Below are 69973 nucleotides of genomic sequence, written 5' to 3'. Positions count from 1 at the left end.
CAGTGTCTGCAATGGCCACAGGATGTCTCTCAAATGCAGAAACAGCTCTGGTTGGGGTTCAGTTGGACTGTTTTTAGAGAAGAGTTCCCAGAATCGCTCTCTCCATGTGATTTCATGTTAGTTATCAGTGCTACCATCCACTCGGACAACTTGAAAGCATTAGGGAGGAAAATGGACCACAAGATATTGATGGAAGTTTTGTATTTTTCTCCTTGAAATATATTCTTACTGCTGTATTTCATTTTTCGTTGTTTTCTTGCTTTTGGAGCTGAGGTGTAGTTTCAGTGGGCTTTACCTTTGCCGTGGAAAACCTGTAGGGCTGCAAAACCCTTTTCCACTTCTTTGTTCAAGCCTTGTTCAGTCTCCTTTCCTAGAAAATGACCATGTCAGGCAGTATGCTCTGCTGCTGAGAAGGGCAAAAGTCATATTGAACATCTAAATTCATTTTCAGCTCATTTTACGAGCAAGAATCTTTGTTTTCCTGCTTGGAAATTCAATTACTAAAGCTATTTTGCTGTTCATCCTTTAGTAACTGGTCTTAACAAGGCTGTAAATTGCAGCCAGCCTTTTCTAAAATAATCTGGGATCACTTGCCATTTATATTCCACTGTATTAGCAGCTCTCTAAAGCTTTATGCCTGGCATTTTCCATGCCTGCAGTCTGTTTTATTCTTCAAACAAATCGTGTCGCTTGTGCTTCAAATAACCAAGAAGTGAAACTTCCTTATTTGCTCAGGGTCTTTTTTTCAAATCACATGTTTTGCTCCAGCTTTCACTGGCATTGTAATCCAAGATTTGCTTTTGGGGAATTAATAGTGGCTGGTACTAATATTTATCGCTGGGATGTTTGGATTTGGTGAGTGGAAATGGAGGAGCTGTTTATTTCGGTTGATCTCAGGCTTTTCCATGTTTTTTCTGTGAAGGAGCGTTGTGTCTCATCCCCTCCTCCTCCTGCTGCTGAGCCCTTTTCTGAGCCTCCCAAGGCGACGCCTGGAGCGTTGGGAGTCACGGAGTGCACAGCGCTCACCGCTCCGTGTGTGACTGTGGTGGGAGCAGCAAAAGCTGAGCTTCGCTGTTGGGAAGTTCTGTTCCTCGTCACCGGTCTGGGAGCAGCCAGCGGAGCAAATTCATTGGGTCAAATGTATTTTAGTGGTTTTATCTAACTGACCCCTTGATGAACCTCTTTATCCCTGGCTTTTAAAACTTGTTGCTTTTTCCGTGTCTCCAGAGACAAGGCTTGGCTGAACCCTTCTGGCTGAATACTTGGAGCCAAGTCTCGCTTCAAGGGACAGTCCCTTTTTGAGGTCTGCTGTGGTGTCAGAGCTTCATGGATCTCTCCAGGCCAGATCTGTGAGTGCCCTTTAGCTTGGGAAAGAGTACAAGTGCTCCAGGGCCCCTGAAGCATCTCCATGCTGATCTGTGGTACAGAGCATGGCAAGTGCAGTTTGGTGTTCACTTGCTGAAGTGAATCTTCAGACCTGGAGAACAGTTTAGCTCAGTTAAGGTCAAGGCTGTAATGAATGGTTGAATTTAGAGCAATCCCTAGAATAGGAGGATGAGAGTCATCAGTTCTGAATGACTTCAGTTCCTGGGTGTTTTCCAGGCCTCCCCTTAGGGAATCGAAGACCTCACGAGAATGCTCTGCACACGTGGGGGCCTGCACAGTGGTGGGCAACGTGTACATCAGCAGAACAGCCCAGCAAAGGACTGTGGGGGCTCTTCGGGGACCAGCCTTGCCCTCAGTGTGAGGACACTGTAAGCAGGAGGAAAAGCTTGTCCTGGCCATGTTGCTGTAGGAAACCACTCCTGTTTTTCACCCATGTGGCCCTTTGGCTCTACTTAGTAGAGACATCAAAAGGAGTGTTGCAGGATTTGAGCCTGGGGCTCAGCACACCATTTCCCGTATCATCTCACACTTTGTTGGAGCAAACAGCTCTTGGGGTGAAGCTGCAGCCCACAGGGCCTGCAGGGAGAGGCCTCTTCCTCCTCTGAGCTCTGTGTTCAGGGGACAGGCAGCGAGGTTTCTGTCTGACCTGACCAGTCTGCCTTGCTCTCTTACAGGTTCCACAGCTACAGGGAGGGCAGGCTGAGCTCAAGTGCTCACACACAGTGTGTGGCTACGTAAGACCTGTTCGCTGAGAAACCAGCCCCAAAACTGTGACCGTTCACAGCAGAGGCCTGAGCTGCCCATCACGAGGCAGCTCACCTTAAAAGGTCGCTTTCCAGGCAGAGCTGCGCTCGGAGTGAATCGTGGTGGAATAGGGATGAATTCTGCTGTGCTCAAAGGGAGAGCTGAGGTGTGGTTTGTGCTCCTGATAGCTTGGCTAACTTAAAATACCAAAGACTCCTCTCCAGTTTTCTTTCTGCCTCTGACATGATGAGCTTGGTGTGCCAGCGTGGGCGTTGCATGATGTAACATAGTGAGGAAAAAAATTGTCTTGTATCCGGTTAATTCTGCTGAAGAAGCAGGGAAATGTGGAACCACCTTTGCAAAGCAGTAGAAGTAAAGGCAGTGACAAAAGCATTTGTCAAGGATAAAAATAAAGCAGAGGGATAAGAGCCAAGGTTTGTGGGGACACACGCTGTTTATTTAACCAGCATCCAGCATTTCTCATTAACTTGCTGTTACCTCTGTCTTACCCTCCCCTTCTGTCCTCCGACAACATGTGAGAATAAAGAATGTTTCATCCTTGCCTTTTTTTGTCACTCAGATGATGCCTTTTCCCAGTTTTCTGTCTTGGAAGCAGTAGCGTTCCACATTTCATTGCAAAGCTGAGTTTCATTGATCTAGCAGCAGAGTACAGGGAAAGCAGGGGATGAAAACAAGTTCCTAAATTTGGACTGAACCAAAGATAGACATGCTACTAAATGAAAAACCAAAAACCTGGAAGTAAAGCTTTGGATCAGCACAGCCTTGCATAGAAATTTGTGGTTATGCTGATCGCACCTGTTACACTGGCTGTGCTGCAGGATTTTCTGGACGCCTCACAGCCAGGCTTTAGGGTGTGGAAGTGCAGCACAGAAGAGGAGGTACCCTCAGTCCTGATGGTGACTACCTAGGCTGGTATGACATACAAGCTGAGAACTAAGCCTCAGTCTCCTCTTTAAAGGGATGCCTGACACCCACCCTGGCTGCAGTGCACCCTCCAGCCTGGCTTCTGGAGCAAGAGCAAAGGGCTGAGGCAAAAAAAGCAGGCTTCCCTGACAATCTGTGGATGCCCTGTCTCTGGAACTGTTCAAGGCCATGCTGGATGGGGCTTAGAGCAACCTGGTCTACTGGAAGGTGTTACTGTCTATGGCAGGGAGGTTGGACCTGGATGATTTAAGGTCCCTTCCAACCCAAACTGTTCTGTGATTCTGTAAGCAGCTTTTTCAGCTCACAGACCCTCTTTGTGTAGCTTGGGAGGACTTCCCCCAGCTCTCTGTTGCTCCGATGAGCAGCTCGGGCCCATTTAGAAATCTATATATGTGCAAAGAGTCTGTGGCCACCAGCAAATCTGGGCTCCCAAACCAGTTCTTCAGTCTGTAGCTGCCAGTGCTTGTGTGGTGCTGCACAATTTGCTGCTGAGCCTGAAGGGCAGGCAGCCTCCTCTCCTCGCGTTTCTGGGGCGGACAGCAAAGGAAATGAGGTGTTAAACCCAGTAGGAGCTAGAACACAGCCCTGCTCAGCCTTGATGCCATTGGAGACAAAAAGGCCTGCCAGCAATCCCACTCACCAGCTGCCGTGTGGAAAATCCTGGAGTGTGCTGAGATTCAGGAAAAGGTACTAAAATCTGCATTTGTGAGTGATGGAGGTCCCTAACTAGGCCATGTCCTGGAGCAGGAGACTGAGCAGAAGTGGGGGCGAGTCTAGAGGAGGAAAGGCTGGAATGATCTGATCTCAGCTTCTATTTTCAAGCAGGTGCAATAGATCAGTGGCTTTGAAAAGGGAGTAGCAGCAGTTCCTTCCTGTGGCACACTTCTCCCAGGATTGGGCCAGTTTTTAGGGCAGTCACTTGTTCCTCCTCCCAGTGCTTATAACAGGGATACCAGTGCCTGGCCCCAGTGGTCACCACTGCTGCTTGCCCACAGCAAGGGTCTGGCCTGCCAGGTACGGGGGAGTACCCACAAGAAATAAGATCACCCATGGGCACCTCCGTCTCTAGATGTGGTTTTCAACAGAAGAGCACCCTGATCTGCTGCTGTCTTACCCTGTGTCACAGAGCCCTGGCTGGCAGGGGTGGGTGCTACCCTGGGACAGGGGCAAGCTGGGGAGTGAAGGACAAAACTCTGTCTGATCATAGCAAGTCTCTTCCTATCTCAGCTGTTTTCATTTCTCTGTTCTGGTCTGAATCCAGGCTGGGTTGGGGCCAGGACAGCTCTTAGCCCTGGTTTCTTGTTTAGTTGCTAGACCAACTTCTCCTTTGGCTGGCTGAGTGCTCTTCTGCTGCCCTTCCGTGTGGCTGAGACTGGCCCCTGTGTGAAAGAGGAAGGAAAGGTCCTGATCTCACACAGGGGGAGTGGTGCAGCTTGTGCAAGTGTCTGTCACCAGGCAGGAAGAGTAGGAGTCAGACTTTCCCAAGCCTGAAGTTGGATCTCTTTCTGGCCGCTGCGATGAGTGTGGGTAGGCTGGAGTGTAGGACAACAAAAGCTCTCTGTTGGTAGATGTAAGTGGAGTAGTTTGAGAACATCCCAAATTTTCCTCTTGGCTAAGTGAAGCAGTAATTTTTCACAATGCTGTGAGAACTTCCCTGAGATTTTCTCTCATGGAGAAGAGAAAAGAAAGGGATTTGCAGTATGCAAAGAGGACCTTCAAGCTTGTTTTATAGTCATAAGGCTCAGCAAAGAACTAGGAAGAGACACAACACCACAGCCTTGTGGCTATTTGTCCTGTGTACAAGCTGCTGCTGACCTTTCTGGAGGTCCTAAATACTCAGTCAACTGAGACTGTCAGCCAGTGATGTCTCTGGGGAGCCAGAAAGTCTCTCGGATACTCTCTGTAAGGAGCTGGTGCCTGTCTGAAGGCGCTGAGAAGGGCTGTGTATCTCCTTGACAGCCCTGGCCACAGCCAAAGTGTGCCAACCTGCATCAGCTGCACCCGAGATATCCTGTGCATGTCCCAGGGAGGGAGCTGGGCGGTGCATGCTGAAGTCTCCCTGTGTGGATGACTGTGACCATCTCACCGCCACCACTGAAGGAAGCAGCGAGCTGCTCTGTGAATGCCATAGCCTGCAGCAATCCAGAGAAATCTCGAGTGTTGGCTCTTGTTTAAGCTGTCATATGCTTGAATTCAATAAAAGTTCTCTCCCTTGGCAAAGAAGAGAAGCCACCTCTGATTCAGTGCTAGCCAGGGGCATCACCCCTTCCCCTCCTGCCCCAGCCCAAGCTGTTCCCAGGCTGGCTGCCAGGACTCCATCCCTCCTGCCATGGCCATGGTCCTGCTCTCTTGGGCAGCTCCTCCCTACCTGTGACGTGCTGCAGACATTGTCCCTGGGGAATCCAAAGGAAGGAGCACTTGTCACCAGGAAGGACAGGTCTGTCAGGCGCCTTTTGAAGCCTCAGAGCCCTGGGAGTGGGCAGGGCTGAAGTAATGTGTTCTCAGAGCAAGAACACGCCAGAAGTCTGGAGGAAAAACAGTTATGGAAATAATAACAACAGTGGCAATCAGAATAGGTGGGATCGAACTCAACACAAAGACAGCACGTCAGCTGAAGCAGGCATCTGTTTCCGTGGAAAAAGTCATCTGCTCCTGTGATGAGCCTGCACCCCTCCTTGCCTTTGGGGAGCTGGGAGGGGGAGAAGACAGGAGGGGTGGGGGTGGCTCAGTGCACTGGTGGCCAGACCTAGTGGTGCCTGAGCTAAAGATAAAGCTCAGTGCCTTGCTGTGCATATAGGAAAAAGCAAGGGAGCTCTTGTCCCCTCTCACTGCTACCAGAAAACATCACGTGCAGCTTTTGTGAACCTCTGGGCCAAGCTGAACCCCAGTGAGGTGAACACATCAGCAATGCTTTACAGGAAACATCATGTCAGGTTTGGCCCTGTTCAGCTTGGTTGACTCTGAGGTGACAGTAGGGACCATGTGTGGCTTAAAATAAGTCAGTCCCAAAGTGCAGTAACTTCTTGTGGCCCTGGGTCTGTGGACTGTAGATGGATGGTCTGGAAATACAGCTCCAAAAGTGAGTGGAGTCCCGTCCACAGCCTGCTGCTGTGGGGTCAGCCTGGGTTTGGAGAGCGATACAGTTGGTTAAGTAACCAAGTCCTTGTCAATGAAGGGCTGTGCCCTGCCTGCTGGCACTGTTCTGTGGTGGCAGCCTTCAGCGCCTGCCAAGTGTCCTTGAGCCTGGCCCAGACCCAGCTGGGTGCTGGGGGTCCCAGTGGTGGGTGCACTGATATGCTGTGACCCCGTCACTGTACACAGGACCCTCTCCTGGTGACAGATCCTTGGGTCTGGTGGGTGCTGACCTGGCCTGTCACCCCTGCCGGGGGGGTTGTCCTGCAGGACCCCAAGGGGCTGGTGCCATGTCCTCCTCTCCTGGCCAGTGTTCTTGTCACCTGCAGAGTGACATTCAGGCTCACAGAGCATCGCTCAGGCCTGTGGGTTTTGCAAGCCCAGACTGGTGTGGGTCTGTCCCAGGGCAGGGCAGGGGATGCAGCCCCGTGGAAGCACCTCACATGCAGTGGGATGGGGGCTCAGCTCCTGGGACCCATCAGCTCTGCCGCAAGCAGCCCTGGCTATAACAGCAGCACCCTGCTCTGTCCCACTTCTGCACTCTTCACAAAAACATGGGCATCCCCAAAAACAGGCCTGATGTCCTAATGAGACTTGCCAAGGATTTCTGCTGGGCTGCAGCTTCCAGCCCGCATAAGCATCAGCCCAGCTGGAGATTAAACAATCTCCTTTAATAGGAACAGACAGGCACCCGTTTCCAGCGCAGGGAGAAGAGAGCACTCCCCATTCAGCGCTCGCACGCAGGCAGCGGGACCGCAGCGGGACTGGGATGCCCTGATTTGGAAGTCTCTTGCTCGACCCAGCGACTCGAAAGGCGGCTGTTCCCTGCGCATGGGCCAAGGGAGGCTTTTTATTTAGAAGATTCTTCTCCTGCTCAGTGTAGAGGGGAAGTCAAAAGATACCAGCTCGTGCTCCAGGCCTCTACCGACTGTGACTTTGACCTACAGCAGACACAGGAGCTACCACCAGCTTGCCAGAGCCGGGCGGTCTGGGGCCTGCTGGCACTGCCATTTATGGGGCTCCAGCCCTCGCCCTGATTAGATAGTGCTCACCCAGCACAGGGGCAGCTCTCCCTCCTCTGCCTGCAGCACTGCCCTGCTCCTCCCTGGGAAGGGGCTGCCGGAACGCTCGTCTGCGTAAACAGGAGCCGCCTTTAAAAATAAACTGAGAAAACAGCCAGGCTGGAGGGCATGGCTCCTGTTTCCATGAGAACGACGGAACACAGCCTGCCAGGGCAGCTCAGCTCTGGCCTTGGCTTTCTGACCCTGCTTTCACCCTGCACGAAGGTTTCTCCCCAGCTTTTCCCTGCTTTTCCCCCTTTTCCTTACTGGGGCTCCTTTGGCTGGATCCTTGCTGTGGTTCCTGCTCTGTGCAACTACTCCTGCTGCCCCCCCAAGCCCTCTGAGCCTTCCTGGGGCTGCAAAACTCCATCCTGCCACTACCAACACCTCAGGGTGCAGTGGACAAGGGGTCCCACACCCCAAAATAGCCAAAACTTGGAGGGTAAAGCCCAGCACATTAAAAAATGAGCCTGGGGACTGCAGACAAGGATTTGACCACATCTATTGCAGGGTGTTATTGCTGTCAGCACTTGTCACAAAGTCTGTCCCAAGCTGGGGTGGAAGGTGATGTCCCCTTTAGTGCTTTCCCCATGCTGGTGGGACATGACTTGTGGGAGGCACCGGGGTCTCCAGCTGCACATGGACCAGAAGGCTCTTCACCTCCAATAATGTGCTTTTTACAGTCTTTTCCATTCCCAAGAGAAATTCTGCAGGAATTTTCTATTTCTGCAAGAAAGGCAGCAGGGAGAGGAAAGGTTGAGCTCTCTTGAGACCTTTGTACTTTATTTTTACTTTTGTTGTTGGTTTTTTTTTAATCTTGAGGAAGGAACAGACTAAAAGGGGCATAAATAAAATCCAGCTTGTTGGGACAAAAATACTTGGTTGAAATCCTCGCCCAGTGCTGTGAGTGAGTTTGTACATGAGAGAGACACTGAGGTAGGGGAGGATTCTGCATCTCAAACCAGGATCTTTTACCTTTTCTTCTATGTTCCATCTGGAGAAGAAGAAGAGTGACCAGGTTAACCCTCCCCTCTGAAGAGGGTGAGTGGCACAGCAGAGGATCTTGTCCAAGAGCCTCGTTGGCCACCCTGTCCCCAGCCTCAGTCAAGCAGCTAATGATGCTCTCTAAGGGCCAGTTAAAAGCTTGAATGATGCTTTTCTAAATGCAGCGTCATAGAAGCACAGTCAGCATCAAGCCTGGCATAAGCTGAAGGAGTGATCCTGTTTTCTTTTGCAATCCAGACTTTGGGGTCTTCACTGTTGCTGATGCCCCCAAAGCCCAACCCTGGAGGTTTCCTTCACCTCAGTCAGCATCATGTCCCCTCACCTGAGGGTGTGGCAGGAGGCTTTTCTACCTTGGAAAGGAAAGGAGATGCTGTCAAGCTTTCATCTGCTTGTAAAACATTACTTTCTCTGCGTGCTTCATGCAGAGTGTGAGAACCATCGCTCAAAAGAAATATATTCATATCTAATTTTCTTGTCTTACAAGGGTCTTACAAGGGTCCCAGTCCTCGTGTGGCTTGGCAATAGTCTCTCACCACAGGTTACCCTTTCTGAGAGGATCATTTCCAAGTCCCAAAACATCTTCCACAACAGCTCATTCGGACACTGCAGCCCCTCAGCCACCCCCTGTGTCCTGGTTGCCCGTGTGAGCCGCGGCCGGATCGCTGCCGCCATCCACTTCCCTCTGCCAGCTCCCCAGGGGTTTCTCAGTGGGGTGGAAGGACAAGACAGAACATGTTGAGAAATAGCAAAAGAGAGAATTATGCCAAGTTCAAAGATTAGTGGTTTTCCCCTAAGCTCGGTATTAAGTAATGCTAAATGACCCACACAGAAATCAGAAGGGAGGATTAATAAACTTTAATGGTGGAGGTTTGTGTTTGGAAGTGTCATGGGACTAAGCACTGGCTTAGTGGGTTTTTCCCTGCTCGCTGGTACCCACTGGAAGATGTTTCTTAGTATCTTAAAATTTCTTTTTAAAAAGGGTTTTACTTCACTTCCTTGTTTTATGAGTCTTCTTAATAAGTGCTCCCATGCCCATTCAGCCTCAAATATCTCTTGGATTTATAACTGTATTCCACTGTTTCTCCATATCTTTTTGATGCATTTATTCTAAATCTCTTCTAGGTAATGTAATCTGTGTTTTTGGTGGTCCCTGCTCAGGTCTGGCTTTAACTGAAAGTGAATAAACTGTGCTGAAAGGCACATCAGGAGGGCACTGAAACAACTCCTATACAAGATGATGGTTCTCCAGAGGATTTGTTCTTGGTGGAGGTTTCACTCAAGCAAAGCTGTAGGAAAAAATCTCAATGTGGCCATTTCAATGGCAATGGAAACTGTCTCAAAAGAGAATGAGGGTGTACAGGTATCCCAGGAGAGGCTGAATGAGTACATAGACTATCCACAAAGACATGTCATTGCTGGCTTTGGCGCTGATTATATAAAAGTATTTGGAAAAGATAACGTGGCCATCTGCCTCTTCAGCTGACCCACTGCTTGGTGTCATTTCTCATAAATACTGCTCCAGGGCCAATCTTTATTCCTTTTAAGGGAAAACAAAACACAACTTCAGTCTGCTTTTAAAGTTGCATTTTATACCACATGCAAGGGTTTTCCCAGCTACCCGAGTCAATTCAAAGGCATTGCCAGGGGAAAGAGTAGGAGGCTGCAGGGAGGGGTGCTCAGCCCCTGGAGACATCCTAGTCCCCCCAGGAGAGGAGAGGGACATGGCACCTTTCCAACAGTGGGGTAGCAGCCCAGGGCTGCATCCCAAAACATGCAATCCTGTTGCCTGTGTGAGGACAAAAGTGACCACCAGCCACAAAATGGTGCTGAGCATCTGCAGCTGCCGGGGGGGAGACAGGCTGGATGCTCTCAGGGTGGCTCGTGGGGCCAGACTGATGATTCCCAATGGGTCCGGGGCCTGGTTTTGTCCAAAATTTAGGTGACTGCCAGGAAGTGAGGCACATGAACCAGGGCAGAGCCCTGTGCTGCCACAGGGGCCCTTCCCCTCTGACATACTCAGAAAACAGCCCCCCATGCCAACAGAACACAGAAAACACACTGTGTTTCCAGGCTGGTCAGTCCCTGCTTGCTGGCTCAGCCCTGTGGCCAGTTGAGCCCTCGGCCCTGCCCCACCTCAGAGCACCCCATGGAATGAGTGGGAGCAATGGGATGGCTGGCAGGCAGTTCAGTGATTCACAGCAGCTGCTGCATTAGGTACCTCTCACACAGCCCTGCCCAGAGCTGGATGGTGCAGCCCCTGCTGCCTCCCCTCCCACAGCTGATCATGTACCTGACTCACTTCCACTTCATGCTGTCAGGAGGTGCTTTGCAGTGAGAAATGGTCTGTGTGGTCACCAGTGGCCAGGGACACTGGACAGGACACAGACCTTTGGAACACTGGGGAGGTGCAGCCATCCCCAGCAGTTATCTCCTGCTGCTGGGAAAGGGCTTCATAGAGAGCTGAGGGAAGTGGGAAGGACGGACATTCTGGGACGTTGTGAGAGCTAGTGTGGGCTGGAGATCAGCCTCTGGAGAGCCACAGGCAGAATGGGGAGGTGCCCAAGCACCTGGTGGACACAGAAGCTGAGCACAGGGGCAGCTGGACACACTGCAGCCCCTGCATACACGTCCATGCATGCCTGGCCTTGCATTCTCTCCTCAGCTCTCCTCTGGCCTCCAGGACACCTGTAAGAAACCCTCAAGCCTCTCCCGAAGCTCTCAGCAGTGGGAAACAGCTGAGCTGTTGCTTCCCACCCTCTAGGCAAGTGCAAGGTTTGGGTCACTGCTGGGGAGGGGCCCCTTCCCAGGCTGCAGCCACCCCTTAAGGGGAGCAGAGAGCACCCTGTGCCACCCACCAGACCGAGGAGGGGAAGGGATGGTGACAGCAGCCTGTCCCCTTGGCCAAGCAGGGGGAAAGGGAGGACATCCCAGAGTCAGAGGGAAGGAGGTAAGGCACTCATTCCAGCTCTGGGAAAAGAGCATCCTTAGGAGCTCAACGATGTTTCCCCTTAAAGTAATGACTTTCTTAAAATAAATAAAAAAAAAAATAAAAAAAAAAGGAGCCAGCCATCACTGTCCCATGGCGAGGAGCTGACACTCTGGGGCCATGAGTGCTCCTGTTCATCACAATCCTCTTCTCATGCACATTCCCACAAGTATTTCTGGAGCCTTCTCTCCCCAGACAAGTCCCAACTCGGAGGCTGTTACAGCAATGATCCCAGACGATGGTATCCCGATGGCCTTTGCTCAACACAGCCCACTTATGGAGCAACGCAGTTCCACAGCTCCTCACAGTGTCCACTCCCACCAGAGACCTCTCCTTTCCCGCCCGTCTGGACACCATCAGTCCCTCACTCCCAACACAGCATCTGGATCGGCACCAGCACTGGGATGGCTCTGCCGACTTCCTGGTAGTGGCAGGCGTGCTGTGCCCAGCAGCCTGGGAACAACATCATCCCCAGCAGTGATTGGTGATGATTCAGGGGATTTCACCACAGCGTGGAGGGAGACTGGCCAGTTTCTGTGGGCAAACCGCAAGGACTTAGTGAAACACCAGCCTTCCTGCCCGAAATGACTTCACCACTTGTGCCCCAAAGCCATCTCGTTTGCATCTTGCTGCCTCCAGCCTGTCCCTGGCCAGCTGGGTCAGTGTAGCAGGAGAAGTCACCCTCATGCCAAAGCCAGTGCCCAGTGTCCATCAGCTCCCATGGGCAGAGCCGGCACTAGAGCTCAACCTGCCACTGGTTTTCCCTCCAGCTTTGCTGGGGTTTGGACGTGCAGCAGCACTTGAACTGCAAACAGACACTATTTACACCCCATCAAACCTGCCCTCAGAGTATGTGCTCACCGCCTTGCCAAGCCAGGCTAAAGAACATGGGGCTTCAGGTGAGTTTGTTTTCCAGGTCATCCATTCCTAAGTAATCCAGGAAAGCCGCGTGGTGCTCAAGTACCATCATCAAACACCAGCACAGTAAGTCACTGCAAAAATATAAGATGACACCTCCAAGATCTCCTCAGCACAGGTTATTCTCAGTTTCACTCTCTGGTCATCAATAATGGATGTGGAAAAAGCAACCAGACTGCAGCCAAACCTCACACCCACCTGCACTAAACACAGAGAGAAGCTGAGGTCCTTCTGTTAAATGAAACTTCGGTTCTGGTTTTATTCTCAGATTGCATCATAGAAAGCTCAGGGTTGCCCATTCTGTATTTTTAGCTGAACTTCTCACATTCATTAAAAACTTCAGTGTTCACATTTTTCTACCCATTTTCCTGGGTGTTGAGCATGAGGCATTTTGCCCTTTGAAAGTTTAATTCACATAGATATACACACACATATGCATATATATATATATATATATATATAAATGGTTTCTCACAGTCTTATTCACTGGCTGGAGGAGAAAAACAAAGATGTTTGGTAGGTTTGGATGCATCTCTCTGTTTATTTTTACCCTGTCTGATACTGCAGATTTTCCCTGGTAATTGTCGATCACAGGCTGAGCCCACACTGCCAGTTTAATCACTAAGACCTGCTCTGTGGGTGTAGCAAGGTAGGACATCTCCCCTCGTGCACTCAGCCTGGCTCTGTGCAGCGTTTGGACAAAAAAAAAACCAACAAAACAGATGGTCTTCCAAAAGGCAGGGTAAGCACAGCGGTTCATGCACCAACACCTCAGGCAGCCCTCGCCACTGGCAGCCAGGGAGGTGCTGGTGGGCTGGGAGTCCAGGGCCTGTTCCCTTGAACTGGAGTTGCTCAGGGGCTTGTGGGATTTCTGTGAAAGAAAATAAATCCTAACATGTTAAAAACAGGGGAAGAGGGTCAAGTTCTCATTAGCCTCTCATCTCAGCATCTCACACTAAGGGGGTTCGTTCATCACTGGGCTGGGCTCATCCTCCGCTGGGGTCAACTGAAACCTGATGAAACCCCGTAACGGTGGGGAAGTGCCCTGTCCTGCTGGTGAAGGGCTGGAGAAAATGGTCACCAGGGCTATTTCCAGCTTTGTAACTATGTTTTCCTAGGAGAGGTGGGAAGGCAGACTAGCCAGAGGAACATGTAGGAGCCAAAGGAGCCTGCTGGCCTGCTGTTACCCCAGGGAAAAAGTACACAGGAGATGAAAAGGCTATGATGCTGCCTCCATCCTCAGAAGACAGCCCTGCCTCCCATGCTACCACATTTTTTGTGTGTGGGCGGGTGGGTGGAGAGAAAAGAAAAAAAAAAATCACTCCAGCTCCTCTGCTCAACCTATTCTATGTTGCGTAAAAGTATGATTGTGCTCATCTGAGGACAGGCTGGAGCCTAAACCCTCCCAGGTCTGTGCTGGAGTCATTAGGCAATAGCACCTTCCTTTTCCTTCTTGGCCTAGAAATGGATCCTGGGCAAAATGGAAAGCTGGAGGAAAGCACTGCCCTGCCCTTGGCTGTGGTTGGAGCTGAGCCGAGAGGAGCCAAACAAGGATCCTCTGCAGAGGGCAGGATTCGAGCAGGAGCCTCCTGTGCCCCAGGCAGCGCTCTCACCAGGCATCCAGCAGGTAAAACCACCTTGCTCCATCCCTTGTTTTTGTGAGAGAGGAGGCACATGGTTTGGTCACCTCATCTCAGGAAGCAGGAGCCTCCTTGGAGCACCTGGACCTGCTCGTGAAGCAGCAGTTCTGTCCCCTCGCTTGGCCAGAGGCACAAGGGAGCGTGCAGGGTGCTTCACCACTTTGCTGAGGCTTGGGAGCCTCCCACACCATGGCAGGGTGCCCAGGGCTGGTGCCATGGTGCTGAGCTTTACCACCATCCCTCCTGTGGCTGAGTCCACAAGGGGGAGAGAAATCATGAATCATTTTCCAGTAGATAGCACGGAAGTGGGATACGGAGCATTTATGGGCAGTCTGCTGCCAGTAAGTGTAACATGAGAGTGGTTTCCCAAGCAGCTTGATCTCTTGATCAAGGACCCTGGGATGCCAGCAGGCAGCGTGCTGCTGTGCCACACGTGCCCAGAGGGAAGGGGACTGGCCAACTGACCGCTGCCAGCACAGACATTGCCTGGTGCTGGCACCAACACACCAGCCAGGGCTGGGCAGCTGCTCCCTGAGGGAAGCACAAGGAAAGGACAATGACAAACAAAAATTCCCCTTGGAAATGTTATAAAAGTGGTGCATGTCTTGCAGCACCTCAGACAACCCGCCAGCCAAGAGGGCAATGTGACAAGGGACTGCCTCAAGGCAGCAGGACAGCAGCGACTATCGCTGCTCCCCAATCTGTGGGTGAGAGAAGCCCAGCTGAAATGCCATGGGAAAGCCTGGAGATGGCCCCAGGGGCTCCCAGCCCCTGTCCTCCCCCAGCCTGCACCCACACACCTCCAGCACTGCTGGGGAAAACAGAGGAGCCCGTGCACCGCCCCAGGCCTGGTGAGGAATGACGCCATCCCTGCAGGGTGTGACAGCAGCATGAGCCAGACGGCTCCTTCACAAAAGCTATGGGACACAGGTGGTTCCATCAGCAAGGCAAATTGCAGTTCCCCCGTACAAAGCACAGCAGTGACCAGGAACCCCTGTCCCACGGCATCATTTTGGGTGCCCGAGGAATAAGCGAGTGGCTGCTCCGTACAGTCCACAGTGGGCACCCAGGGCACGACGGCGAGTAATGGCAAGATCCAAACCAAAGCTTTTAAGGTAAAGGGGTGGGAGGTTTAATTTCTCTCTTGATCAGAGGTTTTTAGCAAGTCCCAGCTGGGGAAGGTCGCTGTGTCCAGCCTTTTGGCACGACACATTCTTTCTCTGGAATATTTTCAATTGCTCTGTACAAGCTGCAACAAAAGCACGGGAGGGAACACAGCAAAGGTGGTGGGTGGGAAAGAAAACCAATTAAAAGGAAGTATTTTCTAGTTGGATTCAAGCACTAAAGACTGGCTTGTTGCTTTGACCACAATGTTTTAGCAGGCTACAGGTGCTGCCTCAGACTGCAGGGACTCAGGGGCTAAAAGGAGACAGATGGAGCAGCTCCCAAGGGCTGAGAACATAGGAGATACAAGGTGCATAGAGAGAGAAATGTTTTTATTAGTCCAGCTGATATAGCTAGAAAAAAATAGACAAGTTTTCAGGCATCTCCTTCCATTAGGTAATTGCTGTGAGTGCAGTAACGACGCCGTGTTGAGGAGAGGCACCACTAAATGAACATTCTCTGATTACAAGAAGCAAAACCAGCTATTTGCCAAGCGTCTGTGAACAGTGACGTGAAGCACAGCATGGGGGATCTAAAGAATATACAGAACCAGTCGGTTGTCCCTTACACCATTTTCTCTTCCCTGCTCCCACAACTTCATACAGAAAAATCCCTGTGCTGATTAACTCAAATACAGGAACACCCAGCACAGAACAAAACTCTTACATACGACCTCCTCTCCCCCACCCAGTTAAATTTGAAACACATAGAAAGCTGTATTAAAAGGAAAAAAAAATCTGATCAGATGTTCACTCAGCCTTTTCTCACCAATATTAAATTAGCTTTACCCCAGCTGGAGTCATCTCTTCAGCTAAGTGACAGCCTGCAATCACAGCCTTAGAAATATCACAGCCTTTACAAAAGAAAGCTTCAGTTATCTACGCAAACCTATATAAAGCCACACGCCATGGAGCTCTGCATCAACCTTTCATCATGCTCCCTCTATCAAAGCTGGGTTTTAGCTGTGGGTAGAGCTATTGAGCAGGTGCATCTGCATGAGCTGCAAAGGCTGCTGTTTCTAAGGGTATGATGCTCGTAGTTATCAGTATTTCTGGAAAATGTTGCTCTTGTAGGTTAATAATGTGATGCTTCCACACTGCAAGCACACATGTAGTCATTCTGGAGAACAGACCTACTTGATGCAACACTCCAAGATCACACCCAGAGAACAGCCCGAGCTTGCAAGCCAGACCCAGTTCGGAAAAGAAAACCAACTTACCATGTTTTAGTTGACTATACTGCTCATTTTCAGGTTCATGGGAAAACAGGTGCATGGGCCAACAAAAGTCAGCTGAAGAAAGCTAATTATCTGGTATTTTCCTATAACTAGCTGCTTCTAGCCCTCATCTCTTCCCCGGCTGAACTGAAATCACCTAGAGAGAAGCATGGCTTTAATTAATCTAGATTTCACCTCACTCCTGAGTCCCAAAGGAGCAATTGGTTGTTTACACCACCTCTCTGCACAGCCTGAGACTGAAGACAATCCTCTTCCCACAAACTAGCCCAGGGTCAACAGTATTAAGGGCTGAAGTTTGACCTCAAAGCAGTGCTCAGTAGCCCCAGGAGGAGCCATCCGAGAAAAGCAGCCCTCTGCACCAAGCCCTGCCTCCCCTCCCTCACAGGAGTCAGCCTGGCTTGCTGTACTCAGGATAATGACAGTTTACAACTGGCATGAGCAGATGCACGAGTCAAAGCCTTGGAGGTAGGGCATGTTTGCAGTGACTCATGTTTAACACTAGTTCTCAAATTTACAGCAACTACAATCAAGTTAAAGGTTCAACTTTTGCTTTAACAACATTCCAACTCAGGTGGTCTGCAGCAGCGCAGCCTGGAAGATGTGCTTGCACACAAAACCAGCCCATCTAGCGTAACTATGAAAACCAAGTCACTTAAATCTCAAAGACATTCAGTTAACATATCTAAGACATCTCAGGCCAAACAATAGTTTATTTCATTTTGAGCAACATCTCAGCCGCCAAAAAAATAAACTCTAACACAGATGGATGGAAGACTTTTCTACAGTGTAACTAAGTGGGCTCTGACCCCAAGGGTTTGAATTGGAGTGACATTTTATTATTCATCCAATAAGTTAGGAAGCATGAGAATAAAGTGCTTTATTTCTGAGCTGGCATGAGGTCATCAATGGACTGGCCTTTTTCAAGGCGTTTTTCCATTTCAATGAGCAGCTTCACACCATCCACCACCATCTGCACCAGCTCCACCTCAGAGAAGCCAAGACGATCAGCATTGGAGACATCAAACACTCCTCCAACAGCAGCTGTGTCCACACCACCTGCAGCAAGAGATTTAGTTAGAACACTGACCACAGACAGAGCAGGTGAGTGCCTGTCTTCCCTCACCAGTTGGAGGTGGGACACAGCAAGATGATTCTCTACAAGCTGCCACTGGTGCCTCCTCCTGCATGCAGGGAGATGAAGCCACATTTGACTGCCAACATGAACCAAAGACCTTGCCACTAGGCCAGGTCTTTATTCTTTTGACCCATGAGCAAGCTAACCCATGGCCAGAAATAACTTCTGGCTAGCAGATAGCTCCAGTGGGTAAATCAGGATTCCCATCCCTGCTTACAGTGCAAGCTGCCACCAGGTCCACCTTATCTGGTGGCTCAGAATGACACAGAAAATAACCAGAGCACCACCCACAGCAGTGTAAGCAGAGCACTGGCATCCCCAACTCCTCCAATAAAGAATGTTAAGGCTTTGTTCTCTCCACATGCATTACACAGGAACATTTTGAATGGTCTGACAGGCAATGACAATGTGAACAAGGCATGGCTCTGGCTGTAGCCAGGCTTCTGATGGTGTCTTAGGGCACACTGACCTGGCCATCAGTGTATCAACTCTCACCTGTGCCTCGTTTCTGCAGCCGAAGCCTCTTGAGGACTTCTCCGAACTTCTCATGTTTCCCAAGGTGTGGCAGCTTGATGTGCACCCCAGCACGGAGCCCTGTTCCCAGGTTGGATGGGCAGGTCAGGATGTAGCCCAAGTGTGGATTCCACATGAACTCGAAGTTTTTGGCCTTGAAGAGAGTTTCTATCTATAAATAGAAAGAATGAATGTTTAGAGATTGTTCTCTGCATGAAGGATGTAGGACATCCATTAGTGCTCATTTACAGCTTCAGTCACCTAGCAACAGCCACAACACTTGGAAGAGCTATTTCAGTCACACAAGCCCCCTCCATTTGGAAAAAAGGGCCACCAACAAGGGGCTTTTAAGGCCTTAATCTTGGTCCTGGTGGTGAGACAGGCTAAGTTTAAAAGCTATACTTCTTACATCACTATCTCTTGGGAAGTTTGATTTAGTACATGTCAAGCTGACACATCTCTTAGAATCAGAAAAGGGGCTGGTAAAGCTGAAGTTCATATCAAAACTAGGAGAGAACAGCCTAGAAACTGCAGTTCCAGCTTTGCCCATCCTCATTCAAGTAATTTCTCCTCCCACCCAACATGTCTCAAAGCTTTAGGGAACTATGCAGAATTTCTTTTAAAAACATTTTAGACATTTGGATAAGGGTGCTAACACATCAGAGATGTATTCTAGATTTCATAGCCGCAAGGCTTTTTACCAATACAGGTGTTTTGGAGCCCTCACAGCTCTGGACCTCATGAGGATGTTTCCAGAGATCCAGGCTATGAAACAAAACCATGCAGGACTCAGGAGGGGGCTTGAAGAAGTTTGCATTTCAGCTCTAACCAGAGAACAAAGTACCAGTTCAGGCAATATTGATTTACCTTTGTTAGCCCAGTACAGAAGCGACGAAATACTTCCTTCATGTTGCCACCTTTTTGCATGGAAATAACTCTGAGGTGATCCTCCTCATTGATCCAAACAAGGAAAGTCTTGTTATCATTGTGCCTAGGGGACAAAGCAAACAAGTCGTTGTCTTCCCACCTCTCATTTTGAAGAGCAACAAACTGCTCATCACTGTAGCTTTTATTTCAAGAGGCTCACTTAATTGCTTCATGAAAGAAATGGATCTTACGTCTTTTGTCTATGCAGCATCTGAGTACAGTTGGTAGTTGTTACCCTGCTCTTTACAAGAGGTAGTTAGAATTGGCCTTTAGATAAACAAGTCAAAGTAATAGCATGGCATTACCTTTTCTTACAGTATCAAACCCTAAAATCCTCTCATCCCCCTAGCTCACTTGTGGCTCCATTTTACAAATTTAAGCCATTTCATCTGCTCAGCAGTTTGCAGAAGGGTGACCAGTACAGATGCTGAGGCAGCCCTGTATAGTGATGTCCATAAGGCCACGGTGATCATGTATAACAAAGCTTTTTTTTATCAGAACTGTCAGATTCTGTTAAATTGCACTTTGTATCTTATTTTCACTATTAACTTTTGATCAGGGCTCTTCAGAGATGCTATAAAAACCTCTGAACAATGGGCCTCTCCTGTCCCAGCTTGCAGCTGACAGCAAGTACTCTCACCAATGATATTTATCATGCTGGTAATTTCTGAACTTGATTAGGATCAAAAATTAGCTAGTACCCGAGGAAAGTTATTTATGCAGACAACACTAAGACATTACACTTCAAGCCTGTAGATTAGTCATGCTCAGATGACAGTGCTATCTGGTGCTGGCAATCTGCAGGTAGATGATGCAATCTTAAAGGTGACCTACAGAAACAACGCGTGCTTCCTCTGGGTTGTACTGAAACAGCTGCAGTAATAAGACTGGAGCATTCCTGCTGATGAAAACCTAGCCCTTAGCTTACAAGGGAGCAAGTTAATTATGCTGCAGAAGCTCCTGAGATGCAGAGTTTTATGTAGGTGACCTACATCTAAACAAGCAGAATCCTTCCATTCCATACCTCTGCATCAGTTGACTCCTGTCACTGAGTGTCTGGGGACAGGGGGAAATCTTATCACTAATACAGGTAAAGTCATACTAGCCCAGCACCAGTGAGTTTCTGCAAGCAGAAGTCATGAGACTCCAAGGGAATCACTATGCATCCAGGATCAACTCTGAGCTAAGACACTGCTATGGTTTGTACCACAAGTTACTCTCAACTCCTGGACAAGAGCTGAGTGCAGTGGTACATCTGCTCCATTAGAAGTGATTTACTTTCATAAACTGATTCAATTTTTCTCTGGTGCTTCACTAACCTGTGCTGGATGGGCAGGTTCTGGTTCCAGGCTAGCCAAGCTGGCTTGTTCCTACCAGCATAATAACACTTGTGCAAATTCTGCTGGTTAAGCTGCAACTTTTCCCAGAGGACACCACAAAAGTTTCTCATCAGATTCAGTATTACAAGTTGAAGCTGCTGTTTAGCCCAACAGTACCAGTCACCACCAAAACTACAATACTTTTTCACAGGCATCTCATAAGACTCCCTTATTCCGGACATACTCACCAGATGCCCCTGGCATCAGGCCAGTCTCGTGCCATCCCAGATGCCAACAGAAGAGGAGAAACTGGCTTGTCAAACAAGAAGTGGTCATCAATCAGCTGCTGCTGCTCTGCATCAGTCATGTTCCTCAGAGCATAGTACTTTCCCTTGAGATCACCGTCCAGACTACCCAGAGCTGAAAGAGAGAGGCACTTTCAGGATGGGACCAAAGGTGTTAGACATTCCCAGCCCTTTACAGACCACACACAGAGTATGGCAATGTCTGATCTGCTGGGTTTGGTTCCTCCCTTGCTTTCATCTGCAACGGCAATGCCTCTGTGGCACTGCAGAACTTGAGGCAGTATCAGATGATTTGTCTGCACCTTCCAGGCTTATACAAGTAGCCTTTGTTCCCTTACATGCAGTATAGAATCATTACTGCTGCAGAACTCACAAGTGGACTGCTTTCTTCCAAGGAGAACCAAGGTCATGAATATAACAAACAGTATTATTCTAGTCAAGGACTATTACCCTGCCCTTGAGAGGTTTTGGAACAACCACACTCCCAGCCTCCAGAACTGCACCTTGAGCATACCATCATTCTTTCACTTAATGGTATTGGAAGGCAACAGAAAAAACTTCCAGCTGAGGAGTTTCACTGAAAACTAGGACTTACTCTAGTCAGCTGCAGATTTGGAGCAAGACTACACCTCTAAGCAAGCTGAGCACTAATGAAAGTCAATTAAAAGCAGCCACAGAATACTGCACACCCATGACTCAAGCTCTGCAGTTGCCACATAACCTGTTACATTTCAGGTTTGAGCCCTGATGAACCAACTTCTTTCACCACACACACAGACAGAAGCTTTTGAGATCAGCAAAGGTCAACTTAACACAGCCCAACTTCCCTCTGACATGTGCTCTTGCTCTCAGCTACACACTGCAATGCTGAGGCAATGCTAACGCAATGAGCCTTTTCCAGGGAAGGCTCCACATTCACATCAAGTATCCCGGGAAGTGGCTTTTGCCAACTGCCTCCATTTTCAAACTGCAGAGAACAGCTCTCGTGCAAGGGACAGAAGTATTTCCCTGATGCACCCAGTTCTCACTTACCTTCAACGGAGAGCTTCTCAATAGCCCGCCTCTCTCCTCGACTACAGTGCGGGGGAAGACAGAATCCACGGATGCTTCTCCCAGTTCTGACACGGGAACTTAGCACGTAATTGGGATCCAAGTCATCACCTCCCTACAAGATTAGGAAACCAGTGAGTACAACCCTGTTACCAAGATACCTCCCCTAAATACACGTAGCTCCCATACACCTGAACGCACACCTTACACTCGAGGTATTGACTACTTGGTCTGTAAGATGGTGTCTTACTTCAGGACTATTTCCTTCAGCATTAGGTCAAGTATGTGTGACACAACCCTTGTTTAGAGGCCAAGGGTACAGCTACTAAGTTGTCCTAAAAGACAGGGATACCACCAGACCATCCGTTTTACGTCCATTTCAGACTACAGTCTGGGTTTCTGTTACCACTTCAGATCTGCAATCTAGAAGTATCAACGCGAGGTAAACCCTTCTTCAGGTAGGTGTTTACTCTTGCAAACAAAACTTATTCATTACTGCTCTCCAAAGTTTCTTATTTTCAGTACGACCTATGGCAAGGTCATCAACATGTCATCAGGAACTCCTAGAGTTTACACTAACATTTGAAATCAATAAACCAGGCAGAAATCCTTACACCTAGCCATAATGTATGTTCTATAGTATGACACCATCAGCTGATATTTCAGATACAAGATCAGATAGCAGGAAGTGTTTAATTTTTATGACAGTCCATGACTACTAGGACACAGTTGTTTAGGCTTGACTTCTACAGCCCACAGTTCATGGAAATACATAAAGAAGGTGTTTGGCACAACCTGTGCCGCAGCAGCACCTGAGGCAAGCTCCTGCTGCATGCCAACTGCCTGGTTCTACCAGCCACTGACATCCTACAGCAGCAAACTCTCCAGTCTGCCTTCATCAGACTCAGAGCCCATGTGTCTGTGCTCAGTGAAAGCAAAGGGACAGAGCCTGAACAATCATTTTAGGCACCTGCCAACAACACTTTACTGTCCTCAGACCAGTAATCAGTAATTGATCAGAAGTTTATACCTGCAGGTTATCAGCATTCAGGTCGGTCTTGTGCTGATCGCTTGGTTTGTAGCCACCATGCCTGTCTTCAATAACTGGATCAAAGAGCTCCTTAAACACTTCATAGGATTCTTCATCACCAGCCACACATCCTACTGTCATTATGAACGGATGGCCTGAAGTGGTAATAAAGTCAGAAGAGCTAAGTTTGGGTGATGTTTGGCTGTATTCCAGCACAGCACTAACCAGGCAAGTTCTTTAGTGGCAAGTCTAGTCACTTAGAAATTCATTCTTACATAAAAACATTTGGAAAGACCCTACATTTTGCACTTCATCCAGTTAATCAAATGCAGTGCTATGGAAACCCATAGCTGTTGTCATTAAACCATGCTCCTTTGTCAAGCTTGGTTTAGGACAAATTTGCACAGCACATCTAATTTTACTAGCTAATTTAGATCACTGGATAGATCTTTATGTCTAAACAATCATGCTTTGCTGTAAGCAAGCATGCTTCGCTTTTTTGCTCCTTCTGCTACAGAGCTACATTTCTGTAGTCTGCTCATAAATACCACCTCCACAAGATTAGTTTTAAGTCACCATAATCGAAAGCACCAGTTACTTCAGCTGGTTCACACGGAATATTCTCAACGCGTTTTACCAGGATTATCAACCCCAGTCTGAATGACATCATCCAGGGTGAAGCCACTGGGCGTGACTCTGTCTCTCAGTTTCGTGTATAAATCCAGGGTTAGAACTTTGGCCATGTGGTTGTTGTGGGTGCTCAGGTCCGGGTACTCCTCATCAGGAGGCAGTCTCTGATTATTTAGTTGGGCCATTTTGATATTGCTAGAGTAAAAATAAATACTGTAATGTTAACATGTAAACACATCTGCTCCCCCTTTTTCATAGAAGTGCTAGAGAACATCACGTAATCAGTTTGGAATAAGAATAGACCAGGACAGCCAGGTAAGCTGACATTTCCACCCCCCCTCCCTCTCTGGTTGCATTACAATTAGAATGCATTTGGTTTGAGGTTTAGTTTTGGTTTTGGTTTTTTTCCTTCAGATTTAAAGTATTTAGCAGAGTAGTTACATAATTGAAGTGTCTGGGAATTGATATGTCAGATCACAGCATGGAACATGGCTTGAAGGAGCACAGCCTCTTAATAAGGCCATGCCTTTAGAGCAGTCTCTCAGTGCTTTGCAAGATTTGCCCCTCAGAAGCTCATGAGTTTTGGGTGCCGTTGTTAAGAAGCACTTCCAGTCAGGAGGGAGAACAGATCATTATGCAGATCTAACGGTCCCATTACCTGGGTTGTCAACCCCAGTCTGGATGCAGTCATCCAGGGTAAATCCACTGGGGGTCTGTTTATCTCTCAATTTCTTGTACAGGTCCAGGGTCAGCACCTTGGCCATGTGATTGTTGTGTGCTTTCAGGTCAGGGTACTCCTCATCAGGTTTGAACTTCATCTTCAGGAGGTTGTGGCTGTTTGAGAAGGGCATGGCTGACCCTACCGCAGTCACTAGGGGAGAAAGAGGGGAAGCCTATCACAGGGGGCTTGGCAGCCTCCGAACCGCCCGGGGGAACGCCAGGCACCCAGGCAAGGTCACCTTGGCTCGTGTTCCACCCGCGCCTTTCACACCTTTGCTGCTACACCACTTTCCACAAGCGCGAGGAAGGAGGAAAGAACAGAAGTTCTTCACCTCCACCAACCTTACCCTGCCCTCACCATTCTGGCCGCAGGGGCAGGGGCTCTCCCGCCTCCCGGGGCACCGCCCGGGTGAGGGGACGCCCCCAAGGTCGGCCGGAGTGGCCGCGGCAGCGCTGGGCGGACCCCGCGGGAGGCTCCGGGGCGGGGGGAGCGGCCGGGCGGCCGCGGGGCAGAGGTGGGCTCGGCCCCGCTGGGACTCTGGTCCAGCGGCAGGTGAGCGGGGCGGCTCCGCTGCGCCCTCGGAGCGCGGCCGCGCCTCCTCCCAGCGCTGCCGGGCCAGGGGGTCCCGAGCAGCGGCAGCGCCCGCCGAGCAACGGCTGCAACCCGGCCGGGGAGCGGAGGGGCGGGCGGCGTCCGACAAGCCCTTACACAACAGACGGCTCCCTGGGGGGACCTGGACGGGGCGAGCATATGTAACTACCCTGCTAAATACCAGGTTAATCTGGTTTTAAAGCGGGGCCAGCCCGGTGAGCACCTGCGTCGCGCCCCGCGCCCCGGCTACGCCGCTGCCCCGCGCCGCCCCCCGCTCCCCTCCTCAGCCGGACCGGCTCCACCCCATACAGAGGGGAGGGAAGAAGAAAAAAAAAAAAAAAAAAAAAAAAAAAAAAAAAAAAAGGAGAAAAAAAAAGGGATTAAAAAAAAAAAAGAAAAAAAAAAAAGGAAAAAAAGGGAGAAAAATACAAAAAAAATGGAAATCCCTTGTCTGAAGGCTGCATAATGGCTCGGCTGCCCCGGTACTTACCGAGGGCTCCGCAGCTATAGCAAGGATGTCCGCGCTGCTCCGCGCCCCGTACCGCCCAAGCTGGAGTGGAGCCCCGGGACTGCCGTTGCGCCCTTTTTATATAGAGCGCTAACCGCCGCCCCATTGGCCGTTATTTATAGCCCATTCATTCCATTGGGCCGCGCGCCGGAGGGTGGGGCCGCCGCGCCGCCGCCGGCCGGTCCCGCGCCCGCCGCCATCTTGGTCGGCGTTGGGGAGGCCGCGCGGGGGCGGCGGGACCCCCCGGGGCCGCCCGCGCAGCCCTGAGGCGGCCGCGCCGCACCCGCTGAGCGCGGACGTGTGAGCAGAATCCCATCTCCCTGCGCCAGCGAGCACCAGCACGGCCCGCTGCCACCACTATGGGCTCTTCACACCTCGGTCGGGGATTCAGCCGCGGGTGTGATAACGTGCCATCCCAAAAATGAGGGTTATGTAATGTCAGCGCTGGCCGTAACTGTCAGTAACTGCCCCTGAGGCGGGTGCGGATGTGGCGCCCAGCCCCCGGCAGCCCGGCTCTGCCGAGGGAGGACCTGCACCTCGCCTCCAGCACCTGCAAAGCCGTGGGCTCGTTTTACAGCTTAATGTGAAAGGAAGTAGGGTGGTTGTGTAAAGCACGGCGGATGCTCTGCTTGTCATGTGCCAAAAAAGAAATCTGAAGCTTTTATTGGAGAGTGGGTGATTTCCTGCTAAAGATGGGCACAGGAACTCTGGGATCTGACCCATCTAAAGCTCACCTGAAATTCGCAAAAAGAGTGACTTCCACTGGTCTCTTTGTGAGCAGGTTTGTCCCAAAGCTAAGATGCAGCTGACAATCCTGTTTGCAGAAATAAATACATTAACAGTGTGAATGACTGTCTTGATCTGACTTTCACCTTTACATAATAGTATCTTTACCTTTCTCTGACGTGTGTTTCTCACAGCAGAACCCATGTTTATTATCCTCCTGTCCAAACAGAGTGTACTTATCCACGTGAATGCGGATCTGAGTCCCATAGCTGCCTTCCTTGACACAAGTTGTGAATGTCAGGACACATCACCTAAAACTCTTTCCCTACCACAATCCTTTCAGCACCACAACCAGTACCCTCACCCTAACAACAAGAAGTGAGTGCACTGTACAGAACTGCTTAGGATTTAAAAATAATAACGTACATAGAGAAGAAATCATTGCAAAATAAAAAGCCTAGACTGCCTGAAATAAAAATATACTGTGTTTGGCTGCCATCCAGATTTCTGAGTTATTCCAGGTCTGGTAGAGTGAGATGCTGAATATACAGATCTCCAGGAGAAGCCAAGGGCTCAGCATCTGTACAAGTCCGGTCCCTTATCTTCCGGATCAAAGAACAAATCCTCTCTCTAGGACTGCTCTGCACTTTTAACCTCACAGAATCTTCCCCTACGTATTACTAGTTTCACACAACGCTCACGCTTCAGAATAGTGTAAATTGCAAGCAATGCCATGGCTAAACAAGTATTCAATGAATGTAACTGTAAAATTGTACCCAGAGTCCTCAATAAATTAAAATATAAATATAATATTGCTGGATTACCTCAGCTGAAAACATAATTCTGATTGTGGATTTTTTTAATGTAGAACATGTACTTTTAAAATTTTATTTGAAATGGAAATAAACCTAAAACTATTTTCTTAAATTACACCATATTTTTATGGTGGTGTTCTTCATAAAAAGAAAAAAAAAAGCATATTAGGGTAGGTTCTGAAGGATCCTTTCATCTTATTCCATAATCTATTGCCACATGAACAAAGAAGCAATCAGCTGTTCTGTAATGTAATTGTTCAGTAGATTTGTGGAGTCAAGGTCACCAAGATCCAAAATCCACGGATCTATTTCTATTCATTGTATGTGCTCTTTCCCTCCCCGTCTTGCAGAACAGGGAACACCAGTCATTATAAGCAGATAGTAGGTCTCAGTGTGTCATACATTACAGCATTTCCAGCACAAACAGACACCTGTTTTTCACAGAACTTTGGTCTGAGAAGCAGAAATGGAAAGAGAGTCACGGGTGCAAAACCACTAAAATATGTTCAATTTATATGTTAAATAAACAGTGCACTCTGTACCCCTTTTCCCTCACCACTACTTGACAAATTTCTAGCGTGCAGTAAGTCAGAAGTGGCTGGGTTTTACTTAGACAGCATTTTAAGATTTGCTGAAAGCTGTGTGTAAATTGGATCCTACCTTTGTCACAGCATCCCATGCCAGCTTCCCTGGTGACTTAATTACAGATTCTGTGCTGTGTGTCAACAGCCTCTGATCACCTGCTCTATCTGCCTCACCTACTAGGAAACGCTTGCTTTGGATAAGCCTGTATGGCCTGTTAGACTGTGATAAAGGCACCAATACTCACTTTCCATGCTGGGATGGTATCTTTGCGAATACTGACTTATACATGTTGAGTTCTGCAGCTCAGGATGGGAAGGTGGGGTGATTACTCCAGAGATCTCTGCACTGAGCTTTAACAATGAAGAATTAAGGGAAGTTAATCATGGGCCATGCAGCTAACTTCCTAAGAGGCTTAATTATAAATGTTGTGCAGTGTACAATTGCATGAGGGGATGGGTGCTGGCTAGTGAATGTGTCTTCTGAAATTACTGAATGTAAGATGAAGCTGAAGATTTAGGGGATAAACATTTTCTTAAAAATGTAGAAGAATATTCCAAATTAGGAAACAGCAAGAGAGAGTAGTTTGCTATAGACAACTGAATTGTTTCCAGTTCCTAACTGACAACTCAACAGCACTTGAAAATTAAACATAACCCTCATGTAATAGTAAATTAAAGAAATTGGTTATAGTTGCATCTGCTTAACTTGTCAAGAGAAACTTCTCTTCCCATTTATATTTATCACTTAAAATATATTTGCCTAGATATTATACTTGGTATACTTTTTCTCACTTCTTAGGCAGTCTGTTGAAAATTACTGAGAGTTTCCAGTGAGCTGAGGGCCTGTGGAAATTAAGAGTTGCTAAGTGTCTCAATCTTGCATACAGTCAGGCCCACAGTGATCTGAACATCAGCTCGTCACGGGAAAGAAAGGACACAAGAACATAAACAATGACAAATATAACCAGTGACACTAAAAATGTCAGAAAATTTAACAAAGTGGGTGCAAATATAAAGGCACAGTAGAGCCATGATTGCCAGTCAGAAAAACAGCTGAGTAGGAGTTTGCAGTTTAAGAAACCTCTGAAACTGCATACATTATGTTTAGATTAGATGGAGGAGAGTTTCATAACTAACGAAGACTACTGCAATTATGCTATGGGTAGGTCAACACCATAACAAAAAATATGTTTTCACTGGAGGTAATGGGAAAAAAATCCCCTTTACTTGATGGAACCACACAAATTAAAAAGTCACGGCTCATCATCTAAACAGATCTCCGTTACTGTGGTCGTGATTGTGAAAGGATGACTTTCTCCATTATTGTGTATTACAGGTTACTGGTGAATGCAGCACAGTACAGAGTGTTATCTGATTTAGCCGGGAACACTACCTGCACGTCCAGGGTGATTCACATGCTCTCTGCTATGCCCATACCCCTCCTATGCCAGGTGGCCTGGGCTTGTTGTGAGCAGAAGATGAGGCAATACTCTCCTCCTTTGCTTCTCCTTGCCTCCTGATTACATCCCCCGTACCACCAGGGCACACAGGGCTCTCCACATCACTTCAATCCTAAACATGAGACACAAGTAGGAGTTAGTACCATGCTGTTAAGGGTTAGATAACGATTCTGCTGCTTCTGAGCCCACATTGTGGTTTCTCCTGCAGCCTTATGAAACCCCTGTGAAGAGCTCGGTTGGCCTTGAGCTGCCTTTCCCCGAGTAGGCTGCCCTGGGGGAGGGCAGGCGCAACTTTCTGGAAGCTCCATTCCCCAGGCACTGGAGGCTCGGCTCGGGTATGCTGATGGCGAAGGCAGAGCCATTCGCCGGGGAAGGGGCTTCAGCCCTCCTGGTGGTGGTCCTCGAGATTCCTCACGCATTTGGTGGGTGAGGAACGCGAGTTCCCACTGGGGCCACCAGTCCCCATCATGGCTTTTCACAGTGACCCACCGGGACCCCTCAAGTTTCACAGAGGGCAGCTGCCCGAGGCAGGAGCATCTCGGCCGGCTCATCGAGGGGTGCCGGGGGGGCTGCTGAGAGCAGTCAGTGAGTGTCTCCCCTCCTCAGGTTCCCAGCAAGGAGCGCTAAGAGGACAAGGCAGGGGAGGGCAGCGGGGCATCGGGCAGAGGGGGGACGGGCGCCTCGACGGGACTGTAGGCATGGCAGGTTGAGGGAGACAGGCGACTCAATGGGGCTGAGGGGGACAGGTGCCTCGATGGGACTGTGGGCTTGGCGGGTTGAGTGGGACGGGCGACTCAATGGGACTGTGGGCATGGCGAGTTGAGTGGGACGGGCGCCTCGACAGTGCTGAGGGACAGGGCGGCGAGAACAGTGTCTGACCGCACCGAGCACAGGCGGCAGCGACTCCCCGACTGCAGGCAGGGCTGGCGGGGGCGGAGGCGGCGGGAGCGTCAGCAGCCTGCGACCGGGGCGGAAGGAGGCGCTGGGCGGGCTCCGCGTGTGAGGAGAGCCAGGCCGGGCCGGGCCGGGCCTGGGGAGGTAACGCCTCGGGGAGCGGGCACAGCCGGCGGCTGCCGGGGGGACGGGGGCGCTGGGGCGAGGGCAGTCCCGCCCCCTGCGGAGCCGTCACGGGTTAACGCTGCTCTGCCGCGGGCTAATCCCGCCTCTGCCCCCTTCCCTGCCCCGTCCGTGCTTCTCACCCGTCTCCCGCAGCACATACCGCTTTAAATCCTTCGGGCCCGGAGCAGCCGTGAGGTTCCCTAGTCCGCTGGGACGGGCCGATGCGCTGCCGGGGAGCGGGAGGCGGCTGAGGGGGGCCCTGGCACCGGAGCCACCTCTCGGAGCGCGGGCAGGGAGCGATTCACCAGCCCAGGGGGGGCGAAGGGGTTGTGCCTGCCTCCTCCTCCTCCTCCTCCTCTTCCTTCTCTTCGGGACGTTCCCCTGCCCCCGTGCCAAGCTGCCAGGCTGCAGGACAGGGAAGAGCCAGCCTGCCAGGTTCTTGTGGCAGCTGGTTCAGGGGGAGGGAGAGGTGTACCCTGGGCTGTGGTTGAAGGGAGCACAGAGTTATGTCAGTGGTTTAGTTTGTGAGGCTGCGAGGCATCGCCTGGGTCGTTGGGGTTTAGGTCGCTGCAGCCACGGCAAGGCCACAGAAAAGTCCTGACCCCGTGGCAAGAGGCACCGCCTCACCTTCCCGCCGGTGCCATTCCCCCCTCACTGCCATTCCCCCCACTTGGCAGCACCGTGTGGCAACAGCGATGCTGCTCCAATCCCCCACGTGCTTCCCAGGGAAGAAATATAACAGTGCAGGAGCCTCTGGACTGGGAGGGAATGGAAAATATTTCAGGTGTTTGTAGCTCAACTCTGCTTCGTGCCATGGGGGGAGAGGAGGCAAAGAAACTTCCAAACCTCCTCACAGATGCCAATTTTACCCCAGGTGCATGAATATAATGTGCCAGGTAGAGGTCTGAGTCTGAGAGATGTGTCACTTGGGATGTCAATGTGCACTGACATGGACTGGACTTTCTGGACTTAGTGGTTTTGAAGGTGTCTTCCAACCTTGATGATTCTGTGATTCACTGCTGTGACAATTAGCTGTGGTAAGTGTAGCGGCTCAAAGGAAGGTAAAGAATCTAGGAGCCAGTTTGGGTGATCGAAGGGAGATTTCTCTGTGTCCCTGCAGACATGCTGCAGGAATGTTGCTTTTGCACATGGGTGTAACTGAAGTAAATACTGTGAAAGAAATGGACTACACTGGAGATCCTTTTCAAATGGCACTGTTCTGAGAGCTGAAAACTGCACTGCATGAATAGTATCTAGAATGAGAACTACAGGTATCATTTATGAACGATTAAGACATGAATGTAATCAGAAGGTGCAAACTATAAAACACAGTGTTTGTGCTATCTCACAACATCCTGTGTGTATACATTTCTGAATTCATTCTTACTGTTTCACCATATGTCCAGACAGGCCTGTTCTGCTTTGGCATCTGAACACCTTACACAATAATTGTATCATGAGCTTTGGAAGTTTTGCCCACAAGCACATCCGTTTATCAGCGTCAGTGACTGAAGTTACAAATGTAGCTGCTTAACAGCAAATTGAGCTACATGGAGTTCTGGTCAACAAAGCCAGTTCTACTGTTCTAGAACTGAAAGTTTTTAATTAAAACTATGAAGCAGGATCAAAGTGGTACACATTCAATACAAAAGTGCTGGAATCGAATTATTATTCTGAAACTAAAAGTTATGCTGCTTTTGATTATGTTATGGAAGAAGTAGAGGAATTTAACTTTCAAAGCCTTCTGTCAAAGGCTTTAATTTCTTACTTTGGGATCACCATTACTTCCTTAAAAAATTCATTCCACAAACTGGTCAACCTACAGCTTAGATACTTAGCTGCCTTATCTGAAAGGCAATGCCAGGTTTCACTGTAAGCTGCCTTCTGATTTCTAGGTTGTCTACTCAAAGGCAGCAAAAATTAATTGTAATTCTCTAAACAGCTCTGAGACCATGGGGCTGAAGTGATAAAACTGTTTGCATTAGCTTGCAAATGTTTTACATTTAGCTGCAGCCCAGATCGCTTCCCAGACAATGACTTGGCACCCTCAATGGCAAATTAAAGGCCACAATATTCTTTTTTTCCAGGTAGTTAGTCGAATTTATGCATAAATTAATGCAGATACTGTGTTTATCCAATCTCTAAACCTCCAGTTGGAGAACTTTAAAGTAAACTTTGGTTAGTGGTGTTAATAACTAGTGATTTATGTCTAGGCAATAGCAGTATGTCTTTATGTTTTAAAATTGCCAAGAAATAAGCAAGAAAATGGGAATAAAAGCTAATACTTAACATACTCTGAGTGCTCATGAACTGGAACTGGATAAGGTGCTGAAATTGGTACTAGTTGCACTAATTGTACAAGTTTCACAGTAGCATTTTGGAGCAGGCTGAGAAATTATTTCTCGATTTTTCTTAAAAATGTACCATAAACCAGGAAAAATACTGGTTATATTCAAGTCTGTGGGATTTTCCATTGATTTTAATTGGATCAAGAGTGCAGCAGGGGGGCAGGTCTCTCAACCTCCTGGAGTTCTCTTGCTAACATCTTATTTGCACAGTGTGGTTTTGTTCTGTATTGGGGAAAATAAAATTACTTGGGTTTATGTCTGTACTTTCAGATCCTGCGAGACTCTCCTGACCTGTTTATTCTTTTCTAGGTGACAGTCATCAGCCAACAACTGTCACAATGAGTTTTATTGAATATGGAGACACCATAAAGGATGGTGACACAGCTATTGTGTTCTTGGGCCACGAATCCATGTTTCCTGTGAAAGTCCAGCATGGCACTGTAACACAGACTAAGTACGGGGTCATCAGGCACTCCACGGACCTCATAGGCAAGAAATACGGCTCCAAAGTGACCTGCAGTAAGGGAGGATGGGTGTTCATTCTTCATCCAACTCCAGAACTGTGGACCATGAATCTCCCTCACAGGACACAGATTCTGTATTCCACTGACATCTCTATAATCACCATGATGTTAGAACTGAAGCCAGGCTCCATAGTATGTGAATCAGGTAATAATTACTATGTTGAAATGCTTTATTAAGAACTAACACCAACAGTTTCATGAAAAAAACAGTCTTTTCTTTCTGTTTTGCTAAAATCGCGCTTTTTCCCGCTGTGGTACAATTTTCCCAGCCTACACGTTGAATAATTCTGTTTCATGTGCACGTGTTGCCAGCTGCTGTTTCTTCAACAAGTGATGCCACCTCAGTAAGCTGGCATCCTGTATGGGTTTACCTCTGAGCACGTGTTTGAGTAATTCATCTGTTTAGAACAAATATGGACACGTTTTCATTTCCCTTTTCTAAAACTGCTGTTCAGTACTTTAAAATGTTTTTAAATGCATGATTTGAATCAAATTTCGATCTTTGAATTTGCAGTTTCAGAGAATGTAGTTGAGATAACCTTGTGGAAGAGATTCTGATGACAGGGTGTTGAACTAATAAAGGAAATAAATTGGCAGTGTTTATATGAAGGGATACCATGTAAGTACATATATTTAGTTTTTCTCTTCCCAAGTGTGATCCACTTGTACCACCGCAGCTATGTGCAAAATCACTGATATGATACAAAGGATGATGTGTTCTTCACAAGGATTTGTTTTGTTTCAAAACTCGGTTTAATTTATTACAGCTTTTGTGATTTTGCCTAATTTGGAAGTAAGGAGTGAAATTTTACATAAGTAGATATTTTCCTGGTTACATAGAGTTTCTAATAATGTCTTCATAACTTTATTACTTCAGGCAGTATAAAGCTATAAAGCTTGCTTGATTTGAGTGCATTTCGGTAGTTTGAAAAAATATGAAATGAGGTAGTTTGTCCTTTTTTTTTTTTTTTTTTTTGTTTCCTTTGAGTGTTTTTATGAAGCGGTTTCATACACTTCCCTTTGAAGCATAGATATGGCAAAGGATCAGCATGGCAGGACTGTGATGCACTGTACTTTCTTTGCATTTAATGTTTCCTGTTCCCAGTCAAGCATAATTTTGGGCAGCTTTTCAGACATAATGACCACTTATCTGTGCATCCAGTTGCACCCATTAAGAACCAGTATATTGAGCTGGTTGCTGTACGGCAGCACTTGAAACAGGCAAAGCCGTGTGCAGAAGCCTCTGATACTGTGAAAATAGTTGGGTCCTTTGAGTTTGTAATTTGGTTTGCAGAACAATCAGGCATTTTTAGGTTTGTCATGGCGACTAGCTTCGTCAGGGAGCTCTTCACCTCTTTCCCTCCTTGCTATGTTTAGACAGGATGGGAAAAAAGCCACCACAAATTAGTTGGGGGAGGGAGAGATTTGAATTGTTCCATGTCCTGCTCCCTTGGAATAGTCAAATGTACAGAGCAGTACTTAAAATGTTTTCAGTAATTTTGAAGATGCCTAGAGAGAATGAAAATGTTTTGTCACTTGTTTATCTAAAGAGCTAAGAAATGGAAACACTTGATGATTTCCAAAACTGTTACAAGTCAGAAATCATAGCCACAAACAATGCTTTTTGCCAATGGGAAGCTGCCCCCAGGTTTATTTTAATGCCTGTTCTATCAATATATTGCAATGTCAGCTTTCCGGGAAAAGTGAACAGTTTTACTGCTGAAGTTGTGTTGGTGTTGCTTGAAAGGCTCACTGTTCACAAAGAAAGGAAGTACTGCATGAAATCTGTCTGGTTAACCTTGAAGCAAGAGATCTTGCTGCAGATTTGCTCTGAATTACGAATTTTACAGGCATTGACAACCGAAGCCTCCAGTGTGGTGATGTAGTCTACTTTGGTGCCATCCTAAATTAGATGGTATTCAGTGATCCAAAATCATTAGTTCTCAGTTAACCTCATGTGTACTACACAGAAGCAGCCCAGTGGCCATGAGTAGAAACAAGACAGGAAGTCTGGTCTAGCAATGACACTTGAGTCTGCTTCCTGCTGCTGCTGGTTTTGAGCATTAATTAGCATGGGGGTATGTCTTTTTTATTATTTGGAGTTGAACTTAAACACAGAGTTGCTGTACGTTCTGGCAAAGCAGGCTCTGTAAAGAGGCCGGGCTCCTTTCCTCTTGTCTTACTGATTGGACTGTGGAATTGTGCCCTGCATTTACACAGTGCAGGCAAAGCAGAACTGTGGATTAGTCTCCACAACTGTGTGAAGAAAGGGTCGAAAAAGTAAGATGAAATACCCTCTGTGTCGTGTTGTAATGCTGTGAATACGAGTATAAATGATCTTTTTTATGTGATTATAAAAATGGAGTACAATAACCAGAAGGCTTAATTTTATATCACTTGCATTATACAGTTTAAATTGATTAGTCATGATTTTTCATAAGAGATACAAACATATTAATACAGTTTTTACTATTTTTAATAATCTTTAATAAACACATAAAGAGCAAGCTTGTCAGCAGTACATGCATAATTAAAATGATCCAGGCATACTCAGTCGGGGAACTCTGCATCTGCCCGATGTTTCATTACGGAGATGTAGGAATATGATCCTTTTTCTGTCTTCTTCTAATTTCTAATTTATAAAGGTATTTTAAGGTTTTAAAAATGTTAGCATTAATGTTGGAGCTAAGATCTGTTGAAAGCATTGCTCCCTCGTCTGAGGAATTCCCTGCTTGGATACCGTTTTTAGCAGCGTGCTCTTCCCAGAATTAAAGAATATTCAAGAGAGCTGCTTAAATACCTGCTGTAAGTGGCCCAATAGTGTGAAAGTTTAATTCTTTTCAGGTAGCTCTGATCCACTTTGTGTTCACTGCATGTGGAACAACTGTCTAGATAAAGGAGTAAGCTGAATCTTTTTTTTTTGTGTCACCCCACTCTCCAAAACTAATCTTGATGTCAGTTTCCCAGGTAAGGCTGCCTGCAGTATAACAACTCCATTTGTCAATAGATTTACATTTATTTTTATACTATGTTGGAACCAATATGAAACCTTTCAGATGTTTTTTTCAAACAAAGGTGTGTTTTTCTGTCTAGTCTCCACAGATGGAGGCTTTTTTACTTTCCTGTCTCTCTGGTGAGACCTAAACAAGTGTCTGTCCTAACCCTCAGAATTACTGAGGGTTACCCTCAGAATTACACAGTACAGCACTGTGAAACCTCATTTAATCTGATAAATCTCAGAAATATTTTGGCTCTGATGGAGCATAGTATTTAGACGAAATGTAATTTAGTTGAAAGTACTTTAACCGCCATCCCAGTGATCCCTCAGCATTCAGCAAAATCAGACTCACATGAGCAAAAATGTTAATTGGATTTTTTTGTTTCCCTTCAGCTAAATCCCAAATTAAAAATTGCTAAACCCTATTCATTGCCACACAGCAATGGGTTTCTGAGCTCATGAACTGAATTTCTGAAGGCTGAGAACAGTGTTCTGGGTCCTCATGGTTTCTCAGTGAAGAGGTAATGAGAGCTGCTACCCAGCCTTACCCTAGAGCCTCTTAAAAACAATTATGAAATTTCCAAACTCACAGCCGGGGTATAGATTTTGTTAAGGGTACACTCATAAAAAATTAGTGAGGACTTAATGATTCATGGACACTTAATAAATCATTAATAGTTTATTGTGGAGTCCCAGCAAGTCATCTGTCTGCTTATGACTCTTCTGAAGTGCTGACAGACTTTTTGACAAATCCTGCTCATGTCTTTACAATTTTTGTGCCATAAGTATATGTAAACTGTTTGCAGCTCTGTCTTTAGTGTGAAGTATAGACCAAAATTTGGAAGTATTTGATTCTGGAATGCGCTCATACTAATTAATGTCTGTGTTTTGTAATGTCTCCCTTATCTACCTCTTAGCAGCTGTTCAGGTTAGAGTGAGAGAATTAGAAAACCTCATCCTTGTATAGCACCTCTTGAAGAGTTAGAAAGGCCTCATCAACACAACATCAACACAACATTCACAGAGCGCAGTGTTCTCTGAATACCAAAGCACCGAGCTGGTCCAGTTCTGGGGCCCTCAACAGAAGGACCGTAAGGAGGAAGTGGACCTGTTGGAGCAAGTCCAGAGGAGGCCATGAAGATGCTCAGGGGGCTGGAGCACCTCTCCTGTGAAGGCAGGCTGTTCAGCCTGGAGAAGAGAAGGCTCCAGGGAGACCTTATAGCACCTGCCACTACCCCAAAGGGCTGCAAGAGAGCTGGAGAGGGAATTTTACAAGGGCATGGAGTGATAGGACAAGGAGTAATGGGCTTTAAGCTGAAAGAGGGCAGGTTTAGATTGGATATTAGGAATAAACTCTTTACTTTGAGGGTGGTGAGGCACCGGCACAGGTTGCCCAGAGAAGCTGTGGATGCCCCATCCCTGGAAGTGTTGAAGCCCAGGCTGGGTGGGGGAGGTTTAAGCAGTCTGGTCTAGTGGAAAGTGTCCTGCCCATGGCAGGTGTGTTGGAACTAGAGAATCTTTAAGATGTCTTTCAACCCAAACTATTCTATTATTTTGTGATGATTCTGTGAACCAAAAGTGATCACATGAGGCATCACTGTAATGTATTCAGACTTGTGGCTGTCATGCAGCTGATGCGGAATGCTGTCCATACCCTAAAGCGTTTGTTTCCAGACTTTCTGGGCTCACTTTCATCTTGTAATTTCACCTGACCACCAAGCTCACTTCTTATGCATCTCTGAACTTAACCATATTATATCCATTCTGTAGAAGACTCTTGAATCTCTTGGGAAATATTAGTTCTTAAATCCTTTTGTAGGCAGTGCCAGCCTACAAACTTCCCTACTATCCTTCTCGCAACTTCTCAGTCTGATCGGTGAGCAGTGGCCCTCTCTGACCTCCAGCCCACTGCCTAAAGTTCCTGCTTCAGCATGGTGTCCTCAACAGGTAGGCAGGAGAGCGAGCTAATCGTCTGTAAAGGGAACTTCTTGACTTTAAGGGAACTTTCTGATTTGCTGTTTTCTCTTTCAGCCACCAGTTCATCTCCTTGAAATTCTCTCCCTCACTCCCTCTTCCTCTCTGTCCCTGCTCTTGCTGTGTTTGAGCTCTGGCACCATGATCTGTGCCCTTGACTATCTTCACAGTAGGATCTTTGTGTTAATTTCCATCTGATGCTTAATATCTTTTCATATATTCATTAAAAGTTGTTAATGATTTTTGATTACATAAATTTGTCATGTACAGTGAGCAGTCTTCCTCTGTTCAGTGTTTCTTGACATATTTTAGTTGTGGAGTGTTAGCTCTGTCTAAAGATTATTTTTCCCTTGGTTTTGAGGCTCCTTCCGTTCTCATGGCTGACTCATGACCCATCCTACAATTTGCCAGGTCTAAGTGGCGTAGCTAGGAGACAAACACAGCAACACTGTCATTGTTTTGTTGTATTTACTCATTTCAGAATATCTTAGGTAGCCAAATTTTGCATCAGAAGCTTTAGTTCTATTAAAATGTTGCTAGATATTGTAGAGTCCCAGAATTAAGTAACACACTGTATTCTTTTCTCTTTTCCTGTTTCCCAGCAATATGAACCTATGTATGCGCTTAGGAGCTTATTCAGCTTTATTCCAAAATGATTTTGCTTATGCACTGTAAACATCTATAGATCTTAAATCACAATTTGTAGTTCTTTTATTAAAAGAAGTTCCCCTGATGAGAAATTTCTAGGGAAGAGGAAATGTAGTGGAACACAGAATCAGGTCACTTATGTTTATGGCATGGATGGGATTCCAGGAGATTAGACAAATACCCCTTTGCAATAAAGAAAAGCAGACTAAACAGAAAACTGTGTAAAAATATGTAGTCTGTATCAGTCAAGCACTGTGCTCGATGTGCTGAGCTAGAGTGTTTCATCTAGGTGTCCACACTCTAGGATTGAAGTCCTTCTAAAACTGCAGTGTTTTCCTTGTCTTGGAGGAGGGCAGAAACACTCCCCTGAGCCTAAATGTGTTGGAGAAGGAGAAGGGCATGTGCTTGAGCCCAAGAAGGGCTACATCAATGTGCAGGGTCATTAGCCACCTAACCCATGTGGGTGTAACAGAGGATCTAAATTCCTGCCTTTGGACTGAGAGGGACCACATTCCAAGTCTGCACGCTGATCCCCTGCACAGTGCCACCTCCTCAGATCTTGAGCTTGGAGTGTGGCATATTGGGGACCCTGCGGTGCCTCATTAATGCCTGCAATGCAGATGTCTGCTCTTTGACTCAGATGTTTGAGATCACAGAGTAGTCTATATGAAAGAGCATCACGTTTTCCAAGTGAAAATTAGCAATGACACAAGTGCTCACCTAAGTGAGCTCTAAGGCTCATTTTAGCAGCTGCTAAGAATGTCTTTGGTACAGTTTGAATTGTCATTGTTTTACCTTTCTTCTGTAGAGTCCATTCATGATTAATATGCAGTAGTTACATGGGCATTGTCCTGTGGTAGAGAGCAAACAGTCTTCAAGGCTATTTATAGTGCAGGCTGTCGGAAAGGGAGCATCATGGTGTAAAAGTTATAAACTTTATTGTTCTAGCTGTCTTACATTCTGCTTCTAGGTCAAATGAAGAACATAGGCATTTCACTGCACCTGTATGCGAATGAAAGTCTGTTGAAGTTCTTCCAGTTCTTATGTTGCCTCTTCTGATGTAAAATAGTAATTTTTGAAAATCAGTTTTTTTGCTTTATTTGTATACAGGCAGTTCAGCTATGATATCTCTGGTTTGGTACCATTCTAGTACATGTCTTCAGTAGTACTCCTTGCTGCTGTCCTGACTGATTAGAATACTTTCATTTCTCAAGGAAACTTGTACCAGGCTAGAACTTAGTGAAAACTGGTGCCTAAGACTCTTTGAGTTATTTTGCTGAATACTGCTTTTTTTTAAGCACTGATTTCAAAATAAGGACAAAGAGAAATTGAAAATTAATTGAGAAGGTGGTGGGAGGACAGAAATGTTGAACATTGCAGATTTGCAGGGAAGAAGGTGAACATAAACATTCATTTACCCATCTACAAAATCACAGAAACATAGGGTTGAACCCCTGACCTCAGTACTGTAGACAGTACTGATCGGGCCTTAGGGCATGTGGTGGGTCTGGACTTATGCCAGACTCCCGTGTTATTAATGGATCACATTAAGTGTGCAGAACTATCAGGCACATGAGAGTAGAGAGTCATAATCGTTTCACAGGTCTGGGTTCAGAATCTGTCATGTCTTCAAGAGGAGATTCGACAATGGTGTGTAATCCTTGACCATCTTGTTCGTTGTTTTCAGCGGTTTTGAGGGTGTTGTTACAGAAAAGGCAGGCAGCATCATCAGAAATACTCTCATTAAGGATGTTAACGTGATAGAATTTGATATGTTAAAATGTGATACATATCTATTGTTCTCATGATTGCAGTAGCCAGTCAACAATAAATAATTCCTGGCAACCTTTTTTAACAAAAGCTCTGCTGTAATACACTTGAAGTGGTGACTTCCAGGCAGTCCTGGGTTTGGTTCAGGGTTTGGCTTGGAGTGTTTGTAAATAAAAAAAGGAATATCAGAAAAAGAGACAAAAAATCTTAATGAGTTTTCCTATGAAGGAGACAAACCCTAACTTCTGTGGTGTTTTTAAGAGCAGGCTTAAAAGGAAAGTGATTAAAAATGTAAAAGAATATGAACGAGGAAACTGGATACATGCACAAGCTGCCTCTTTCTTCTGCTTACAGCCCAGCTGTGCTGACAGGCCTTCTGTTCACTCCTCTAGATTAGCAGAGAGAGATGGAGAAAGTGCGCAGCATTACCCATTTGAGAGGTAAAATAATTAAATTCCCTCATTTTACAATAGTTCTCGGTTGTGTAATCCTCCCTTATGGCATTAAATGTAAAGGCAGAATTTCAGCCTTTAGCACTCTGTGAACAACAGTTCCCTGCTTTTGTCATTTAAAAAAAATCAATGGAATGCTGTTTTTTCTCTATGCACATATATCATGGAGTTTTCTCAGCTGCATGGCTACTGTGCTCCTTTTGACCAGGAAAAAGTTTAGGTTCGCATTTAGGAGCCTACATATGCCCTGACTGGATAGTTTTTTATGTGAGCACATGTAAGCGTGTTTTGCTTTTCGTTTGCTTAATTTCGACACTGGCACAAATGCCTGGATTTTCACTTTATTAAATGCATGTGTCACAGTTTCTCTCTTCCCTCAGACCTCTCTGAAGCCAGCGCTGAAATCCGTAGGTCCTTCCTCCCCCTCTAATCTGCCCTGCTAAAGCTGGGGGTGGGGGGGCCAGTCTGCCCGCTGGGGTCAGAGCCCTCCCAGAGGGAAGCAGAGGAGCAGAGCCGATTCCGCGGTGGAGTTGGTTGATCCGGTGGCAAACTTGGGGCCTGAGCTCTGTTTACAGTCTGAAGGGCTCCCCTTTCAGAGCTGTCGGATTAAATACAGTGCCACCACAGTGTTTCTCCCCTTGTGTGACTAGAGGGCAAGAATCTTGGATCTGTCAGTGAACTTGGACTTCCTGTATGATTATAGAAAGCACTGCTCCAATTAAGCAGCTGTACCAGCCCCTGTGCCCCCTAATTAATTTCCTTTCTGAGCTGCTGTACGTCAGATTCTGTCCCTTATAAGTGTTTTAAGAGTTATGTTAGTTGAAAGAACTTGCTTCAGGCTGAAATTTAGCCTGAACAGTCATTGAAGATGGCTAGAAATAGATCTTCTTTCTACAGGAGAAATGTGTTCCAAGCACAGAATTATGAATCAATAAACACAGATAATTTGCTGTGGGTTTTTGAATTGGGTTGGTTGTGGGGTTTTGAATTTGGAGGGTTGCTCTGCTAAATGCCACTTGAGTGAGTAATTTGCGATGGGAATTGGTATATGGGTGTTTTCTTCAGTGAAAATGTTCGTTATTAGTCATTCATCTGTTTAATATGCCAATGGATCATTTAAAATAAGTTTCCTAAATTATGAAACCAAAACAAGGAAAAATCTGTGCCTTGTTAGTCCCTGTTTGTACATGGTAAATGCAGTTACCCACAGTTTCAGGTTTGTGATGGATCTCAGTGAAGATTGTGTAGGTGTGTATGTGTGTAAGTGACACGTGAAAGCAGGTGTCTGGTCAGTGTGGCTGCAAGGAGCCAAGGGGCCTTAGATTTGGATAATTTCAGTGGGAGTTGAGGATATCTCTTAAGAGGTCTGGGCAAAGCAAACTCTGTATCCTGTAGGACATTCGTTTGCATGGATATTAATAGGCTTTTCAAGCACAGACCCTCGCCAAAATCTTTTCTTTGTTTAATGAAGTGTAAGATTTTGAAAATACTTCAAAATTTGCCTTAATCTCTTTTCACCCTAGAAGAGCCTGGTGCTTTGAAGGAAAAAAACCTCTCCAGTTAATTTCCCTGAATTTTTCCTGTTGCATTTACTTCCTCCTGCTCTCTTGTGGCAGTTCTTAAAGCTATAGCTGACCCTTAGCATTAATTTTTTACTGCAGGGAGATAAGACAGGTCCTGAGTTTGCCAGATTTTTAATGCATGCTTTGAGGACCCTAAAGACTGTTTCCTGGGCTGCTTAGTCCCTCTTTCCTTGTGAAGGAAGGACTGTTCTCTTGCAGTATCTGAACCAGTGGTTTCTGTTCGTTTGGGTTTTGAATAAGTATTCCAAGCAGGAGGAGTAATGGAGAAGACTTGTGTTCTGATGTTTGGCATTGGCCAAAGGCGTTTCATGAGTTGTTTGTCTTTTCTAGGTACGGGCAGCGGCTCCCTCTCCCATGCTCTGATCCGAACAGTGGCTCCCACAGGACACCTGTACACGGTGGAGTTCCACCAACAAAGGGCCGAGAAGGCGCGGGAGGAGTTTCGGGAGCACGGGGTGGATCACCTGGTCACTGTGACCAACCAGGACGTCTGCAAAAACGGGTTTGGTGTCTCAAACATTGCGGACGCGGTGTTCCTAGATATTCCATCTCCATGGGAAGCCATTGGACATGCGAAGTCAGCGTTAAAAGCTGAAGGTAACTGCATTTATCCCTTTCTGTTCAGCAAGCACATCTCTGCCTTTGAGCCATACGCTAGATCTGCTCCCTTCCATGGTGTGATCACTGTTCGCAAATGTCAAAGTCTCTAGGCATTTCTGAGGCTGAAAAACCTTCAAAAGGCATCTTCAATTTACGGTGGAAGATTTGAAAGGAGAAGAACAATTTTTTTCCTACAGGCCTGTGTGAGCTGTCACAATTAGCATGGGCAGTTTATAAAAAAACCCTTTGAACCTTTGTCAAGTGCATTTTGCTGGATCTGAGGCGTGTGGGAAGCAGAAGTAACAATAAATGCTGAAAGCAAATTTCTTGGGCAATTCAGTGGAAAGGTGTTTGTATAAAAGGTGTTCAGCCTCAGTTCACATCAATCATTGCAGATTTGTGCCTATTTAACAGCACCCCATTGGTAATGTTAAAAAAAAACGTGGTTACGCTTAAATATGCTTGCCAGTTTCTGCCCTGAATCTTTGCAGTTGGAGCGAGTGAGAAGTTTGCCGTTGGTTGCAGTGGGAATGGAACATAAAGGCTGTTCCAGCTTATGCCAGTTATTCTGGGATGGTGACAGCAAATGAGAACTGCTGTTGAGGTTTTGCACCAATTTCATCACTTTATTATGAATCTTTTCCCTATTGAAAAATAACTTTCAGTGAATAAATAATTCTTTTATCCTGTAATAAGTTTTCCCCTGGTTAATGTTATGCTAGTGTGGGTCTGAACTAACTTGTGCCAAATTGCTTCCACCTACAAAAGGGACTTTTCTAATCAAGAGAGCATGGAGTGCTGAACAGTGCCCATGCTGGGATGTGAGTTTAGTAAAGCTAGATTGTGTGCCACGGCCCAGTTCTTTGTTAAAATATATAATCATGGGCCTGACTTCCAATGAATTGCTGAGTCTTCATGAAATCACAAGATTTAAGCTTTATCTTAAAGGTCATTGAATGCGCTCTACCTTGCTGAGTCAGGACCAACCCTACTGTTAGGCTACCTCAGTTACCACTGAAAATTTTCTAGAAAGGTCTCTGATCCCAACCTAAAACACACTTTATCTTTAAAGGTAGAGTAAGTCTTGTTAGCATGCTGTACCTGCAGTGGTTACAGCTCAATTTGTAGCAGCTTTCCAGTATGTCCTGGGGAAAAAAAAAATCACTGCACTGTACGATGCCCTTCCCATGCTCAAATTATCTAATCTAGTGAGCACAACACTCAGCTGACTTCCCAGCTTGGAAGGCGCTGCATTGCGCAGACCAATTTGAATTATTTAAGTGGTGCATGCTTAGAATACTAAGCAGGGCTGCTTGAACAGTTCCAAGTTTTGAATCCCTGTATTACTACAGCCTTTAAAATCCTAGAAAAGGTATTACAGTCCCAAACTGGCCATACCATCTGGCTGTACTTTTCTGTGCTATGCTAAACGGTTACATCTGCTTAGGCAATATAAATAATACTTCAAAATCCCACATTTTGTGTTTGTGAAGTGTCATCATTCACTTTCTGAACCACTCAAAAGGCGAAGTTGCTGATCCTTGCTGCAGTTCTTGCTGCGAACAGCCACCTGTGTCTGAGATCTGGTACTGGTCTAAGGCTCATCTTTTGGGCTTAGTACCTAACTGACTGGGGGCATATTTTTTTTATTTTCCATATAAACAAAAGCTGGTTTTCTTTTCCATATAAAATATAATTGATTGCAGTAGTAATATGTGCAAACATACACACTTTTCTGTTTTATTCCAAATCATGCAGGCAGTTTTGTTGAGAACTTTTTACTACTGTAAAATCTAAAATATAACAGGTTATCTGTAACTGCTTCCTTTTCCCTACCACAGGCAGATAATTTTACAGTGCTCCTTTGTTTGTTTTCAAATAGTTAAAGCTTTCTGCAGTAAGAACAGTCTGTGCACATACTGCTGTTATTCAACCCGAGGGTTAGTGCAGTGATAAAGCATCACTGGAGAAAATGAGTTCTGCCACTCTTTTCTGTCAGATCTGGACAGGGTCACATTTGAACCATTCACACTGTGGGTTTTGTTGTGATGTGCCATGCAAATATCACAGCTGTACTGCCAGACAGTGGTAATTTAGTACCTAAAGTCTTAAGGTACTTTGAATGAAATCAAAGCTAAGCAAATTCAATATATAGCATTAGCTAGTCTCTAAAACCACAATACTCATGGTAGAGTTCAGCTGAGACAGTATGTAAGAGAGAGTTCTTAACCTTAACAAAACCTTATCAAATCAGTGGTTTCTCTCCTACTTAAGCTCAAGGTCCTGAGTAGTTGCAGCTCCTAGTAGGCTGAGTGTTAATGATCCTCTTTACAGAGTACATTTATCACTCACTGTGCCTTGCAGTGTGCTGTAAATACACTACTTACGGCAGCTTGGCCTCCCATTTAAAGCAGTGCCAACCTCTGAAGAGCTGAAAGAATAAAAAATGGCACAGTGGGTTTGTGACTAGAAGGTTCTTGTTCTCTGGTGATGCACTCTGCCAACGCTCAGGTTTGCATCTCAGCTGCATCCTTTTGTGGTGATTTCACCAGTCATACTTCCAGCAGAAATGCTGCTTGTAATACCTCTCAGGCACTGCTGCACTGCAGAACCTGCTTTCATTTCCAGACCTGCACTGTTTCTCTTTTGCAGCATCTGCTGCTCTCCTGTAATCGTAGCTGCTGTTCCCAATATCTGACCTTGGTGGTTTTTGCAAAGTTGCTATTAACCCCTTCAGGCTAAATTTTTAAAAATTAGGAAAATGAGAAAACTGTGAGGTAACAAAAATACCCTCAATATTCTATAGTTCTTAAATGCCCTGAAACTTTTGACTCACAGTCATCTCACAGCTGAATACTGTAGTGCTTTGAATATAATTCTGCACCCACCTACTCTACCCTCATAAATACTTCTATTTCTTCCCAGGCTGTGGAAAATGAGGGAGAAACTGATTGGTATAATACTTACCATACAGATTTTAAATTTTCAGGTAGGGGGATGGAAAAATACAGCCATATATTAGATTGGATTGGCCTCTTGCATTTTAAGTTGGTCCTTGGTGGTGTTTAACAGTCTGAGTCACAAAATTATTAAAACCACCCCTCTTTTATTGCCTTTGTTTCTCAAAAAAATTTACTCTTAAATTCAGACTTTCTGTTCCATTTGAGTATCATAAAGCCTCTAAATTATGAGATTGTCAAATTCTGATCCTTGAGATACCACCTGAATCAGGCCACACGGTGCTGTCAGTTTTCCCCTCCTCCCTCCAAAACTCTGCAGGTAATGTTACCTTTGAGCATCTCCCTGTTTGACCTCTGCATTTCCTGCCGTGACAGAAGCCCTTCAGCAATACTCTGAAGTAGTATAGATGATTTTAATTTCCAAAGTCCTGTATTTGTTTTGTTTGTACACAAGGGACAGGTCTAGTTTGCATTTTTCTCCCTTGGCATAGCCATTGATTGTTGTCCTAACCTGCCAGGTTTAGTTATTGCAGAGGCTGTATAAGAACATAAATAATATCTCATCCTCCCAGTCGCCTGTGGTGCAGGTAAGGCATTGCCTGGTTTAGCTAGTTTCAACTTTCATTTGTACTTGCTTCCTTCCTCCCCTGGGATTTCAGAGAATACCAAGTCCATGTAGAAAGTCTCACTGGCTATTTTTCTTGATCTCCAGAGGTTGTTCATGGTCCCAGTTTTAAACCACCCAGGTGTGGTTTTGAGGAGCAGCTGCAATCCGTGGCCACAACACTCACACCTGTGGTGTCTGAACAGGGAGTACCCCAGGATGAATCACACTGAGAAGGGGCAGTGACATCAAGGCTGATGTTGTTTGGGGTCAGGCTACCTCAGGAACACATAGGGAATGTGTTGGGGCAGGAAGAGGAACCTGACAGTCTGGCATGCTGTCATCTTCCACTTGTGCAAGTGGTACACTGGTTGGTATCACCACTTCTCCTGTCCCCAGGATATTGTTTTGGAACCAATGGATGAAGCAATAAATGCCTGCTAAAATACCAGCACCAGCCTTTGCTTGTGTAGCACCTACTTGAAGGAGAATTGACTCAAGGGGAGATTAAAGGTCCACAAACTAACTTTAAATTGCAGCATATCCTCTCAACATTGGGAGGCCATCTGGTCTAGTGTAAAGCTGCCCCTCTAGGATCCAGGACCTGGTGCTAACGCACAAAACAGCTTCCTCTGTTTCCCAAGCACTGGCTGTTTGCTGAGCCAGCCCAGTGGTTGTATCTCATGTGAGGGCAATCACCCTTGCTTGGGTCTGTCAGGGATTGGTAGGTCAGGTGCACGCAGTGGGCCTGGCCTGAAGTGACTCTTTCACATGTAGAGAGTCAAGCAGAAGGATTCTTGCATCAAAATCCACACTGTGGAAAAACAGCCAAAGCTACTGGCTTTTACACGGTTCGTAAGAAGTAGTTTGGGATTAAAGGATATTTAAAGGAAGTTGTTAGGTTTTCTTCTCCAATTTGGAGCCGACTGATTTTTAAATTTCCTTATTGCATACTTCTTCCAGCCCATAATAATGAGCAGGAATAAATTTCTTTTGGATGAGGCACCTACAAATGCAGAGGTTAAGGTCACATTTGCAGAAAATCACATCAAGCTCCTGTTAATGAGCTGGCAAGTGATTTGGAGAAAATTCTCTTTTCTGAATCAAGAAATATCATTTAATTTCTTTCAGCAGCCAAATCCTCTAATTTCACTTGTCAGGGAAGCTACATCAAATCGCCCACGAGCACACGCACTTAAAGGACATTCTGTCCCCTTTTACAGAGGCAATATTTTTAGTGTCCTACTAGCACAGAGTAAATGCCACAGTGATGCTGCTCGGTGACTCTCCTGCCTCGCCCCTACACAGTGATAATGCCTGAGTGATTTTTTTTTTCTTCCTTGAGATCTTTGAAATGTAATCTTCCAGTTATGACAGTGCAGCCAAGTCCCAAAACCCAGAGCCATGTTCTTTTACCAGAGGTAAAAATGCTGTGTTTGTATTCCTTACATCACAGAATCATCTCTAAAATTACTGGCGCTTTTCCCTGAAACTTAACGATGCTGCACTACATGTGTTCTTTTTACATCTCCTGAATAATACTGGGATGATGAAAAAAACACAGCACGTGCGACATATAACCTACAGAAGTGAGAGCACATTGCTTGGACACGTTTTCTGTATCATAAACATGCAGTGCGGTTCTTGTTAATTGGGTAGCACTGAGATTTTCCATTCTTGAAACCAAGTGCTGTTATTAGCTAAATAGAACTGGTAGAGGTGTTAGTCCTTGCTCAGACAAACTAGAAACAGAATTGTTTGTTGGGACTTGCACAGGAATATGTCCCTGAAGAAGAAGCAACTTTCGAGGCACTGGCCTCTTGCAGAGTTGCAATGGTGTGTCCCTCAATTACCAATTAGATCCTGTCTGTTAAAATGCACAGTGCTATGTGGATGAAAATCTTCTCTTTAATTTGCCCCTTCTCTTAAGCTCTTTTTTCTGATCATTCCAGTCTGAATCATACTTCAGTTTTCGTATCCTCTCCACCCTGTTGCTGGTTACAATGACTGCCAGGACTGTGTGGGCTTGTTCCAGCCTATGGATTTGGGACATTTAACCTCTCCATTAAATGCTTCAAACTAACTCACTCCCTGTAAAATTGGAGGTAGAAAAAAACTCAAGCCTTTCATACAGTCTCATTATTCTCTTCTCCTCAACTGTAACACTTGTCAGATGCATTATACATGAATAAACACATTTTTAGACAGCTCTTCAGATCAAAAAGCTCACACAGCTTCCCAATGTGAACAGGATTAATCTCTCATAATTACTATATCAATTTATGATGACACACAGATCTCATTAACCAAATTTAGGAACGGTAGCTCTCCTAAAAGGAGAGCTCTGAAAGAACACAAATGCAATTTGTACAATAAAGTTTCCGTTCAGATGTTTTCACTGCTCACTAGTCTAGTCCACCCCCTTGTGATCCACAGACAGAGGAGGGTGCCCCGAGGAGCCAGTGGAGAGGGAGGGAGTACATGTCTTTTCTTCATTCACTAAGGAATCCTTGGCATGGCAGGACAAAGCAATGCATATTCAAGTCCTTTAAGCTCTGAAAGCCTCTTGGTGTCTGAAGGACAAGAGGGCTCTCAAAGAATCTGAGAACTGTGAATGCTGAAGTCTAGATTTATATCTGTTTGGTGATTGTGACAGAAGGGGTGTTGCCTAGCTGGTAATCCCCGGGGTACAGAGGGCAGCCCACAGTGTGGAGAATTTAGAAGCATCTGGCCTGTTGAAGATGACAGAGTTTCCGCTCCTAGGACAGATGAGCATGTCCTGCATGCTGGTCTTCTACTTTTTTTTCTGGTCTAAACACACCATAGCAGTTGAAACTTCCCAAATGTTTCTATTTCAGACAGCCTCACGCAGTCTGGAACTGCAGTTTCATTTTTGCCTTCCAACCTTCTGCTAATTGTAGCTTTCTAGTCTTCTCTTAATATCTGATTAATCAAACAAGTCCAGCCTGCAAGTCAGATCTGGCCTGCCTGCTGGTGTGTACAGGAAAAAGCAGAGGGGACCCCTCTCCCACTTGTTAGGATCTGTAGGGATAGACTCTTGGGGAGTTTGCTTCTAAGCTATTTGTAGGTGTATTTATTTGGAGGGGATGTATAAAAATATCCAGGACAATAGCTATGAAAGGAGAAGAAACAAAATTGGCAGAACTGCTAAAACCCACTGGATGGGTTACGTGGGATACTAGCAGTTCCACTGTTTTCTCACTCTTCGTACCTGAGAAGTTTCCAGCAGCGCAGTAAGTCAAGTAATGTTATTTTTTGCGCTTCCCCTCTGGATACTGGCTGTTGCAAGCAAGAACTTTCTTCCCATCCAAACAGCTTGGAGGCCTGTTTTCTGTAACCCTACTTCCCCCAGCAGTTGGGAGGAGGTAGGCTGATAAATCTTCACCAAGTTTGGTGTTGACAGTGCTGCGCTCAGCTGACCACCCCGAGGCACAAGGACGGGTGCTCTGCCTTTAATTGAAGGCTTGACAAGAACCGTAGGTGGCTTTGCAGCTTGTATGGCAACAGCTGTGTGCAGGCTTCTGAGTTTTTGACTGTAAATCTAGAGCATGTGAATCAAAAAGCCTAAACAGATCTTAAAACCCTTGGAGTCAGAATAAATAAGAACAGGCTTAACTGTAAATGTGAATATAATTCGCTTTTTTTATTGCAATATAAAACACCAAAACCAAAAAGCCTGAATGAAATAGTAGTAAGTCTCTGGGTGCTCTGCAAATTCTTGCTTTGCAGACAAAGAGTTATTGTGATCTGACATTTAGCTAAGTTAGACATTTGCTCAGTTCCCTACACAGTAAGAATATAAAATCTTTTCTTTATAACAAATGTGCTTCATAGTAGCTTTCTAATTATGTAACAGAATTTTTTTCCTTAGCTTTTCTGTTTTACATCTACAGACATGGGAGAAGTATGTAGTGCTTTGGCCAGAAAAGATTAGCTGGGACTGGGAAACATTTTGCCATCCTGATGAACACACAAATCTAATTTCATGGGAGCTAACGGACTGGGTGTGCAGTTAAATCAGCGTCCACAGACTTGGTTCATAAAGTCACATACCAGCGTTAATTTTGCAGGTGATTATTAGATTTGGGTCTTAATTGTCACTCCAGGGAATTACTTGTCCAGGGTGCTTTGTTCAGAAGATCCATGATAAGAACCCCTTGCTGCGGAGACTTTATTTGAGGACTAAAATTAAATCCTACTTAGTGTATGGGGGATTAATGATTGTGGAAAGTGTTCTTCCCCACGCAGTACCCAGCATATCATTGCTGCACAGTAACTAGAGTGCTACAGTGATGCTTTCAGACCTGATGCTTTCTTTTTTTAGAGATCTGACTTGAGAAATGAAAACGAAAAAAAAAAAAAGGGGAGTTTGAGATAAAGCAGGCTTCATGTAGTCCCAGCATAGCCTCTATTTTTAGCGGGATGCTTTGCTCTGACTTGCACGGGTTCTTTAACTACTTAGACAACTGGTGTTGGAAAGCTTGAGTGGATGAGCCTGGGAGAGGACTGGGAGGGAATGCAAATCAGGTCAGCAGGCATTTTCACCTAGTTGTAATAAGTAAAACAATAGCTGAAGCTGCATTGCCCAGTGTTCCTTCCTCCCGCACAAAAGCTTTTCAGGAAGGGCAGTTGCCTTGGGGGACACTGTGTCCTGGGTGAAAGCACATGCCCTGGCTTTATGGCAGACAGTGTCCTTATAATTCTTTGATCTGATTTGGCTGTGGCTTTTTGGAGTAAATCTGAATCATTCTATTCTCAGCTGCTAAGGTGACATTGTAGCACTTAGAGAGGTGTAAGGGGCCTATTAATACTCTGTATTTAGAATCAAAAATCAGAACTGTGCTCAGACAAGGAGACAAGCATTAAGTTGGTCACTTGGAAGTCCTGTCCTAGAGTTTTACAGCATTTGCTGTAAGCCTGCCCGATGTGGTACCCAGTAAGCTTTAATGCTCAGGAGAGATGCTAGTCAGCTTGACTAAAAGGGTAAAGCCTTAACAGCACTCCATCTATGGCCTGGAGAGATCACTTTATTCTGCACACGCACGCCATCATTCCCAAATAAACACAGCTGCCTTTGTCAGGGGGTGTGTGCACGCGCGCTTGTACTCGAGTGAAGGCAGCGCTGCACAGTGTGTGGAGAATGACTTCTGGCTTTGTGTACGTGCCAGCTTCACTTTGGCGCCTCGGTCCAGAACTGTGGACAGTGATTCCAAAAGAGTCACTGCTCTAAAGGGATCAACTTTTAATGGTTTTTACTGTGAACAAATGTGGTGGGCAACACTGGAAGACAAATGAATTCGCTGTTGCGGTTTTTAAAGGGTCTGATTTAAAGGGTTCGATTTTGTGCTGACACTTTAAACCTGCCGAGTTGCCTCATGGAGATTTTCTTGAGGAATCTTTTCACTTTGTCTGTGTAACAATAATTCTGTTGACATCTGGGAGACATTGGAAAAATATTAAAAGTGCGTAGTTTGGGGTTTTTCTCTCTTTTCCACCACCTGTCTTATTTTGCAGGTGGCCGCATCTGCTCCTTCTCCCCCTGCATCGAACAAGTTCAAAGAACCTGCCTAGCCATGGAAGAATATGGTTTTACAGAGATTAACACCTTGGAAATTCTGCTCCGAGTCTACAATGTAAGGACAATTAGCTTGCAAATCCCTGACCTTGGAAAAGCAGCTGAGGATAATTCTGGCACTGGCTTTGACAGCAGCAACCCATCAAACCAAGGTAGCCTGGGTGCTAATCTGCAGCAAGGGACTGTGCAGTTCAAAAGTGGCGTGCCACTGAGGGAGATGGTGGGGCACACTGGGTACCTGACCTTTGCCACCAAGAGCCTGGTTTAGTACACGCTCAGTTTGTGCCGTCTGGAGTGGGTTCTGCGTGCGTTCTGATTTCATGGCGCTTTTCTGTAAGGCATCCAAATTTTTACTTGTCAGGGAATTCCATATATAGTCAGATTTAGTTGGAATATGCTTTGTTTAAATAGCACACAAGCGTTAACCAGAGCAGCATCAAGGGAATGTTGAAATTCTGGAATGGTGCTCCACTTGCTGTCAGAAAGAAGATAAATTAATAGTGAGTGGCCATTCACTGGAATGAGCAGAATAAAGATTTCTTCCGATAAGAAAGCAAGACAACATACAAATTGCAAAGAAGTTGGATTTTTTCCTCCTTTCTTTTTTCTGAATTACTTTCCCGGGTTTATGGGGTTTATTTTTTCCTAGCACCACTAGACACTTTGGGGTTTTTTTAACTTTTCTAGTGTCCGTGTTGCTCTTAAGAATGTGAAAGTACCTACTTCCTCCATTTTAGATAAGAAATTTACAAGATTACAGGGTTGCCAGCACAACTGTTCACAGAATTAGTGTTTCCTTGGAATAGTGTTAGGGAGGATTATTGGCAGTGCTCAGGAACACAACCTCTTACTCCATTCCAGACTGGCATTTGCAAAGCATTTCAATTACACAGAGGTCAAGGAACTGTGGTAATTAATGGATTTAGTTTAAATTGGTATATTGTGCTCATCAGTTTGTAATAGAAATTTGAACCTGGATCCATACTGTCATTTTCTAATGGAACATCCACTTTTATAGTTGATAAATCCACTGTGAAAATTCACTGAACAGCTGGTTAATATTATCTGAACACCTCTTTGTAAGTGGCTGAGGTTCCATTTGTTTGGTGGTTTATTTGCATTATGGTGTATTGTTTTCCTGCAGCTGAATGACAGAAAGATTGCTTTTGGCAGGATTTCTGTCTCCAAATTGCATCAATAATGCATACTTAGTAAAATCCTCAACCAGCCTTATTAATTAAGTTTTCAGATCATTTACTCTTTGGTCTTCCATACAGAGCTGGTGGGTGTGATGAACTGTTTGAATGCTGGATCACATTTTGTATTTATAGATTAAAATAATTATGCAAATTTATTAAGTTCCTTCTTTATTTTATTTTTAATAGTAAAGTCTCAGATATTTCTATTCTAGCCACTAGTGCTGTCACTCAAAGAGTTTATCTGTTCTTTGCCTTTGGTACCTGAACATACTGATTGCTGTGTAAGAGAAACAGCCATTCATAAACTGCTGCCTGAACATTTAACCTGATATCCCTCCCCCATTCTTGACAAAAATAAACAAAGCTAAGCTTTTAACGTGTTATAGCAGAACGCTAATCCATAACGGTTTAAAGAAAGCTCAACCGATCACGACAGCAAAGATAAACTGCTGAGCAGATTAAAGGCAGAAAGCAATTCTGTTGAACTAAATCAGTTATGTAAGTTGGCCTGCAACTGCAGCATTTCTCCCTAAATTATGTGAAAGTTCCCTTTCTGCCTCTTTAAATGTTCTCCAGGCACATGCAGTAAGCTGCTAGCACTGTGTGTGGGGTTTGGTGGCTGTATTACAATGACATGTGTGTGCATACACATGTTTGTGTGTGCTGGAATCACCACAGGAGCACGGCTGAGGTACTGACAGACCCCAGAAGAGGGGAGGGGGAAATACAACCTTAATGCCACAAGGCTGTTCTTAACTTTCTTCAGGGTGATCCTCATTCACTAACAAGCAGGATCCCCAAGCTTCTCCAGGGATAATTCCAGCCCTAAAGTGGATACTTTTTTCCTGACAGACCTTATTTTAAAATAATGTCGCATTTAAACAGGATTGAAAAGGAGCTAAGTCATATTTCTATCCTACAAATAGACATGGAGTGGAAATACCGATGTGTCTTCATGGAGTTTGAAACAAGGCTGATTCCTTTTAGCCTACAAAGCCCAATTCAAAACCCCTTGAAATAAACCATTGACTTTGCTTGGTCCCTTATTGATTTGATCCCTGCTGAGGAAGGGCAAGCATTGCGTAACAGGAGAAGGATTTCATTTCTGCCTTTGCAATATTAAAAAGGCTTCTGTGTTTTTGTTGCTGATGGCAGCCATGGCCAGCAGCTCAGCACCTCTTCCTGCTGTTGGTTTGTTGTCAGGGTCACAGGGAGGATCCCACACTGTCCAGCATGGGTGGCACTGTGCTGCCAAACCCCCCACTGTTCAATGCTGCTTGTGGTCACCTGTGTTCTGCATTCTGGCCACATTCCCTGCTAAAAGTGGTAAAGCAGAAACGAGGGTCTTTTCTGCCATGCTGTGGGACATGTGCTTGGGCCACACTTCCAGAGACTCATTTCTCTTCTTAAAACACTTTTGATCTTCTCCAGTCTGGAACGAAACACCTCCCATTCCTACCCTGATGGAGTTCAGTAGGCAGGCTGCGCTTTCTCGCTGCTGCTGTGCACGTGGGTCCCTCAGTCCTTGTGGACAAGCACTAGGACACAGCTCTGCCCGACAGCCAGGTCCCACTGTGCTCTGTGCCCTGAAAGCTGGCATGGAGAGCAGTCTGTGACACCTTGCAGCCTGCAAGGCACACAGCAGTGACTAAGAGGAGGCTTGTGAAACACTAAGAGCTCTGCTGCTGTTTTTACCTGTGCCTTAATTAAAGCATCGCAGATCCATACGTCACTGTGGTTGTTTCCTGCCTACCTGCGAGCACAACACTCTCCTCTGAAGAAAAGGTGATCATAAATCCTGCTTGAGAACCTTAAAGTGATAAGGTAGCAAAAATGTCAAGAACTCACTCTTCTGCTTAATTTCCTGCTCTGCCTTCTCTTTAGGTACTTTGGGATACGTGATGGTGAGGAGATGGTTCTTCCAGGGATGAGGGTTCTGGTTCATGTTTGCTCCCTTGAGAGCACATCTGTGCTCCATTAGTCCTGGTGAACGGGATGAGTGCGGAAGTCATGGTGACCTAGAGAGGAGGGGGGCCCAGAGATGCAGCGATGTGTTTGTGAACACGGGTGCTCATGGAGCAGGGTCTGCACCATTCCGGTGCAGGAGCGCCCTGAGCAGCCTGTGTGTCCCTGCCTGACCAGGTCCTTTCTGGACAGAGCCTGGAGAACTGTGCCCTCCTGGGCTGCAGCTCAGCGGTGCTGGGTGCTCCCAGCTCACCTCTGTGCCAGTGGGAGCAGCACTGGCTCAGAGAAGGAGGGTTGGGAAATGGCTGGGCTCTCGGACACCGCGGCTGGGCTCCCTCTTGGCTTCTGCTTGCACAAGTATGAGAGAGGCACGATAAGAGCAAAGTGGGAGAGTCAGCATTGCATAACCATGATGTTACACCAAAGGTACGTGCAGCTGTGACCAGTCAAAGGGGGTTGCTCTAGTACCAGAAAGTTCCATCTGTGTCACCATGAGGGAAAGCATTTACATGCTGCTTGGCCTCTCGAGTGCTCCTAGGAATTATGTTGTTCAGATGCCAAAAGAGGGGAGCCAGACTGTGTTATTTCCTTTCTCCCTACGTGACAGCTTCTAAACAGGAATGAATCTGCATCAGTATCAACACAGGGAACAGAGAAACCTTGAATTAATTAGTGAAATAAAAATAATCCTCCTCACTGGTATCCAGCCCTTTACCTGCGTATCTCACCCAGGAGCTCCGTGTCCTTTTGCAGCTGTTCAGGACAGGCTGTTCTCCTCTGCCACAGGGCAACAGCTTTGAACTCTGAGGTGAGCTGGCTGATATGCTGATAAAAACAAATGCAAAAACCAGCTGGGAGCACTGTCCTGTGGGCATCCCACTCTACCTGCATGTTTCTACCTGGCTGCCAAGGTCAGTCACCCAAAACTGGGCTTCCCTTGCCATGAGTGGTCCCTTCCCATCATCTCCCTGCCCCTGCCCTCAGTCCCAAAGCCAACAGCTGTACTGGTGCCATGCGCCAGCCAGCTCTTCCTGCTGCTGCCATCGTCACCAACTCGGGTTGTACAGCCAGGGTTTGGGCAGAGGAAAGTGTTTTCCTCTTCTTTTTATTGGAGTGCAGGAGAAGGGCTCTGTTTTGCCACCCCATCAGGCCCTGCAGGTACGGCTGCTGTGAGGTGCTGAGGGGAGAAGCACCTGAGCGCTCCTGACCAGGCACCCTGTGGAGAGCGGTGGTGCTGCCATGGCACAACAATCCGGCATTCCAGCCGCTGAAGACCTGATCCTGAAGTTAATTTGGTGGAGGCTGAGTGGGTTTATTCTAAATATGTATTCCTTTATAGCTCTTAAGAGGGGAATTTGCATGAATGGTTCCAGTGGAGCTGTGGAGATCTCCCCAGGGGCCTGGATAGCTGCAGGATATGTCAGAGACCAGGACCGAGTGAATTCAGAGCTTCTGCTCCCAGAGGTGCAAACTGAGCAGTCAAAGATACGTAAGTAGAAGAAGGAGCTTTTTCCATCTTTTCCTGAATGGTGATCCTGATTCAGCATGAAGCCCATGTGCATGACTAGGTCTAGTCAGCTAAGAGAAGCTGTTGCTTTAGCAACCTCCCTTTGTATTAGGCACTGTGCAGGAAGGGGAAGTCTGCAGGGGGATTTTCCTCTCCCTCATGTTGCTTTGGGGGAGCTGTAGTCCTCCCCTCCTTCCCTGAGTCAAAAATACATTTGCAGTAGTTAACTCATAACACGTGTCTGCAACTCAGCATGGCTGGTCCCTGGGCAATGTGGAATGAAAATTTGTGATGCCAAAATATTCTGAGATAGAATTTATTTTATTCCACTTGAGGGGTGAGGAAGATGATGAAGTAGGCACTGTAATACTTGTTAACTGGTACCCCATGCCCTTAGAAGTTGTCCATAAAGCACTATTTCAGAATAATTAAAGTCAAAAGCCGCCTATTTGTAGGAATCAGCTGGATGTGAGAACCAAATCTGCTTGGAGGAATAAGGAAAAGAAGCAGTTGCAAGGTAGAAGATGATTTCTGGGAGAAGGCTCTTCCTTTCCAGACATTTGCAATGAAGAGGCAATTGCCTGGGAAATTCCATCTTCTCCCCTGGAAAGCCATGGATCAGAAATGCTCATTAGTGAGAATGTTGGTTCAGTGAGGCTGTTTTAACAAAGCGTGTAGGGTGGGATCTACAACGGATGGAGCAGAAAGGAGGGAGGGAGGGAGAGGAAAAGAAGTCTGCAGTCAGCTCAGCCTGTTGGATTACATGTACTTCATGTCACGCTTTGTTACAGGAGTCACAGTATGGTGTAAATTATCTTAGCAAAATACACAGTTTATACAACAAAGAATCACCCACTTCAATACACTGCTGGGCTAGAGCATGGAAAAAGAAAGAGATTTGATGGCCTCTGTTGAAAAATCAGGTTGAACCAAGAAACTAGCTGCAGTCTCTGCATGTTCTCTTGATGTGGTTTTGTGTCCTCTGTCAGATAGGGTGGAACATTTAAGAAAATGGATAATACTTAAGTGGAATACAAAACCCACAAGCACACAAATCTTCCCAGACAGAAGGTTGACTTCCAGTTTTTACCACCTGGTCCTCCCAGGAGGATCCTTTATTGTCAACATTTCCTCACTGATCTTAATAGCACTTTAAAGAGAGAGGAAAGTGCCCTTTTTCAGCAGAGAGAACAAATATTCAAGTGGTTGGGGCTGATTACCAGCCTGTGGACACACGTCAGAGCAAGGATGGCAGCACTGGACTCCTTAAGGGTTTTTATATGGGCTGCAAATGGGACTGTATCCCCTCTGAAGGGGGTGCTGGTGTTACTCCCAGCCCCTGTGCTCTGCTGGCATTAGAGCAGCACCAAGAGGCCCAGGTGGGCTGAGCACTGTGCATGAAACCTGTCACAGCCCAGCGAGCCACCAGCAACTCAGACGTGGTGAGACCTGTACACAACTGCCCAGGGCTTCCTCCCGGCCTCGGGAACAGCCTGGGTCTGGAGCATTATCCTTTGGAGCATTTTCTGCCTCCAAGGGAATATGCAGGGCTCGGTGTTTCCTTCTGACTAAGTGCCTTTGCACCTGCCAGCTCCTTCTGTACGTCTTCTGACAGAGGTGTAGTCTGGGAGTCAAGGTGCAGTGTGTTTCCCTAGAAGAAGAAAGTCCAATTCTTCTGCATGATAAATCTCCATGTGAGACGTGACTTCTGCTTCGTAAGGAAACAGTTCCTCATTTCTCATGCAGTTTGACTTTGATCCTGCAAACATTTACTCAGAGAGAGGAAGGGATTTGCAAAATGGCTGCAGCAGGAGATGGAAGTACCTGCTGCTGTTGTGAGAGCATAGTGGTACCTCCACCTTAGGGAGATTTCTCAAAGAAGGTAAAGGGATTTCATGCCCTGCCTCCTACTAACTTTCTGATTCATTTATTTCAATGGGATTTCAGCACAACTCCCTTGATCACCTGGGCCCTGGTTGCATAGGATTCTTTGGGAATTGTACAGCACTATGCTGCTTTCAAAGGCTGGTGCATACGGGCATTGTGCAAGACAGTGGTAGGATGGAAAACAGGACCTGACATCCCAGGTCTTCCCACTACTAGATGGGTCACAGCTCCTTCCTAAATAACAGTGCTCTCCTAATACTCAGAATCTCCTCCAGACCAAAGCTCTCACATGGCAGCACCTCAGTGCCCACAAGTTCTTACAGTACCTGGATGCAAACACAGTCAGATAATATTCACCATGTCATGACTTGTTACTAAATCAGAGCATACAGCCATATCAATGCTTCGTGATCTTCTGAAACTTTAATTCATTTTACTCTGTAGCCATTTTCATTAATTAGCTGTATTAATTTTATGCAGATTAAAAATTTAAGTCCCTCTTTGAAGCAGAAAACTGGCATTTAAAAAATCTATATTCTATCCCAAGCCTATAAATACATCTGCCTCGTAGAAATCAGCTGTTTATGGTAGCTCTCATAGCAGAGAGGGTGACTCAAAGAGGCTTATGTGCTGCGTTAGTTTTATCAGAGCTGAAAAAAACCTCCCAAATTCCCTGTGAATTAGAAGGATCAGTGGCTATAGATAGATCCTGTGCTTTTTCCCCACCAGATGAAACATGGCACTGGTTTTGGGTAGTCTGGATCCAATGCAGTCACACTAGCAGAAAACAGTCGCATCTTGTTGCACTTTTACAGAATACCAGCCGGCATGTGATTTTCTCAAGTAAATATCAACAAAGCAGCAACACCACAAAGGCTGTTAATTGCTCAAAACACCACCTAGTCAATGTTTTCCTCTGTCCCTTCTCCACTTCCTTGTAGAGCACCTGAGAGTGGTTGAATTCAGTGATACACCCCAAAATTATAGACCCCCAAAAATTAAAAGACTGTGAGTAAGGCTGCAGAGCCACCCATGCAAAAAGCTTGGGAATCTAGTGGAATTAAGGCATTTTCTGAAGCTGTTAGTTGTAGGATAAATAAGGCTGAGTAATGGATTCAGGGATAAGGGACAGAGGGTCCTGGTTGGGTCTTGCAGGAGTGTGGAGGTCACAGATGGCATCCTGGCGTCTGTGCTGGTACTTGTGCAGCTCAGCGTTGTTATAAATGACCTGGAAAAAGGGCTGAGCACTGAACTGAGGGAGTCTGCTGATGGTGCACAGCTATTTATGGCAGTAAGGATGGGGACAGGTTGTAAAGAACTGTGGAAAGACTTTACAGGTGAGTCCTTCTTAATGACTGACTGGGCAAGAAAGTGCAGGTGAAACTCAGTGCAGATAAATGCAAAGAGGGGAGGGAAGAGGGCAGCTCTCTTGGGAGGTGTGAGCTGATGGATGTGTGGTACCAGGTGCTGGGGCTGCAGCAGCAGGAGAGAGAAGCTTAGTGTTCAGCAAGCTGCTCCAGGCTAAGCAGCACTGTAGAGGAGCACTGTCATCCTCTCCGAGGGAAGGACAAGGTTTTCCTTTTCACAGGAGCTGTTTTCAACCTCCTTGCAGACCGTGACTAAGTGGAGCTTATCTAGGAGCTCATGCCCATTTACTCCAAAGCCCCTCTGTACTTTCCTGGCAGCGATGATCTAAAGCTCCGTGACGCTTCCCAAAACACGTAATGGCTGCTTGCTGCAAGTCAGAGTCAAGTTCCAGTTGTGTTTTCAACCACATAATAAGATTTATCTTGAAAAACTCTAGTGGTTCTGAACAGCACTTTTGCCCACTTGTAAGATGGAAGGTTTTCATTCTGACTTTTGTTTCCTAAACATTTGGAAGCCTTTGAAAACCAGAGGGCTTGTTCAGCTGTGTCCATAAACATTCAAATTGCACTTGACTTGTTTTCTGCCCTGTATTTTTCCTCTGTGTTTAGCTAAAGTGCAGCAGTCCTGTGAGACCAGTGGCAGAAGGAGCCTCCTACCCGCAGAGCAGCCTAGGGAGCTAAACCTCCTGGCTCCCATGCCTGAATTTGTGATGGACTAGAGAGCAAGAGTTTTAAGTTACTTATTTAAACTCCACTACACCCCAAAAACAAGGGCAGCAGCCACCTTAGCACCAGGAAGGGCCCATCACATTTCAGCTTTTTCCTGACAACTGTAAGTCCAACTTTTCCACTTCTTCTGGGAAAAAAATAAAATGCAATAAATACACACTACAATTTTCATGAAATTTTTCAACAGCTCAGGCTAAAATCAGTCTTTATGTGCCTGGAATTTATTTAAAATAATTGCTGTTTATGCTTTTCTTTTGGCTTTTACCAATCTAATCAGCATAATTTGACAGTGCTGGAACAAATCCGCAAGACTCCAGAACTGCCCTTGCAGATCATGCAGATTAAACATGAACTAATTGGTAGATTTCTGGATCTCTAAATCCTCAGCTTTGGAAAAAGCTGACAGTGCCCATCAGTCTTCACACAAAGAGACAAAACCCAAACACACCAGCAAGATGGCTATAGATGGAGATATGTGTGAGAAGTCTTTGCAAAGGAAAAAGATTTATAACATTAAAATAAAAAAAATTAAAGACATTGGGATACTAAGCAACAGCAGTTGATTTTTTTTTCTTAACTATTTCAAGAATAAAGACCTTTTCTGTCTTTAGTTCACTTTTTTGTGGAAATTAAACATGGTTCTGTAAGAACTAGTGGCCATAAAACCACCGTGGGATAAAAAGGAAAATGTAGCAGAAGCTGCGAAGATGAATATTGAATTCACCCACGAGTTAGTTTGAGCACATCCAAAAGCCATGACGTCAGTAAAAAGGAAAAAGTCTGACTATGGCCCTGGGAACGAAACCAAAAAATCGCTTTGCCAATATGCGAAGGTTTCTTCCTTCTGAAAGTCTTCTAAAAGCTTCCTCAGGGGACAACAATAACTTGATCAAAAATGTTCCAGCAGATGATGAAGAACAATAACAGCTGCTGAAAAGCTCACGGCAAACAATGGAAAGTCCCAGTTGATTTGTTCAGTCTTGAACGGTGTCCAAAATTCACAGAATTTCAGAGAAGAGGTAAAACCAGCTGTTTGCCTGCAAGAGCAGCGTTCATGCAAAGAGGGAACTGGCCCCATAATTCAAGTTGTGTCCAACAACTACCATTGACAGGCAAGAGCCTAAAAAAATGCATTGGAAGATTGGGCTCAGCTCTGGTCCCAAAGAGGGGATGCTGCCTTCCCAGGCTCGGCATTTGATGGGATAACGTGGACAAACTTGGAAAGGTCTCTGTAATTAAAACTGTCACGCATAAGGTGACACCCTTAAATCCCAGGTGCCTTAAAGGAGGTGTTTTTACCTCCCTGCTTGGGTAGTCACATGCAATCAAGGTGCCCTCCTGATTCCATTGGTAGCAGTTTTATGTGAGGTCTCTCGGCTGCATTCACTGACACTGAGCTTGTCAAGCTGGATAGGCCAGGCAGGCTCTGCTCTTTGGTCTGAGCTCATCAACAGCCCAGCCCTTGTCGCCTTCCACACTTACTTGGGGGATACCTATACATGAGATGGCTCTAATGATTCCCCCTTGTCACCACCACCTGATGCTTTTCTTCCCTGCCATCCAAGAGCAGGAGGCTGCCATGTCTCTGCTCAGAGTCCCCGTTCCCATGCCCAGTGCAATTAGGGCCCGTTCCCATACCCAGTGCAATTAGAGTTAATGAGGAAATTTAAACCAGTGACACTAGAAATGCGTTTGGCTCGTTAACTTTGAAACGCAGATGAAAGAGGCAAAAACATCTGACTAATGTCCTGGTGCTGGAGTCTGAGTTCCAGCACAGCCATGGCACCCGGGCCGGGCTGAGCTCCCCAGGGGCACGAGCTCAGCCTTGCAAAGAATTTTGGTTTGGTTTAACCACGGATAAGGAACTGTGCTGCTCTGAGGGCAACAGCATAAGCAGTGGGTTTTGCCAGTGGAAGGACAAATTCCTCTTTCACCTCTGGAGGACCTGGAGCAAACCTGCTCAGCGGAGCTTTGTGCCTCCCCACGGTTCAGAGCACAGCGGCTTTGCACTGCAGCACAGTAGCTGGAGAAAGTCAGCAGGAATAAACTGAATCCTAATAACATCCGCTCCTCTTTCACAGCTCTTCCCCCACCACCACCTCACAGAAAGAGAAGTGGTTGGGAAGTCCAAGAGACACTTTCCCCACGATGCAGCTTAAAGTTGGTTTCAAAAAAAAGACCACACTTCTCTGCGAATGAAGCTTTAGCAGCAGAACCATTTATTTAACAGGAAAATCAAGCTGAAGACAAAATAAAAGTTAACCCTAGTCCCGAGCCTTTCACTAGGTACGTGTTTATTGTATCATTTCTCACAAAACCACGTAGTCTTGTATTTGAAGGGAGCTTGTATTGCTCATACCCTCTTGGCTAGGTAAAATAAATACTCCTAAAAATAATCCTAATAAACCTTGTGCAAGCATGCACATTATAAGCGTGCTCCCTTCCTAAATTCTCGTCCCTGCCTCATGGAACTGAAATCCACTACATGGTTAAAGCCTGTGCACAGCCTGAACATAGGCTCTGGATCCTCATCCTTGTAGTTAAAATCCCTCTGGAATTTGTGCCAATTTATCCAGAGGGCCACTTGGAAATACTGTACAGGGCTTAAACCCCCCTCCTCTGTGCTATTTTTGAGTGCAAGCTCTAGAAGCTCTGAAGCATTTATTCCAATTGCTCCCACAACTTTTCATTTTGGTCTCTTTAATGTGTCAGTTTAAATCTCTTCCCTTCCTCAGGCAGCTCCTGGGCTCTGCAGTGGCACTGGAGCTGATGCCCAAGAGCAGGAACAGTGCAAGGTGCTCTCACAGCAGCGGCACCCCAGGGACAACTTTCCCATCTCATGGCTTTGCACATCTTGGGTGGGTCAGTTTATGCCCCAAAAGGTATGTTGGCACTTTGGCAAGTGCTCAGGCAGCGCAGTCAGCAGCCTTTGCTTTATCTCCCTAATCACCTCTGTAGTTTCCCTGCCTGCGTCACTCCTTCTGCGGCTTCAGACATTAGTTACGGATGGGGCTTTCTTGCATTAAGGGTTTATTTGGGGGAAACGAAGCTGTTGTGTCCTCAACACAAACAATCCCGCTCAGCCATCAATACACCCTTGCAGAGCAAAGGCTGGGCAGCAACAGGATGTTCTGCCCTGGGGTGGATGTTCCCCCCGGGGGCAGCGCTGCTGTGAGCTGCAAGAGCAGGAGGATCTCAGGTGTGCAGTGCCCACATGTCCCTGTCACCTCTCGGGATGCTGCAGGGGGCTGATGTTCTCCCGCCGTAGGTACCGTGCTGTCTCCACATTTCTCACCATGGAGCTCATGAGGAGGGAGGAGGCGATTTCAGGAACTCACGCCCCAGAACTGGGAAGGCTTTTTCCATGTTCCTTGCCGAAATTAGTCTTTCCACCTTACTCCTCCTCCTCCCAGTCAGGCCTGTTGCCGAGGAAATGCTAAACTCCAGGAACACCAGTGCCAGTTTGGGGAGGGCACAGGCAGGGAGGCCGCCCCCACCCCTCTCTGGGGAATGAATCCCTCCATCTACAGGGCAGTTTCTTGCAAATTCAAAACAAAGAAATCAAGGAAAATGTGATTACCTACAGGAAAGCTTCAGCAGATGGAGCAGGGCCAACGTCCCTGCTTGCTGCTGCCAAACCAGTCTCTGTGTTCGACTTTGGATGGGTCATTTGGGTCCAGCACAGCACTATCACAGGCAAGGACTCTGCAGTCAGCCAGCCCGGGGCCAGACACTGCTTGTGGCTCTGCCCTTAGCATTCTACTGTCCATTCATTATTCATTTTAAGTCTTCTGACATGCTTGTTTATAATATTAGTTTCTGCTCTATGAAGGCCCCATGGACATGATCAATTATATGCAGAAAGCAAAGTGAAGGGTGCTTTGTAAAGTCAGAATATTAATGGTTTATTCAGTAAATTAATGTCTTTTAGAATGCTTAGGTACCCTGAAACAAAGATCTGTCATAATTACATCATTCAGGTTTACAATTTATATTTCTGAAAGCCTGGGAAAGGTCCAATATAATTCAGCCCCATCTCTGCATGAAATAAGCACTCTGTACTCTTCATCTAATATGAAAGCAAAGTGTCTGGAGGTCTCTGGAGCAGAGTTTCAATAGCCAAGCTCAGCTGTAACACACACTAGCAGGGAGCCAGCTGAGCTTGTTGTAGTGCACATTAAATAGGCAGTGTTGTGATGCAGTCTAGGCCGTTCCCTGCTCCCCTCACCTGCATCCCACTGGCCTGGGTTGCACAGGGGCAATGCTTCAATCTAGTAAAGAAGGTCATCTGTCATTTTTCTCCAGATCTTCACGAGATATAGCCTGCTTACAAAGTAAATATCAAGAATCTCAAAAAATTCTCCCTCACAGTAAATGAAAATGCCCCTTCCTTAGAGCCAGCGATGTTTAAGAAGTCATAATGATCTTCTCTTATTCATAAAAATGCTTTGTTTTTAAAAACTTGCCATTTCATTAACAGCTTTAAATGTGGCTTCTGCATCTCTCCAAATCTGCAACTCTTTTTCCTCCCACTTTTCTCCCAAGTCCATGTTACAGAGTATATGTGATGTGGTCTTGCAGCTGCTTCTCCCCGAGGGAAATCCAACAGTTCACCAAATGGCAACTAGGAGAAAATGTCAGCAGGGAAAGTTAATTATAATGAGAAGAAAAGAAAATGCCCAGAGTCAACAGTCAAAGCCAGTTTGTGCTGTCATTGGAAACCACTTGGTCCTGTGGGACACCTCGGAGGGCTTGACTCATACAGGGACCTTTCTTGGATTTTCTTTCAAACTTTCTTTTAAGGTCTAGTTTGGCATCATGTAGTGTGGACATCTTGCTACACCTGCATGATGTTTCTCTCCATTCTGCCTGCCTGCTTGCAAAACACTGAAGAATCGGCATTCTCTATGAACTTTTTTTTCCAAGCAAGAACTATTCTTTTAATTAGAGGTTTCAGCAGGGTACAATGTCGCTCCTGTGCTCTTGGGTACCTTACTGTGTGCTTTTTCAGAGGAACAGTAGTATCTGGCGGTGATAAGATCTATAAACCTGTTGCCCTTGTTAAACAAAGAGGACTTTGATTCTATAGTAACATTGCATTTGGTGAAAACTTGATTTGCAGACAGTCCTTTCCTGTCTGTCTACCAATAAAACTCACCCACTGACCTTCAAAGGCTTTTGTGTTCGTGTTTAGTAAGGCAATGGCACAGTGAGCACCTGACTTTCCCCCCATTTGTCAGACCTGCCATTGCTGTCCCCACCTCAGCCCATAACCTTGAGCCATGGCTTTGGAGCTTGTAGTCAGCTCTTTTACCACCTGAGCTCTTTGAAATGCCTTTCAATCCCGTTGCAAATGGCAATACCGGTGATAGGGAGAGATTAAAGGCCAATGGGAGATGTCATAGGAACTATGGTATCTCTCTGGTTCTCTGCCAGTATTTTCCAGGAGCCAATTTCTTCTTATATCAGGATATATATATATTAAAAAAAAAATCGATCTGCCTCAGGCAAATACTTCTTATCAGCAGATAATGCCCTTACACCACGAGGCATATGCGATTAAGGAACCTGGGCTTGAGGTGACACAGCAGTAGCACGTGGTATTGTGCAGAACAGCAGCTGGACTCCTTCTATCTAAAAAGTTCTTTCCACTAACTATAGGGAATGAACCATTATGCATAAATGACGTATTTAGTAAAATGCTTTACAGAGCACCATTGAGTGGACCCTCCAGCGTAGCCTATATGTGTCAGTTCAGAATTGGGGTGAGGGGAAAATGTGGCTTTAATCCCTTAAACTCTTGAGATTAGCAGAATAATATAAATGTGTATAACACAAATTGCATGTCTATGATCCAGGGTGTTGTTTTGGCACCCAGAAGGTTACCAGCAATGCTTCCTTTCTTCTCAGAACAGTAATTTGGGGACCAGTTTCCAAGGCTGCCATGTCTTAAGTGTTTTTCTCAATGAAACCATTCCCAGGATTTGGGGATCAGACTCACGGACATCAGTGGAAACCCTCCCATTGATTTCAGCAGCCTTTGAATTATTGGAGGATTATTGAATTGATAATTATTGAACCCTTATTTCTGTGGGTTCTGTGAGAACACAGATACACAGTGCTTTGGCAGCAGCCTTTTAAAAATGTATTTGGGATAATTTTTCCCTCTGTCAACCTTTAGTTTAGCAGCTTAATCATCAGACATGAATAAGAGTGGCTGAAAGATCTTCCACCTTCCTGGAATGAGTTAATTTGCTCCCCTGCTATATTAGCCGTCATCCATCTAAATATACTGGCATTTGTTTCTCACCCTCCTCCAGATCAGAGAGCTGCTTAATCACTGCCTGTCAGCTCCTGCCTTGCCATATTTCAGCCTGCTCATATAAAATGTTGTTATTTGCTCCCTGGGCAGCCAGTAGTAAACCAGAGAAGCAATCGATAAATGTCCTTAACCGGAGCTCAGGCTGCAAGCGGAAGCATTGTCTGAAACAACGGGGGGAGGATAAATCCCTGTTTCCTTCCCCTGGCACTGCTGACTGCACATATGCACTGATTCACTTGTCAGCTTGCCATTAGCAGACTCTGCCTCCCAAAGCAAAGGGGTTGTGAAAGGAGAGAGGGCAAAGCCACACACGGGAGCAGCCCCTGCTCCCGGGCCAAGCTGAGTCTCCTCTCTTGGCTGCCCCACCCCTCCCACTTGGTGCCTGCAGCATCGGCAGGAGCCAGGGATTTCCTTCTGGCCTTGAGCAGCAGTACCCCCACACCCCAAATCCTCCAGACCCATAGTTCCTGTCAGAGCTGCAAACACTGCTCAGATGCAAGTGATGTCCCCCTTCTCCTGCTCTCCCACCCTCCTCTATCAGGATTCTTTGGATGCAAACCAATGTTACTCTCCTATCAGCCCTCCCTTTGGAAACTGGAGAGATTATTCTTTTTACCAGCACTTTACACTTGGACAATACCACAGGACTACAACAAAACAGAGGGAAAAATCCATCCCAGGTGTTTGTTGCCTACTGCAGTTAAATTCAAAGGCATTGTCCAGACTGGAAAGTTACCTCCTGTTGTAACTTGGCAGTTGAATAGAGCTACCAAGTGCCTCTTTAAAGGGCAGCCTAAATAAGGGATGTTAATTCCACTGCTGGCACAATCAGTTACTGATTGGAAAAGGGTTGGCAGGTGGAAAAATGGTAGAAAACAGTTTTATTTTGTTCTGCCGGTGATGGAGCTCATGTAGGTGACTCTGCTGCTCTCACTCATTTCCAAAGCTCCCACCAGTCAGCATGTGGGTCACTATGCTCCTGTTTGGCCTCAGTTCCTGAGCAGGTGTTTCCATGCCATTTAATGCCACGGTAATTCATGTCATAAGGCATAAACCTGGCATTAGGTGAGCAGCAGGGACATGAACTACCCCTTCTGGGCTTGGTGAGGTGCCAGACTGACTCCTTGGGGCTGGAGGAGCTGTGTGGTCAGGGATGTGCCAAAAGCGGCACGGGAAAGCAGTGGCACAGCCACTTTGGTTCTGGGTGTACAGACTTGTTTCTGTGCTCAGTGATGGGAGCTGGGAAACCCCATCTAGGTGCAGATGCCACTTGGTTATTATTATTTCATTTTTAGTTCAATACTTGTGCTCTGATCATTGTTGTTGACCCAAATGTATCATGACGATTCTCCTGCAAACCAAAGAGAGTTAGATGAGAAGTCCCTTCCAAGTCAGCAAAAGAATTCCCAGGGGTGCTAAAGCACATCTGAAGTAGATATGTGATACAACTGCTGCAAGTAATGGAAGGAGGGAATATTGTGGGAAAAGAGTAAAGGAAACAGAAAGTTACACAGATTGCTCAAAATACCCTTTCATTCCTGCCAGATTTTAGCCAGTCTTGTCTGTTATCATAACATGTCTTCTCTACCCGCCTTCTCCAAATGTGATCCAACATCATCTTCCTTGACACTGGAAGCTGGGAGCAGCACCCAGCTGTCACATTGGCAGCTGCCAAGATGGGGATAAAAAATTCAGGCAATCCCAGCTGATCCACTCATGTCTCTCTGTGATCAGCTGCCAGCAGTGACTGGCTGTCCCCCTTGTCCTGTCCCATACACTCCCTGAAACCAGAGACCTGCACACACAGATGGACCTGGCCCACACTTCTAATAAATTTTTTCTTCTGTCTCCACATGTGGTTGCAACAAAGCATCTCCCTGGATGGCTCATGCTACTGAAGTATTCAACTGCAACAGCTCTTAAGCACAACCAGAGTTTGAGAGACGCTGCCATGGTGCTGGCTGGAAGAAAAAGCATCTTGTAAACTCTGTTCTCAGGTGACAAAAAGTGTCACATGAATCATCCCCATCCCAGCCAGAGCGCACTATTAGTGTCAAGGACAATAATAAAGAAGATAAGGAGCGCAGAAGAGCACGTGTAGCCCACCCTAATTACTCCCATCCCTAACAAGTCAATGAATCGAAGCATGAAAGTGAATGTGTGCAAAAATGTGTAAAGCTGAAGAAAGCATCCCTTATTCCCTGAGAGGGAGAACGCCTGTGTCAGCAAAACAAAGCTTCAAAAGCAGTATGAAGAATTGTGCCTGAAGCTGTGCTGGCAACGCTGTGCCCTTGGGTGACTTTGGATAATATCAGTCTCCTGTATACAAAATAAGGATGGTGCCTCCTTTCCTGCACCATTGCTCATCTGGATTTGGTGTTTTCTGAAGCTCCCCTGGTGGGTGACCATCCTCTGCCCAGCACAGAGGAACTTCCATATTTAGGCAAGAATCCTCAAAACCTAAATGACAATCTGCACAAACTGTGCTTGCCTGCATTAAATGTAGAGGCAGTGAGGCAAGAGGCTCTGTAGTGGGCTGAAGGCTACTAAATGTCCTCTCTGGGATCAGGACATTCCTGTGAGAAGATTGAAGGTGTCCTATTTAGTGCTCTTTCTACAACACAATCATCATTACTGTTCCTCTTTGTATTCTTCCCTCTCTTCTCCACTTCAGAGGGCCTGTGACATTACAGCAAACTGGCAGAGAATGAGAGCATCCAGGCAGTTTCTAATCAAACCATGCAATTAGGGTCTTTCCCTTCCTGTTCTGCCAGCCAGGGATACTTGCCATCGTGCTCTGTTAATGCCCTCTGCTCTGGAGCAGGAGTGTCAGCTCAGACCCTGATTCAGGTTCTCCTTGTCTGGGAGGGAAGGACTAGTTCACAACCTGATTCAGAGCCTCGTGACACTCAGGAAAAGAACTCATTCCAGTCCTGATTCACTCTGTTGTGATCTGATTCAAACCCTCCTGGCCCCGCAAGGAAGTGGGACCGTGATTCAGATATCCAGGTTCAGAGCAGGGTGACTCAGGCCCCCCATGGACCACAGCTGGGACAGCTTTTCCAAAAACATCTCTGCTCCTCTGCTGCCTACTGGGGGACATACTACTGCCTGGGCCCTTGGGATGGGCTGTATGCACTTTGGACCAGATCAGTGCAACAAAGAATGTTCAGAGAAGAGTACGGCACCAGCATATTCAGGCTGAAGTTGCTCCATGGGTAAATAGGTGCTAATCCAGCTCCCTGCACTTCCAACCTGTTGCAAGAACCTGCCTGGCACAGCCCCTCCTTCTGACACAGTGCCAGGTCTTGTTCTGCAGACGCTGTTGGATTGATTCCCTTTGTGTCCT

At 46.2% G+C, this 69973-nt stretch overlaps 2 protein-coding genes and 1 long non-coding RNA gene across 9 annotated transcripts; 1 reads left to right on the top strand and 2 right to left on the bottom strand.

Annotated features, from left to right (window-relative positions):
- Positions 1–16910: 16910 nt before the first annotated feature.
- CKB (creatine kinase B) lies at positions 16911–25063 on the bottom strand. 2 transcript variants are annotated; one of them, XM_027887506.1, is made up of 8 exons: positions 24930–25063; positions 23786–23998; positions 22498–22652; positions 21450–21582; positions 20361–20532; positions 18734–18857; positions 17849–18038; positions 16911–17274 (listed from the first exon to the last, which is right to left on the bottom strand). In XM_027887506.1, the coding sequence occupies exons 1-8, from the start codon at positions 25051–25053 to the stop codon at positions 17096–17098; spliced, it is 1290 nt and encodes a 429-aa protein (XP_027743307.1). In that variant the 5' UTR covers positions 25054–25063; the 3' UTR covers positions 16911–17095. The 2 variants fall into 2 exon arrangements, with proteins under 2 accessions (XP_027743307.1, XP_027743308.1); XM_027887507.1 differs by lacking the exon at positions 23786–23998 and adding an exon at positions 23135–23322 and having other exon boundaries at positions 24930–25040.
- A 454-nt stretch (positions 25064–25517) lies between these two features.
- Positions 25518–29862, bottom strand: LOC114059272. 3 transcript variants are annotated; one of them, XR_003571632.1, is made up of 4 exons: positions 29752–29862; positions 28466–28644; positions 27318–27423; positions 25518–25761 (listed from the first exon to the last, which is right to left on the bottom strand). It is a non-coding gene; the product is annotated as an uncharacterized LOC114059272 (long non-coding RNA). The 3 variants fall into 3 exon arrangements; XR_003571631.1 differs by lacking the exon at positions 29752–29862 and adding an exon at positions 29417–29514; XR_003571633.1 differs by lacking the exons at positions 25518–25761; positions 29752–29862 and adding exons at positions 26726–26941; positions 29417–29514.
- On the top strand, positions 28745–53002 carry TRMT61A (tRNA methyltransferase 61A). Of its 4 annotated transcripts, none has more exons than XM_027887509.1 (4): positions 28745–28958; positions 32249–32608; positions 42219–42485; positions 51588–53002. In XM_027887509.1, exons 2-4 carry the CDS (start codon positions 32278–32280, stop codon positions 51914–51916), a joined length of 927 nt encoding a protein of 308 aa, XP_027743310.1. In that variant the 5' UTR covers positions 28745–28958; positions 32249–32277; the 3' UTR covers positions 51917–53002. The 4 variants fall into 4 exon arrangements, with proteins under 4 accessions (XP_027743310.1, XP_027743309.1, XP_027743311.1 ...); XM_027887508.1 differs by lacking the exon at positions 28745–28958 and adding an exon at positions 29476–29570; XM_027887510.1 differs by lacking the exon at positions 28745–28958 and adding an exon at positions 29635–29716.
- The last annotated feature ends 16971 nt before the right edge of the window (positions 53003–69973 follow it).

Source organism: Empidonax traillii, unplaced genomic scaffold, assembly GCF_003031625.1.
Source record: "Empidonax traillii isolate 1590-97213 ecotype Southwest subspecies unplaced genomic scaffold, ASM303162v1 scaffold213:size761030, whole genome shotgun sequence".
NCBI classification, from domain to species: Eukaryota; Metazoa; Chordata; class Aves; order Passeriformes; family Tyrannidae; genus Empidonax; species Empidonax traillii.
Note: the sequence above shows the minus strand (reverse complement) of the source record. Positions and strands in the feature narration are given on the sequence as shown.

What these genes read in the sequence shown, in the direction of transcription:
- TRMT61A (XM_027887509.1), top strand. Translation starts at nt 32,278, where the DNA reads ATGAGTTTTATTGAATATGGAGACACCATAAAGGATGGTGACACAGCT. An exon ending in CTCCATAGTATGTGAATCAG is followed by an intron (nt 32,609 to 42,218) that starts GTAATAATTACT and finishes TGTCTTTTCTAG; the next exon opens with GTACGGGCAGCGGCTCCCTC. An exon ending in GTCAGCGTTAAAAGCTGAAG is followed by an intron (nt 42,486 to 51,587) that starts GTAACTGCATTT and finishes CTTATTTTGCAG; the next exon opens with GTGGCCGCATCTGCTCCTTC.
- CKB (XM_027887506.1), bottom strand. Translation starts at nt 25,053, where the DNA reads ATGGGGCGGCGGTTAGCGCTCTATATAAAAAGGGCGCAACGGCAGTCC. An exon ending in TGAGAAGCTCTCCGTTGAAG is followed by an intron (nt 20,533 to 21,449) that starts GTAAGTGAGAAC and finishes TCTCTCTTTCAG; the next exon opens with CTCTGGGTAGTCTGGACGGT. An exon ending in GCTGCAGAAACGAGGCACAG is followed by an intron (nt 17,275 to 17,848) that starts GTGAGAGTTGAT and finishes CTCTTGCTGCAG; the next exon opens with GTGGTGTGGACACAGCTGCT.